This window comes from Neovison vison, chromosome 7 (assembly GCF_020171115.1).
Source record: "Neovison vison isolate M4711 chromosome 7, ASM_NN_V1, whole genome shotgun sequence".
In the NCBI taxonomy this organism is placed as follows: Eukaryota; Metazoa; Chordata; class Mammalia; order Carnivora; family Mustelidae; genus Neogale; species Neogale vison.
The window spans coordinates 47739828-47811916 of NC_058097.1; the positions used below are offsets into that span (position 1 = coordinate 47739828).

The 72089-nt window shown below is 43.8% G+C and overlaps 1 protein-coding gene and 1 pseudogene across 4 annotated transcripts; both read right to left on the reverse strand.

The window, feature by feature from the left end:
• Positions 1–16842: 16842 nt before the first annotated feature.
• LOC122913336 lies at positions 16843–19631 on the reverse strand (annotated as a pseudogene).
• LOC122911739 (putative protein ZNF720) lies at positions 17467–42898 on the reverse strand. Of its 4 annotated transcripts, XM_044256732.1 has the most exons (6): positions 42535–42898; positions 38851–38977; positions 38268–38363; positions 36384–36469; positions 27236–27292; positions 21157–21326 (listed from the first exon to the last, which is right to left on the reverse strand). In XM_044256732.1, the coding sequence occupies exons 1-5, from the start codon at positions 42547–42549 to the stop codon at positions 27266–27268; spliced, it is 351 nt and encodes a 116-aa protein (XP_044112667.1). In that variant the 5' UTR covers positions 42550–42898; the 3' UTR covers positions 21157–21326; positions 27236–27265. The 4 variants fall into 4 exon arrangements, with proteins under 4 accessions (XP_044112666.1, XP_044112668.1, XP_044112667.1 ...); XM_044256731.1 differs by lacking the exons at positions 21157–21326; positions 27236–27292 and adding an exon at positions 17467–19801; XM_044256733.1 differs by lacking the exons at positions 21157–21326; positions 27236–27292; positions 36384–36469 and adding an exon at positions 17467–19801.
• Between the last annotated feature and the right edge of the window lie 29191 nt (positions 42899–72089).

Here is a 72089-nt window from a genome sequence, read left to right on the forward strand (position 1 = left end):
TGCCACTGATACAAGTCGGTCAACCTAACAAAAAGTTTTCTAAATCTGTAAAAACAAAACATTTTTCAAGGTTTTTGTATATATTCCAGTTAGTTAACATGGAAGGTAGAATTTGGTTCAGCAGTACCACAGCGGTTGTACACTTCCATACAATGCCCCGTGCTCATTACTAGTGCCCCCCATAAACCGCATCGCCCACTTAATATGCGCACCTACCCAGCTCCTCTCTGGCAACATCAGGTTATGATCTATAGTCAAGGTTCTTTTCTTGGTTTGCCTCTCCCATTCTTTTATCTTTCCCACTGCACACTTGTTTTTGTTTTGTTTTGTTTTTAATTCCACATAGGAGTGAAATCATATGGTATTTGTCTTTCTCAGACTTATTTCACTTAGCATAATACTTTCCAGCTCCATTCATGTTGCTGCAAGTGGCCAGATTTCATTTCTTTTTAGGGTGATTTAAATATTCCAAACTATATTATATTCTACCATTTATCATTTTTTTTTTAGATTTTATTTATTTTACTTGACAGACAGAGAGCACAAGCAGGCAGAGAGGCAGGAGGGAAGGAAGCAGGGTCCCTGCTGAGCAGAGAGCCCAATGCGGGGCTCGATCCCAGGACTCTGGGATCATGAACTGAGCTGAAGGCAGAGGCTTTAACTCACTGAGCCACCCAGCACCCCTATTCTATCATCTATCTATCTATCATCAATTTCCAATCTATATCTATATCCCCAGTCTTTATTCATTCACGATTCAATGAACACTTGGGTCTGTTTGGGGGCAGAAAAGCCCACAGCCTCTCCCTGTCGAACGGCTCCTCCAAATCATGGAAAGGACAAAGCCAGAGCAGGGGATATACTCATCAAGGTGCTGACTAAAGGGAGGAAAGTCCCACACAGCAGGGCAGCAGCTTTCCTGAAAGGTCCCCCATCTGCAGTGGATCTGACCCATGCTGGTGTTATATGACTGGGATACCAGTGCTCAGGAGCAACCACAGCACACGCCTTGCTGACTCTGCCTATTCCACTGTCTAGCAGGTTACTTCATGTCCAACATCTACTCTGCCATGTGCTATAAAGCTATGCCTGAATGATTACATCATCCAATATGCCTTCTCTATTCACTGCCACTGATCTAGACCTGGGCCATCAGTCATTACTGTCATCCAACAGCATCTGGTCCTCAGTGACACAGGAATTTGATTAAATCATGGAGATTAAGTAGGACTTCACTACTCCTCAGAAACCCACCACATTTGCCAATTCCTTTTCTCCATTACATGCATTCAACAGATGACCCCACCAAGAGCTGCCTGTGCCTTTGCAGTGACTAAAGGGAGCCCCTCCAGGTCCCTCCCCACATGGGAAAAGTTCTTCACATTTTCTTTTAATAAGACTGGACTCTCTCTCCAAGGTTAGTGCCTTCATTTTGTTTTACTTATATTTACATCCCACATCCCTGTGCTAAATCTCTGAATTAACACCCTTTGCTGGTCCATCTCTCTAATCTCAATTAAGTGTTTAGTGAGGACACTCTTCCCACAACTCAGGCAAACAAGAACGGTTGTGATGCCTACATAGCTGGCAACAAAATGAGGAAAAATACAACTGGGGCTCTGGAGACAACTAGGAAATAAAACAAGTAGGAGCCACTTTTTTTCAATCCAGGGAGTCTGGTGTCCAACTCAGGACAGTTGTCCTCCTCCACATGCCAATTCTTCATATTCTGTATTTTCTTTTTTTTATTTAAATTTTAGTTGGCCAACATATACTACATCATGAGTTTCAGACATAGTGTTCAAGAATTTATCAGTTAAGTAGAACACCCAATGTTCATCATGTCAATCTTCCCTTTCTCTCCCCTGGGCTACAATATCACTCCTATTGGGATAGGTTTCTCCTACTTAGGAGATACTGTTACATACCCAGCACTGTTTGATGTGCATGTTTACTTCAGAAACACACCCCAGCAACACCCCCACATGCAAAGCAAGGCACATACCTCTATCTGGGGTCGTGGTGCTTTAGAATCCCAGGAAGGAGTCTGCATTAGGCTGTTCAGACCAAAAGAGGCCTAGGTCAGCTCTGTGGGAGTCTTCTCCAAGGACCCTGGGAGGGGAAAGAATTGTGAAAAAGCAGAGATCGCGGGGCTGTCATATCAGCAGTTACATTAACTTGTGACTCTGCATCATGTTGTTTAGAGATCGCACTAGTGACAGGGACTAGAGCCTGTTCAGGGTCCTGCATAACGACTGGGCACTCACAGTGGATGCCGAGTAGCAGTATCATGGAGCACGAGAGCTAAAACACCAATAGTACCGCCACATGATCGGCAACATATCCGTCATACTACTGCAGCGTTCACAAAGAGAAGAGGAGGATACAATACTAGGGGGACAAAATAATCAAACATCACTTAAACCTTCAGAGCACTGAGAAAATGGGTTCTTGGGAATATTATCCATTACCAAAATAGGGGATAGATACCATCAGTTACCATCAGTTCCCTACAACCTTCGGTAAAATGAGATGTGTTCACCTTGGTGCTGGGATAATATGTCATTCATTACACATCCATGTTAACACTTTAAAAACCATTATGTTTTACTAACTAAAATACATTAAGTTCACACATAGATTATGTTATGCATTTCAAATCGACTCTATTGTCCTCAAAATACTGAATGGAAGTAGGTAAAAGCATTCAAGGGCTGTTAGAATGAAGTGGGAGTAGTAATTTCCATAAATATCAGGATTGAGGTCTTCTTAAAAAAATTTCTTTTAAGATTTTATTTATTTATTTGACAGAGAGGGATCACAAGTAGGCAGAGAGGCAGGAAGCCTCTCTCAGAGAGGCAGAAGCAGGCTCCCTGCTGAGCAGAGAGCCCAATGCGGGACTCAATCCCAGAACCCTGAGATCATGACCTGAGCCAAAGGCAGCGGCTTAACCCACTTAGCCACCCAGGCGCCCCTAAAATAATTTTTAAATGTGATTTTTTAAAAGATTTTATTTCTTTATTTGACAGACAGAGATCACAAGTAGGCAGAGGCAGGCAGAGAGAGAGAGGGGGAAGCAGGCTCCCAGCTGAGCAGAGAGCCAGATGTGGGACTTGAACCCAGGACCCTGTGAACACCACCCAAGCAGAGGGCAGAGGCTTTAACCCACTGAGCTACCCAGGTGCCACTCCCCGTCCCCCAGAACTTGTTAATTCTATAACTGAAAGCCTGTATTTCCCATTCCCATTTCCTCATTTTGCCCATCATCTTTCTCCATTCCACTCTGGTAACCAGCAGGTTATTCATGGTGTTTATGGGTCTCTTTCTGCTTTTTTCATTGTCTCTTGACATTTGTGACAGTGTGGATAGACCCAGAAGGTATTATGCTATTTAAAATAAGTGAAAAAAAGACAAATACCATATGAATTCACATATATATAAAATCAAATATAAAAACAAGTAAATAAGAGTAGAAACAGACCCATAAATACCTATTTTGTTTTGAATAAAGCCCATGGACAATCTCAAGAACAATAAAAATTCCAAGATTACACACATTTTATAATGTAACAAGCTGGCTGCTCACAATTTTCCAAACCCAGCAGAAGACAGGAAGCTCCTTAGGCAATTACAAATATAACTACCCTATGACCCTGCAATTGCACTACTGAGTATTTACCCCAGAGATGCAGATGTAGTGAAAAGAAGGGCCATCTGTACCCAAATGTTCATAGCAGCACTGGCCACAGTCGCCAAACGGTGGAGACAACCAAGATGCCCTTCAACAGACGAATGGATAAGGAAGATGTGGTCCATATACACTATGGACCTTTCATCAGAAAGGATGAATACCCAACTTTTGTATTAACATGGACAGGACTGGAAGAGATTATGGTGAGTGAAATAAGTCCAGCAGAGAGAGTCTATTATCATATGGTTTCAGTTACTTGTAGAACATAAGGAATAACACGGAGGACATTGGGAGATGGAGAGGAGAAGGGAGTTGAGGGAAATCGGAGGGGGAGATGAGCCATGAGAGACTGTGGACTCAGAAACAAACAGAGGGTTTTGGCAGGGGGTCGGGGAGGAGGGATGGGTGAGTCTAGTGGTGGGTATTAAGGAGGGCACGTATTGCATGGAGCACTGGGTGTGGTGCATAAACAATGAATCTTGGAACACTAAAAGTAAATAAATAAATAGGGGTGCCTGGGTGGCTCCATGGGTTAAAGCCTCTGCCTTCGGCTCAGGTCATGATCCCGGGGTTTTGGGATCGAGCCCCGCATCAAGCTCTCTGCTCAGCAAGGAGCCTGCTTCTCCCTCTCTCTCTGCCTGCCTCTCTGCTTACTTGTGATCTTTGTTGGTCAAATAAATAAATAAAATATTTTATAAGTAAATAGATTTAAAAAAAAAAAAAGACAGGAAGCTCCTAGCAAAGTACAAAAGTATGTTCTGCTCATGACACAGCAAAAACCATTAACTTCTTCATCACATTAATCTCACTTGTCAGCTCCCCCACCTACAATTGATTCAGGCAGATGCTGCACATGCAGTGGTTTTCTGTCACATCTGTAGACCATGATCATAGGGAACACCAAGAACTTAAAGGTATATCCTGCGAATCTACCCAAACCACTGCCATGGAAAGAGGCATCCATTGGTTTTCCTGAAATATATTGGGAGTGGAACTCTTTCAAAAAGGCTACTGGGGATGTTATTTTTTTTTTAATTTTAATTTTTATTTTTATTTAGAGACTTTTTTATATTTTAGAGAGAGGAGGGGAGGGGTAGGAGAAAGGGGGAAAGAATCTCACAGTCTCACCTCTGAGTGCAGAGCCAGAAATGGGTCTCCATTCTAGGACCCTGAGATGACAACCAGATCAGAAATCAAGAGTCCAAAACTAAACCGACTAAGCCACCCAGATGCCTATCATATTTTTTATAATATTTTATTTATTTATTTGATATATATAGAGAGAGACAGAGAGAGAGGAACAGAAGCTGGGGGAGTGGGAGAGGGAGAAGCAGGCCTCCCACTGAGCAGGGAGCCTGACGCAGGGCTCCATCCCAGGACTCTGGGATCATGAACTGAACTGAAGTAGGCAGAGTAGCAGGCAGAGAGAGAGAGGAGGAGGAAGCAGGCTCCCTGCTGAGAAGAGAGCCCCATGTAGGGCTCGATCCCAGGACCCTGGGATCTTGACCTGAGCTGAAGGCAGAGGCCTTTAACCCACTGAGCCAGCCAGGTCCCCCCCCCATCATATTTAAGTAGAACATCTTTTTCACATTCTCAGGAACAAGACTCACACTGACACCTATTTGCAGTCCGAAAACGTTGCCAGTTATTCTGGTCCTCATATCCATCATGGGTGTGTGTGTGTGTGTGTGTGTGTGTTTGCTTCTGGGCTAGAGAGAGCTGGTAAGGTCCCCACCTGGGACCTAGATGACCTTTTCCTTCACCGAGATCCCAGGAACAGATCTCGGCAGCAATAGGAAACCTGGACTCACCACCTTCTTCTGCGGATCTGTCATTGAGGAGTATTTTCAACACTCACAGGACTTTAATTCAGTGACAAACACTGATGGCCCTACTGGAAGCCTGGTTGGAGACATGGGAGAGAAGGATCTGAGATATAGGCGAGAAGTGTTCTAAAGACCTAGCCCTGAGTGTCATTTCTGGAAAGGTTTTATAAATAGGTGAAAACATGATGCAGAAACTTAAAAACTAGAGGAATCAACATTTGCAACTTTTTCTTCTTCTTTTATTTTTTAAAGATTCATTCATTTATTTGACAGAGAGAGAGACAGCGAGAGAGGGAACACAAGCTGGGAGAGTGAGAGAGGGAGAAGCAGGCTTCCCACTGAGGAGGGAGCCCGACATGTGGCTCGATCCCAGGACCATGGGATTGGGACCTGAGCCGAAGGCAGCTGCCTAACAACTGAGCCACCTAGGCACCCAACATTTGCAATTTCTTTTTTCTTTTAAGGTTTTTTTTTTAAGGTTTTGTTTATTTATTTGACAGAAATCACAAGTAGGCAGAAAGGCAGACTGAGAGAGGGGAGAAAGCAGGCTCCCCACTGAGAAGACAGTCGAATGTGGGACCCGATCCCAGGACCCTGAGATCATGACCTGAGCCTAAGGCAGAGGCTTAACCCACTGAGCCACCCAGGCACCCACATTTGCGATTTCTAATGCAAGGAATTTCAGGAGAAAAACATGACATGGTCTCTGACTTGGGACACAAGACTTATCCAAGAACTGGCTGTTTCATCTTTCCCCTCATCCTCTAGATTTCTTTTCTTTTTTTTTTTTTTTTCCAATTTATTTATTTTCAGAAAACAGTATTCATTATTTTTTCACCACACCCAGTGCTCCATGCAAGCCGTGCCCTCTATAATACCCACCACCTGGTACCCCAACCTCCCACCCCCCCGCCACTTCAAACCCCTCAGACTGTTTTTCAGAGTCCATAGTCTTTCATGGTTCACCTCCCCTTCCAATTTACCCAAATTCCCTACTCCTCTCTAACACCCCTTGTCCACCATGCTATTTGTTATGCTCCACAAATAAGTGAAACCATATGATAATTGACTCTCTCTGCTTGACTTATTTCACTCAGCATAATCTCTTCCAGTCCCGTCCATGTTGCTACAAAAGTTGGGTATTCATCCTTTCTGATGGAGGCATAATACTCCATAGTGTATATGGACCACACCTTCCTTATCCATTCATCCGTTGAAGGGCATCTTGGTTCTTTCCATAGTTTGGCGACTGTGGCCATTGCTGCTATAAACATTGGGGTACAGATGGCCCTTCTTTTCACGACATCTGTATCTTTGGGGTAAATACCCAGGAGTGCAATTGCAGGGTCGTAGGGAAGCTCTATTTTTAATTTCTTGAGGAATCTCCACACTGTTCTCCAAAGAGGCTGCACCAACTTGCATTCCCACCAACAGTGGAAGAGGGTTCCCCTTTCTCCACATCCTCTCCAACACATGTTGTTTCCTGTTTTGTTAATTTTGCCATTCTAACTGGTGTAAGGTGATATCTCAATGTGGTTTTCTTTTTCAACATTCTTTTAGCTATTTGGGGTCTCTTCTGGTTCCATACTAATTTTGGCATTATTTGTTAAAGCTCTGAGGAAAAAGTTGATGGTATTTTCATAGGGAGTGGATTGAATATGTAGATTGCTCTAGGTAGCATAGACATTGTAACAATACTTGTTCTTCCAATCCATGGGCATGGACAATTTTTCCATTTCTTCATGGCTTTCTCAATTTCTTTCATGAGTGTTCTATAGTTTTCTCAGTACAGGACCTTCACCTCTTTGGTTAGGTTTATTTCTAGGTATCGTAGGGTTTTTTGTCACTTCCAGCAGGTGACGGGAGAAGAATTAGGCACAAACAAGTCAGCTGCAAGAGACTGGGAGCAGGGGACAACAGTCAAAAAGGACTGCTGCCACGAGCAACTCCACAGTCTCACTTTTATTGGATAGAAAACAATAGCCAATAGAAGAATTGATGAAGGTCAAACGTTAATCCTATCTTGCAGACAAGCAAGGAGGAGGATAGTTTATAGTTAACCAAGCACATTCAAGGACTCATCTAACTAACAACGGGGGCTTCTGGGAAGAGAAAGGAGCGATAACGGAAAATGGAAGCAGGCGGTTTTCGTTCCACCCTGAGCTAACTGGGTGGTCCCGGGTGCTCGGCTTCCCTGAAGCAGGCAGCCTTCCGCCCTGAGCGAGCCGGGCATCCCCAGCTGCCCAGCTTCACAGTTGTATATCGTCCTTCTCCCCAAAGACCTTTGGCCAGTATACATTTTTCTTAAGGACATATCTAAATGTGCTTGGTAACTAGTAAAATCCTCCAGGGGTTACAGTTTAAGTAGCAAATTATTCCGAGGGGCGGCAGCAGTTTTTGGTGCTATTGTAAATGGCATAGATTCCTTAATTTCTCTTTCTTCTGTCTCATTGTTAGTGTATGGAAATGCAACCAATATCTACAATAATTTTATATCCTGCCACTTTACTTCCTGATTCAATTCTAGCGATTTTAGGGTGGAGTCTTTTGGGTTTTCTTTTCTTTGAAGATTTATTTATCTGACAGAGATAGCGAGAGCAGGAACAGAAGCAGGGGAGTGGGAGAGGGAAAACAGGCTTCCCACTTAGCAGAAAGCCCCATGCAGGGCTCGATCCCAGGACCCCAGGATCATGACCCAGGCTGAAGGTAGACACTTAACGACTGAGCCACCCAGGAGACCCTCTTTTGGGCTTTCTACGTAAAATATTATGTCATCGGCAAAGAGTGAGTTTGATATCTTCTTTGCCAATTTAGAGGTCTTTTCTTTCTTTTCTTTTTGTGGTCTGATTGCTGAGGCCGGGACTTCTAATACTATGTTGAACAGCAGTGGTGATAGTGGACATCCCTGCTGTGTTCCTGACCTTGGGAAGAAAGCTCTGTTTTTCATCATTGAGCATGATATTTGCTGTGGGATTTTCCTATGTGGCTTTTATGATATTGAGGTACTTTCCCTCTATCCCCACACTGCAAATTGTTTATCAAGAAAGAATCCTATATTTTGACAAATGCTTTTTCTGCATCAATTAAGAGGATCATATGGTTCTTATCCTTTCTTTTATTAATGTGGTATATCACACTGATGGGATATTGAACAATCTTTGCAGCCCAGGAATTAGGCCCACTTGGTGATGGTTAATAAAACTTTTAATGTATTGTTGGATCGTAGTGGGTAGTGTATTGGTGAGAATTTTTGCATTCATGTTCATCACGGATATTGTCTGTAATTCCCATTTTTAGTGGGGTCTTTGTCTGACTTGGGGATTAAGGTAATATTGCTGGCTTCATAGAATAAGTTTGTAAGTTTTCCTTTCATTGCTATTTTTTGAAATAGGTTCAGAAGAAAACAAATTAATTCTTCTTGAAATGTTTGGTAAAATTCCACTGAGAGGTCCTCTAGTCCTGGATTCCTGCTTGTTGGGAGATTTTAGATTACTGCTTTAATTTCTTTGCCAGTTATGGTGTTCTGCTTCTTCCTGTTCAGTTTTTTTTTTTTTTTAAGATTTTATTTCTTTATTTATTTCACAGATCACAAGTAGGCAAAGAGACAGGCAGAGAAAGAGGAGGAAACAGGCTCCCCACTGAGCAGAGATCCAGACCTGGGGACCCTGGGATCATGACCTAAGCTGAAGGCAGAGGCTTTAACCCACTGAGCCAACCAGGCACCCCATATAACCATGTGTTTCTTTTATTTTGTTATTAATTGGTTTATACAATTGGCTGCTTCCATGTTAGGGGCATAAATATTTACATTTGTTGGGTCTTCTTAAAAGGGTCTGAAAGGGCTAGACCCTTTTATTATGATTTAGTGTCCTACTTCACCTCTTACTAGTCTTTGGTTTAAATCTAGATTGATATAAGGATTGCTACTCTAGCTTTCTTTCAATGTCCCTTAGAATGATAAATGGATCTCTACCCCCCCACTTTCAATATGGAGGTGTGTTTGACTCTCATATCAGTCTCTTCTAAGCAGCATATTGATGGGTCTTGTTTTGTTTTGAATTGACTAACCTGTGTCTTCTAATTGGAACTTTTTAGTCCCTTTACACTCAGAGTGATTATTGAAAAATAAGAATTTAGCACCATCATATTACCTATAAAGTCACTCTTTCGTAAAATGTCTCCGTTTCTTTTGAGTGTTTCTTCTATTGGAATTTCTCTTTGCTCAGAGGATCCCCTTAATATTTCTTGCAGGCCTAGTTTAGTGATCACAAACTCCTGTGGTTTTTGTTCCGCCTGGAAGTTCTTTATCTCTCCTATTCCTAATATCAGGCTTGCTGTATAAAGTATTCTTAGCTTACTCTTAGCTGCATATTTTTTTCATTTAGTACATTGACTCTATCTTGCCAGTCCTTTCTTGTATGCCAGATCTCTGTGGTTAGGTATGCTGCCAGCCTTCTTTTTTTACCCTGGTAGTTTACTGACCTCTTGTCCTGAGCTGTTTTCTGGATTTTCTCTTTATCTCTGATTTTTGCAAGTTTCACTATTCTATGTCAACCTTGTTGACTTATTTTTATTGATTTTGCAAGGGGTTTCTCTGTGCCTCTTGGACTTGAATGTCTATTTCCTTCCCAAGATTAGGTAAGTTCTTAGCTATAATTTGCTCAAATAAACCTTCTCCTGCCCCCCCACCCGGCCTCTTCCTCTAGTATCCCAATTATACTAACTCGTTTTACTTTATGGTATCACTGATCTCTTGAATCCTCACTTTGTGATCCAATAGCTTTTTATCTTTTTCTCAGCTTCCTTATTCTCCATTTTGTCTTCTATGTCACTGAAGCTCCCTTCTACCTCACTTACCATAGCAGTTAAGAGCCTCCTTCCTAAACTGCATCTCAGCAAAAGCCTTTTAGATTTCAACTTGATTAGATTTTGGTTATTACTCCAGTTAGGAATTTTCTAGTGTCTTTTTGCTTTTTTGAAGCCCAGTTATTATCTTTATAATTGTTGATTTGAATTCTAGTTCTGTGTACTTATATCCATATTGATTAAATCCATGGTAGTGAATAGTGTCCCTTATTCTCTCTTTGGGGATGAGTTTTTCCATCTTGTCATTACATCCAGAAAAGAATAGATGAATGAGGGATAAAAATACAAAAACACCAACAATGACACTAGAAAAAATATACACTAATCAGAAAAGGAAAAAAAAGGGGGGGGGGTGCGGTTGGGGGAGAGAAAATAAAATCAAACAAAAATTAGAATAGAAGACAACTAGGTCCAGAAACTAGATCCTGGGTTTATTTTGGTTGGCTTGGTAGAAGAAAATCCAAAATAACAAATAAGAAAAGAATCCCAAAATAAAAAAAGAAAAACACATATACACAAAAATACAATTGAATACAATGAGAGGAAACAAAAAATGAAATATATATATATATCTCTCACATAAATGTAAAAAAGAAAATTGATGATGACTTAAAAAAATAACTGGTAGGGATGCCTGGGTGGCTCATGGGTTAAGTCTCTGCCTTTGGCTCAGGTCATGATCTCAGGGATCTGGGATCAAGCCCCACATTGGGCTTTCTGCTCAGCAGGGAGCCTTTTCCCCCTCTCTCTCTGCCTGCTCTCTGACTACTTGTGATCTCTCTCTGTGTCAAATAAATAAATAAAGTCTTTAAAAAAATCAACTTCTGTAGAAATACTTCCTACTGTTCTACCTTGTTTTTACACTTTAAAAAGTAGGAAACCAGGAACTGAGGCCTTAGAATCAAACCGTGTCAGAGAACAAGAATTCTTGTCCCCTTAAGGATCCATTTAGGCTGGACTAAGAAACTGTCAGGAACAGATAAAGTGGAGAAAATCAAATTAAATCAGTGTACATACAGAGAATCCACATAGACATGGATCTTCTAGAAACTGTCAGGCCAGATGAGTTGCAAGTGTGGGCGCCTGGGTGGCTCCATTGGTTAAGCCACAGCCTTCAGCTCATGTAATGATCCAGAGTCCTGGAATGGAGTCTTGCATCAGTCTCCAGCTCCACAAGGAGTCTGCTTCTCCCTCTGACCTTCTCCCCTCTCATGCTCTCTCTCACTCTCTCTATAAAATAAATAAATAAATAAAAGTCTTGCATCAGTCTCCAGCTCCACGAGGAGTCTGCTTCTCCCTCTGACCTTCTCCCCTCTCATGCTCTCTCTCACTCTCTCTATAAAATAAATAAATAAATAAATAAATAAATAAATAAATAAAATCTTTTAAAAAAAAAAAAAAAAGAGTTACAAGTGTGATCCTGAACTAAGGCAAAAGTACCAGGGCCTGGAGTTTCAGAGCACAGGAAAACACTTTTACAGGCTGATAAGAGCACATAGTTTGTAATGAGGTATTTGTCCTACCTTAAGGATCAGTCCCTGAGACAAACTTTTCTCTGCTAATAACCTTAATGCTGGGGAAGACCCCCAATAATTCTACTGGGTGCTTAAGGGAGGGGGAAATGTTCTTTTGAGCCTAGAGGTTCTCAACTACCTTGAAGTCAAATAATCTACAGACCAAGGTGGCACATTCGGGGGTTGGGAGGACAGAGAGACTGTCCTGACTCCCTTCAGTTCCCCCATCTGAAACTTCCTTGAGAGCTTCACATATTAAAAGTTGAACATGTGGATTATTTCATATCAATGATCCAGGCCTGACAATAGGTCAGTTGAGTCAAAGTCATTTCAGGAGGCAATGACACAGAAAAGTTGGCCTGGTTATTTACATAAGTGCCCCAAGAACAGAGGTTTGACTTACAGACTTTAACAGCCTAGACAGAACTCTTAACAGCCTCTCCAGGCCAGAAGACAAGCCAAATCCTTGCCGCCAGACATTGCGTGGAACACCTATGGATTTGGGTGAACTCCTCTCTTCTTGGAGTCACTAAAATAGCTCTAGGTTCCTGCGGCTTTTAGGAAATGATCTTCTTGACTCACACAGTAAGCCTGCTGGGAACTCTGTCAAGAAGGTCTCAGGATGCTCTTTCCAAGGGGGCTTTTTTGTTTCATAAAGTGAATCTTAATCCCTTATAGTTCTTGAGTCATGTCTGAGTCTACGCAGCTCTTTCCAGCTAGGACATCCTATGTAAAGCTTTCATGATATAACCAGGGTTTCTTGAATTGTTTGTTGTAGTATTTTATTTCTTTGGGAAAGAGAGAAAGATGAGCATCAGTACAGGAAGGGGCAACTCCCCAGTAAGAAGGGAGATGGACACTGGGCTGAATCGCAGGATGCTGCGATCATGACCTGAACCGAAGGCAGATGCCTAACCCACTGGGCCACTAGGAACTCCTAAGAGCAGCATTGGGCAGTGTGTCTTGTCATAAGCAGAACAATTGCTTATTGAAACTATGCATATATATACATGTTGGCTGAAAAATAGAAGAGTAGTCGGGGCGCCTGTGTGACTCAGTGGGTTACCACCTCTGCCTTCCGCTCAGGTCATGATCTCAGGGTCCTGGGATGGATCCCTGCATCGGGCTCTCTGCTCTGCAGAGGGCCTGCTTCCTCCTCTCTCTCTCTGCCTGCCTCCCTGCCTACCTGTGATCTCTGTCAGTCAAATAAATAAATTAAACCTTTAAAAAATACATATAAATAAGAATAGTCAAAAGGAGTCTCCCAATTTGATAGCATCAGCAAGGGAGAAAGGATAAATGTTTCACTTTCTTTCCAAAAGTATATTTTGGTGACCCAAGACACAAAGTTTCTCCCATCTTAAAAAGCATTTTTTAAAGGTTTTTCTTTATATTCCTGCTAGTTAACATACAAGGCAATATTCCTTTCAGGAGTACAAAAGTGTACAATTCCATACGACACCCAGTGCGCCTTGCGGGTGCACTCCTTATCCCATCACTCATTTAACACATCCGCCTTCCCACCTCTGTTCTGACAACCACCAGCCTGCTAGCTATAGTTAAGAGTCTGTTTCTTACTTTGTCTTTCCCTTTCTTGTATTCTTTCTCGTTGCTCACTTGTTTTGTTTGTTGGAATCTACATAAAAGTGAAATCATCTGGTATTTGTCTTTCTCTGACTTATTTCACTTAGCATAATACTCTCTAGTTCACCCATGTTGTGGCAAATGGCAGGGTTACATTCCTTTGTAGGTGGATTAATATCCCATGTTGAACTGTTCCTCCAAGAAATCCATGTCATGGACATGATGAGGAACCAGAAGGCAAGCTGAGGACAAAGCAGAAGCTGACACCCTCAACTCCCCCTCCATGGGATGCATGTGACATTCCTCAGGGGCTCCTGGCTGAAGGAACAAACAAATAGTTAACTTATAGAAATCACAATCCTGCAAGACATGGGTGTCCCTCTGTTCAACAAATGTCCTAGAAATTCACAAAGACAAAGCACTTCTATCAATTACCCAACTTCCAGAAGGGAATGTACATATGTTTAAGTGACCTTAAAGTCTACAGCCCATTGACAGATGCTTGAAGAGGGCAAAATGTAATGTTCCTCCAGAAAACTCCCAACTATCTTCACAGTAATGCCTTCCGAAGAGGGAAAAACAACCTTGACAATGGCAAGGCCTCCAGTATCCTGTGAGTCTTCAACATACGAAAATCATTTTGAAAACTCCCTTATTCCTCACCTTTCCCCAACCCCATAGTATAAAATCAGCCACCCCTCATGACCCTGGTGGCAGCAACTCCTTCTGACCTCCTCCTCTCCCCATGCTTTAATAAAACAGCATTTTGCACCAAAGATGCCTCAAGAATTTTTTCTTGGTCATCACTCCAGACTCCACCCCACTGAAGATCACCTACATTCCAAAACTACAGCAGACAGAGCCAGAGCCAGGGAGGGTATTGAACATGGCACTGAGTACAGACAGGAAGTTCCCACAATGCACTGCAGCAGCTTCCCTGAGTGGTCCCCTATCTACAGTGGCTCAAATCTTGATAGGGCTTTTATCCCTGGGAGAGCAGTGCTTGAGTTCAACCACAGCACACACCTTGCTGATCCTGCCTACCCCAGTGTCCAGAAGGCTCCTTCTACCACGTGACTTTTGAAAGCTATGCCCACATGAGTGCATTACCAATACCCCTCTTTACCCAGTGCTATTGAATTAGGTTTGGGCAATTTCGGTAAATATGACCCGACAGCATCCCATCATCAGTAACAAACAGGAATTCAGTTAAATCATGAAGATAAAGTAGGACTTCCCTACTCCTCAGAAACCCACCACATTTGCTAATTCCTTTCTCCCATTACATGTATTTATCACATGACACCACCAAGAGCTGCCTGTACCTTTGCAGTGACTGAAGAGAGCCACCTCTGGGCCTCTACCCACAGTAGACACAATTTTTACATTTTATTTTAATAGGGCTTATGCTTTTAAGGATGGTGATTTCATCAAGTTCTACATAGATTCACATGCGACATCCCAGTGTTTAATGTCTGAATTAATACCCATTGGCCTTCCAGCTCTCTAATCTCAAGTGTTTAGTGAAGACACTCCTGCACAACCCAGGCAAAAAAGATGTTTGTGATGCTTATTAGCTGGGGGAAAAAAATGAGCAAAAATATACTATAAATCTGGAGATAACTAGGAAATAAAACAAATAGAAATTCTTTTTCTAAATCCATGGAGTCCATTGTGCAAATTGAGACATTTGAAGTCTATATGCTCATTTTTTTCATTTTATGTATGTTCAATCTGTGACCTGGGCTACAGTGTCACTCCATTTGGGAGGTTTCTCCTACTTCTGGGTTATCGATGACCTATGCGGCATGGTCACATGGGCATGTGATTCAAACCAACACCCCCACCAATAAATGGAGAACATGCCTTTATTATGGGTCATGGTGGAGTGCTTGAGAGTCCCAGTTCAAGTCCACATTTGGCCATTCAAACTAAAGCCAGCTTAGGTAAGCTCTGTGGGCATCTTCTCTAGGAGAACACAGGATGGGAAATGCTTGGGAAAAGGGACAGAGGATTGTCCACAGAGGTGGATCTGATTGTCATGTTTCAAGTTACATTACCTTGTGACTCTACAGAGTGTTGTCTAGGTGATGAGAGAATTGAAGGCAAGCTGAGGACAAAGCAGAACTGACACCCCATGAACCCCCACCCCCCATGGGATATATAGGACATTCCTCAGGCACTCCTAGCTGCCCTAAAGGAGAAACAAATAGTTACCTTGTAGAGATCACAATCCTCCAAGACCTGAGTATTCCTCAGTTTACAAATGTCCTAGTGAATTACAGGGAAGAAGCTTTCTTATATCTATAGCCAAACTTCCAGAGACCCGTAACTCAGAATCCTGAAGCCCTACCATCACCCCTTCTTCTTAAAATTGAGGGAGGTTGAGGCAGAAGGAAATGTAAATAAAATTGAATTTTCTTTTAAACCTGCAGTCTATTAAAAAGGACGGGTTTGAATAGGAGGATTGTAATACTGCTTCCAGAATACCCTAAAACTACCTTACCGGTAATGCCTTACGAGAGGGGTAAACAACCTTGACAAGAGAAAGGCCTCCAGGATCCCCTGAATCTTCTTTAATATATGAATGTTCTTTCTCAAAACCTCCCTTTTTCCCTTACATCCCCCAAGCCCATTGTATAGATAAAAATCAGCCATGCCTCACAACCCCAGGGCAGCAGCACTTTCTGCCCACGGGTCCTATCCCCATACTTTCATAAACCACCATTTTGCACCAAAAACATCTCAAAAATTCTTTCTCGGTCATAGGCTCCAGAATCCACTCCATGGAACCTCCCCTATATTCCAAAACCACATCACAGGGAACACACTAGTGAGCAGGGCACATGTCCACTCAAGGTCCCTGCAAAAGTGCTGAGTACACAAAGTGGATGGCAAGTAGCAGCACCATGGATCAGGTGACCTAAAATGTCAAAAATATCCCCCACAAAACCTGTAATATATCCATAATATCACAGTCAGCACAAGGAGGAGAAAATGATACAGTAAATAAACTAGGTGGGGAAATCACCCATCATTTTAATGTTAAGGTCACTGAGAGAATGGATTCCTAAGACTATTATTCCCTTCCATTACCAAATAGGTGACAGATAACACCAGCCTACAACTTTCAGTAAAATGAGATAGGAGCCGCCTGGGTGGCTCATTCGTTAAGCATCTGCCTTCAGCTCAGGTCATGGGATCTAGCCCTGCATCAGGCTCCCTGCTCAGTGGGAAACCTCCTTCCTCTCTCCCACTGCTTGTGTTCCCTATGTGTCAAATAAAATCTAAAAAAAAAAAAAAAAAATGAGATAGGTTCACCATGGTGGTAGGGCAACACAAAACTCATCAGAAATTCATGTTAACATATTAAAAACCATCATGTTTGGTTAATTGAAGGACATTAAGTTCACACATAGACTATGTTATGTATTTCAAATTCACTGTTACACTTGTTCAAAATACGGAATATAAGCATTAACCCCCATAGCTGATATCATGATGTGGAAGTGACTTCCTTAAGTTCCAGTGCTGCCGACAGTTTTAACAGATGTGTATGGCATGGTAGGAAGAGTTAGATAACCTCCTTCTTTTATCGAAGAGGATTTCTTCATTTCAACCACAACCACTCCTATTCTCTAAAGATTGCTATTATGAAGATACATTAGTAGTTAACTGGTGCTCAACCTTTTTTTCCTTAGAGAGCAATCAGGAAAACCCTGTATATCTAATATTCAGGAAGTTCTTTAGTTTTAGTAAATGGAGAACAATATTGTTCTGAATACCTATTTCATGTCAACTTACATCAATACTATAGCCCTAAGCAGTGTCTCCATTTAGATTTTCTTCCTTCATGTTGTGTATTACACAGTTCTCATCTTCCAAGGAAAATCTGGGATGCGTGAGTCCCCCCAAGTGCAGCAGGGCATCGAATGCCATTGATGGAGCAAAAGTCAGGCTCACGGATTCATGCACACAGTACAAGTAAGTCAATCTCCAGAAGTGATTTTAATATTTGTTGGTCAAAAACCTCAAAAAGGCTCAATATAGCAAAAAACACATCGAAACTAATTGTACCCTTGTAAAAACTCCCCCACTGCATCTTTCCAATGTAACAGCATATGCATTTTCCAAGTGTTTAACTTGATCTTTTTCCTTGGACTAACGAGTACTGTCTGAATAGAGGGACTGGTACACGCCTTTTATGTGATATCTGTGACATTTATTAACATTAGATGTTCAATCAGAGAGTTTTCTAATTATTTGTAGGATTCAATTTACCTTCTTTAGCACTTTCTGTGTTTGCGAACATGTAAATTAAAATGAGGGTCTTTCCACAATCATCATCTTTCTAGGGTTTGAATCTAGTGTGCATTTTGAGACACTAAGTATAGACTGAATTCCAGTTAAAGGTCTCACCACATTCATCACATTTTACCATGTTGCTCCCATATGGTAACTAAAATGTTGTGAGTTTCAGGGAGAGAGAGGGTGGACTTCTTTAGATGTGTATAGTTATTCTCCAGTTATATCAGATGCAAGGTCTGTGATGTAAGGGTTTTACAGTCCTTACTCCTAGTCTTTACATTTTTAAAGTTTCTTGCCAGTATGACTTCTATGATGTTTGCTAAGGTGTGAGCTCTAGTAAAAGGCCTTGCCACATTCTTTGCATTTGTAAGGTTTTTCTCCAGTATGAGTTCTGTGATGCTTAAGAAGGTCTGAGTGCAATGAAAAGCCCTTGCCATATTCCTTACATTTGTAAGGTTTTTCTCCAGTATGATTTCTGTGATGTGCAGTAAACAATGAGCTCTGCTGAAAGGTCTTGTCACATTCTTGACATTTGTAAGGTCTCTCTCCAATATGAACTCTGTGATGTTGAGCAAGGTGTGAGCACTGTTTAAAGGCCTTGCCACATTCCTTACATTTGTAAGGTTTCTCTCCAGTATTAAATCTGAAATGATTACTAAGGGTTGCATAACACTTAAAGGCCTTGTCACATTCTTGACATCTGTAAGGTTTCTCTCCAGGATGAATTCTGTGATGTTGATCAAGGCGTGAGTGCTCCTTAAAGGCCTTGCCACATTCTTGACATTTGTAAGGCTTCTCTCCAGTATGAACTTTGCAATGTCGAGTAAGGTGTGCCTGCTGGTTAAAGGACTTACCACATTCCTTACATTTGTAAGGTTTTTATCCAGTATGAATTCTGTGATGTTGAGTGTTGAGCGAATTTTAAAAACTTTGCCACATTCTTTACATTTGTAGAGTTTCATTCCAGTATGGATTTGCCTATGTTTCCTTAGAGATGAGCAGTACTTAAAGGTTTTACCACATTCTTCACATTTGTATGATTTCAGTTCAGTATTCATTTGCTGATGCTGAGATCGGGTTGAGTGCCAAAGACTTTACCACATCCCTTAAAAATGGGTGTTTTCTTTCCACTAGGGATAGTCTTCTTTCTTCTTAGTCTTGATTGACTAAATGTGGGACCACGTTTAGCATATCTGAATGGGTTTTTGGCCTCGTGAATTCTCTGATGATCACCAATATTGGAGGACTGCTGAGGACCATTCTCACACTGACTGGATTCATCAGGATTTTCTCCCAAAAGGATACTCTCACGTGTAATAAGGTTAGACCTCTGATGAAAGACTTCACCACCTTTCTAACATTCATACTGGTTCTCTGAAAACTGAGTCCTCACACATCTCTGAACACTGCAGCCCTGGTTAAGTGTTTTCTCAGATTCAGGGTACTGAGCAATGCTAATGCTGTCTCCATTGGAAGGGCACTGGTCATTCTGGAAGGTCAACTCCTCAGTGAAGCCCCTCTCATATGGATCTTGCTTAGTACTTTGTTTTTCATTATTCAATCTCTGATTTTCAGAAGTATCTGATGGGATCAATCCAATCCCGTTTTGAAAATGTTTCCAATCATTATTTTCAGCATGGACTAGATAACTTTCCAGATTGTCCAAACTGTCTTTCTGCAAAGAGCTATGTTTGAATACTTGAATGGAGCTTTTGCTGACAGAAACACACTGCTTTGTGGAAGCAGCTGACTTAAAAAGGGAGGTTTTCCATGATGTTTTATATCCTTCACTATTTCAGTCATTTTGAGACTTATTAGACACCGTTGCCTCAGATGGGCCATGTCCTTCACGGTATATTTGATGCCCTTCCCTCTCCCTACCACCGTCCTGGTCTGTCATTAAGTATACATTTTCAAGAGTACAATTTTTGTATCTACTCATAGTCAATTTTTGGAAAGAAGCATCTATGCTCAGCTTTTGCAGAAGTTCTGAGTGTCATGTGAAGATATGGCTGAAAGATATCAAATAAGAGAAATGTAAACTCATTGAACTTACAATTTTCAGATGAATATACTGATGATTTGTAACATACAAGCTTCAAGTCAATCAGAGAGTGTCAGAAAGATGGCTGGGAAGGAATCATCAGAATTTCCTTTCTCCGTGGACATCTTATCTTTGAACAGAACATACTGACCACATACCCTAATAGAAACTTCTGTGATACTGTCATGTTCTAGCACAAATCCCTTCCTGCATCTCAAATAATCTGGAAAAGTGCCACATGAGTGTAAAATTAGAAGGATGGTTATTTAAACACAAAACTGAAATGAACCAAATAGAAAAAAATCCAACATACTCAATAGGTAAAGATTGTAAGCTTCTCCTCTATAATCAGAAATGTAGTAATAAAGTAACCCTATCACTGTCTTTCAACATGGTACTGGATATTCTGGTCAGAAAAACTAGGGAAGTAAAGACACATAAAAAGAATCCAAACTGAAAAAAAGAGAAAGTAAAATTATCTGTGTTCACAGATGACATGATCTATAAACAACCCTAAAGAATCCTAATTTAATTTTTCTGTGATTTTTATCTATTGTTTGTTTTGTTTATTTCTGCTAAACATTGTCTGCAACACTTTCCATTTACAATTTTTTTTTTTAATGCAATACATGGCTGAGTTAAAAAAAAAAAACAAAAACAGCTGGAAAGGTGCTTGGATGGGTCAGTGTGTTCAGCATCTGCCTCCAGCTCAGGTCATGATCTCAGGGTCCTGGGTTCGAGTCACACTTTGGGCTCTCTGCTTGAGAGGGAGCCTGCTTCCTCCTCTCCTCTCTCTACCTGCCTCTCTACCTACTTGTGATCTCTGTCAGTCAAATAAATAAATTAAATCTTTAAAAACAAAAAAAAAAAAAAGAGAGAGAGAGTTGGAATTAAACTTACTTTCCATGAGAAACAAGGAAAGGAAAAAACTTAGATGAAATTTAGTAGTACAAGGAAGTAACAAAGTTAAATCTGAAATAAATAAAATAGAGACCAGAATAGTAATGTAAGAATGAAGGTAATGCCCAGTTTACACAAAATACTAAAATTGGCTGTGCTTTAACTTAGCATTTATATACTACCAAATCAGATAACTTAGCAATAAAAACAATAACAACAATTCCTAAAATTGCACAAGTCACTGAGACTGAATTATCAACCCTCTACCAAATAAATAGGAACTCCTCTTACACCAGAAAAAGGAACTTAAGTTATATTTGGAAACAAAACTCTCACAGCACATTGTAACCAAATGTTATAACATTTGATACAGTCACTGAGTTTTCTAAATCAAATCTCTCTTTTGCTCAGATTATTTTCCTTTTTTGTGTCCTCAGATCCCAGCCTACTGTACTCTTTCTGCAACAGAGAATGGGCTTCAGTCCTGCCAATGTCTGTATGTAACCTGGGGATCCACCGAACAGAGATATGCCAGCGCTGGCTTGGAAAATGCTCAGGAGCCCACAGCTGCCAATGGGTACATGTCTGACCCTCTGGGAACACAGAAAATAACATTAGCAACCAAATTACTGAAAATGTTTAAACTAGAAGTTGCCATGGTCCCTGGGATACCTCTAGAAGGAATGACAAACAGTTGGCTACGTTCAGATGACTGAGACTAAAACCTCTCAAATGTGCCTTCATTCCATTCCAGCAAAGGAAAAGGTACAGATATCAGCATGAGCAATTCCGCAGGATTCCAGGGAACATCTGGACCAGACAGACCACTGCAGTTTTCACACGTATGCAGGCTACTCAGCTTTCTTCTGAGGTTCAAAAGCTACATTCAAATGGAGAGGATTCCGCATGGAACAGGACTGCTGGGCTACCTTTCTCATGAAAAAGAAAATCCAAAATATTCACTGAAGTCTCACATATTCCTCTACATAATACTTATAGTGTATGTCCCATGGTTACTTATGTTTTATCTATATATTTTTTAAGATCTTGTTTATTTACTTGATACAGGGAGAGATCACAAGTAGGCAGAGAGGCAGGCGGGGGGGGGAGGGGACCAGGCCCCCTGCTGAGCAGAGAGCCCAATGCCAGGCTTGATCCCAGGACCCTGAGATCATGACCTGAGCTGTAGGCACAGGCTTACCCCCCTGAGCCACCTAGGCACCAGATGCTTTATCTATTTTAATGTATTTAATATCCTTAAGTCTGTGTGTTAGTGCTAATGTTATTGTCCTTTTACTGGCAGAAATGGTTTAGGTACAAGAAGGTTGAGTGAGTATCTCAATATTGGTAGACTCAGGGTTTGACCCTGGATACCCTGCACATCAACACGGGGCACCCTGGTCCAGTGCTCTTCCAGAAGGTGACCTGTGCTTGCATTCTTTTTCATCTTTCACACTCAGTGCTGGGACTTCAAAGTGAAAATTCCAGCTCAAACCACACACATGTAGCCTGAGTGGCTTTCTGGCTGACTACTTAAGAACCAGACACAGAGGTCAGGTGTCCAAGGTCAAAACACAGGGAAGGCCCAGCACACAAAGGAGTCCACTTTCACACCTGGAGAACCAGGATTATGGACCTGTCCCCTGACTACATTTTGCATAGGCTAATACCCTTCCTGAGGAAGTGAGCTCTAAATGTGTCCCCAGACACTGGTTCTCAGCATCTGTTCCCTAGACAGGGACCTGAGAGTGCCTAAGAAAAGAAATTCAGGAGTTACACCCCAGACTTATTGATATGGTAATATAGGGATAGGCAAACCAATCCAAGATTTCCAACTGTCCTGGTGATTCTGATGCAGGCAAAATCTGATTACCTCTGAAGGAAATGTCATGGGTCATCCCAGAGTTGTCCACAGATAAGTCACTCTCAGAATCCCTCTATGCTTGTGGTCATGCTACTGTTGTGACATACACTTAGACAACTCACACACAACATACACAACACACATTTTCTTTTTTCATAAATTAATCTGACTCTAACAAAGTCTATCTTGGCTTCCTTCTTTTCCATCCCTGTTTTCTCTCAATACTCTCCTTGAGCTTTCTGGGATTACCCCAAACACATCTCTGGTCCCATTCTTGTATAAAGGCAACATAATTAAAATGAAGGGGCACTTATGTAAATATTTTATCTACTAAGTAATGAAATGCACACAAGACATCGATACATGTCATGTATTATATTGGGATGGCATACAGAATTTTCACTGTAAATCTGTAGATGATGATTTTTACCATTAGACCATAAATTGCAGGTTTAAGGAGCTCATCAACATTCAATGGGCATGCAGCATAAAATCCCTGAGCATTAAGATTAAGGACACTCTAAATGTTAGCATCTTTTTAAAAAACAGGTTCAGTGCAAAATATGATTCCCTTTCTCTCAGATGCTGTAAACCAGTTCACACAACAAGAGCCATTTGCAAACATCTCTATGTCCACCTGTGCTACACTTCCACATTTCTACTTAGACTGGCTCCTATGACAGAGTTCTGGTCCACAGCATGGTGGAGTAGGCCTTGGGGAGGATGGCCTTCCCTGAATGAACACGAAGAGGCATCAATTCAAATTTCTTAAGTGGAACCAGACTTACACTGTCTCCTTTGCTGCCTTCAACATGGACTGATGCCTGGTGTGTGTGTGGTGGGTATCTTGGGGCCATGAGAGAGCTAGTATGAACAGAATGCCTAGGGAGGACCATATTGCAGAGAAGAACTAAAAGATGAGAGTGCACTTTAGTGTGTCTGAGCCACTCTATCAGGCCTGAGCACCTATCTACTCACTGTGTACATAAAACAAAATACACATCTTCTTTTCTATGCATACATATCAGTCTTTTCTTTCCTTTTTTTTTAATTTCTTTCACCTTTTTAAAAAAGATTTTATTTACTTATTTGACAGAGAGAGAGACCACAAGTAGGTAGAGAAGCAGGCAAAGAGAGAGGGGGATGCAGGCTCCCTACCGAGCAGAGAGCCCCATATGGGGTTCCATCCAAGGACCCTGCTATCATGACCTGAGCCAAAGGCAGAGGCTTCACCCACTGAGCCACCCAGGTGCCCCACACATCAGTCTTTTCATGGTAGACCTGACCACAAAGTAACAGGTATTGAAAAATGTATTATTATCCCTCAATTGATCCAATGTTAAATGTGAGGATAACATGTACTTAATCTGATTAGTTTCTACAACTGATGCAAGTCCTCTTTCCGCTCAGGTTAGGAGGACTGTAGGGACAGCATGGGCTGTGAAACAACATAGGGACAGCTAGCCCCAAAATTGGGTAGGCTGTCTAAAGCAGAAATGGTCACTGCTGATGATTCCCTTATCACCAAGGAATTCACAAATCTGTGAAGAAAGCATCTTATTCTCTGAATCCTAGAAAATCCCCACCATTCTCAAGTCCCCATCTCTGTCACATTTGCTCATCACAAGTAGCTTCCTAAGGCCTTGCAGTGACCAAAGGGAGCTCCCTACAGAACTTGCCCACATCAAGAATTCTCCATATTTGGTGTTTTGTAGGACTTCTCTTCCTCTCAAACTAGGTCATCATCATGTTTTATCTGTCCTCACAACTCTCTCAGTGCCAAGTGTCTAAATCAATCCTGTGGCCCACTGATGGTGTTTTCCAAAGCTTCCAATGAAGTGGTAATGACAATGTATTTAAATCTCAGATATGGCCTCAAATTATCTCGTTACCAATGATTTACTAATAACCTAGAAAATTCCATGGTCCTTCTAAGGAGCTACAAGAGCCTGTGTGACTTGGGGGAGGAAAGAGCAGTGACGATGGGGCCTCCATAGGATAGAAAGGAAGGTCAGCTCTGTTGCCTACACATGACCAGAATGGAGATAAGGAGACAGAAGAACTGGAGATGATTTGTAAACGAAACAAGAAAAATTTACATTTCTAAATTCAGTCAGTAGCACAGCCTTGTTCAAGGGTCCTCTTCCACATGAAGAATTTAAAAGCTCTAGCCTAGACGTGTTTCATCGCTTAACCTTAGCTACATCATCACTCCTTCCCCCCCCATTTTTAAAAGACTTTATTCATTTATTTAACAGAGAGAGAGGGAGAGGGTGAGAGCACAAGCAGAGGGAGTGACAGGTAGAGGGAGAAGCAGGCTCTCTGTGGAGCAAGGAGCCCGATATGGGACTCGATCTTGGTATCCTGGGATCAAGATCTGAGCGGAAGGCAGAGGTTTAACCCATTGAGCCACCCAGGCGTCCTGAAGTCTCTACGTTTTCACCTAATCAAACTGTTACAGTGAAGTTAGCAACCTGGATGATGTCACTTCCAACAAAGGAAAAGAATAGCAACTCAAGAAATCTTACTTCTCCAATCACAAAGGAAAAAGTGAATGTTATCAATTAAACTACATGGAATGTAATGTGCTCCCTGGAGAATTCCTCCCATGTGCACATTAAATTCTGAACACCAAGTCATTTCATGCAAAGTGTTCTTAAAATCCTTGAGATGTTAAGATTATGCAGATTGGAAGAAGAGAAGAGTGGATCCTTCACGTGTTAACACCCAGGTACACAAGATAGGATTTACATGCGGAGAGTCTCAAACCAAGATACTCGAGATTTAGGAACTATAAGTTCCGTACTATTCCTAACATGAATATATAATACTTTTGCTTACTAGGAAATCATCAATTTTGAAACCTGGAAATGTGCTCCTCGAAACCAATATTCCTTTTCCTTCTGAAGACACAATTGCGATACACACATACATGTACTTCCTCCTAGTTGGTGCTGTTACTCGAAAATCTATTTTTAGGGAACCTGAGTGGCTCAGTGGATCAACCCTCTGCTTTTGACTCGGGTGGTGATCTCAGGGTCTTGGAATCCAGCCCTGCATCGGGCTCTCTGTTCAGCGGGGAGACTGCTTCCCTCTCTCTCTCTGCCTGCCTCTCTTCCTACTTGTGATCTCTCTCTCATGGTCAAATAAATAAATAAAATCTTTTAAAAAATTACTTTCAGTTCAAGAAAGTGTTTCTCTCATGCAAGGGAAATATAAATTTACCAATAGATGATGAAATGAATTCTATTATTATGACAACACCATAGACATGATACAACATACACTGACCACTGACCAACGAACTACACAAGAGGAGTACACATTGTTTATTCTGAGGAGAGCAGAACAAAAATCTAGTGACTGACCTTCCCTGATGTAAAACTACATTTATAAACAGAAGTTTTTCTTAAACATGGGGACTGTACTAATTATCTACCTCACTTCTTATAAAGCACATGTCCACATCCTATCAGGATTTGGGATCTAAAGAAACATCCGAAATGAATCTCGGGGCACCTGGGTGGTTCAGTGGGTTAAGCCTCTGCCTTCAGCTCGGATCATGATCCCAGGGTCATGGAACTGAGCCCTGCATTGGGCTCTCTGCTAGGCGGGGAGCCCTCTTCCTCCTCTCTCTCTCTCTGCCTCTCTGATCTCAGTCTGCTAACTAAATAAATCAAGTCTTAAAAAAAAATGAATCCCAACTACAACTAATTAAAAAATAAAAACAAACATGGCAAAGTCACAATAACTTAATGAAATTATGAAACGAAATTTCATACTTAATGAAAATATTAAAATGAAATTATGAAATGACACAATTATTAATAAATAAGGCAACAACTGAGACTGTATTATAGTCTACAAATGTTGAGTTCCAAATGTTCTGCCCCCTCCTTGGCATTATTTAGGTATGAATTCTAGGAAACAAACAGATACATTACTTCACCACTGAGGAATGGAATACAGAGTGGAAAAATTTCTACTATTAGTTCATACAAAACTTACCTTGCAGGGGAGATACCATGATCAAGTTCATATGAAGTAAAACCAACTTTTGAAGGGGAGTAAAGGACTAGACCTTGTCATTTCAGGGAGGTACTTTCTGATCTGATAATGCTACTGAGACTCAATATTGTATAATTCAGATGAAAGCCTCTGTCACATTGGAAAGCATAAATCTGAAAACACGGGACGTCTGTCTCCAGTGCTCCCAGCATTTCTGCACCAAATCCCATTATGCCCACCACTACCCTCACATGCATCTAACACGAAGCAAAACAGAACTTACAAAGGGCTCAACACTAAGGTTTTTAGAAATAAGGTGACTTCCCTGGGTCCCTCATGGCAATGGAGAAGCTCTCAGGTTATGGAGGCCCTCCCACTCCCAGGGCAGTTACCTGGCCTCACTGTGGATGTGGTAACCAGCACTTGAGCTGAAGGAGAATCCCTAGAGAATCTAACAGCCTGATAATCTTGGATAGCAGATGTCCCTCAGTGACAGGGAGACTAACACCACCAGGCTTCCCAAAATAATCTTCATTCAAGGAAATTGACTCAAACCACACTTTAAGGTCCATCATCCTCCTTCATGTTTGGACGTCACCTCTGTCACCCGCTTCATTCATTCCCACCTACCTGGATGGATGACTACTGTCTCCTTTCTTATCACATCCCAGAGCTGCTGCTTTTGTTCTAAAAAGGAGACAAAGTCTGGCTTGGATGTAATGAGGCCTGTTTTTTATTTAAAAAGAAGTTGAGTATCACTAGAGATTCTTTCAATCACAGTTGTGCTCAGTAGAGAAGAGAGGAAATTGCAGAATTCTAGAAAAACATTTCCCACATCCTGTTGCCCAACAGCCCCTTTAGAACACACAGGAGGTACTTCCAATGTTCACGTCCTGACCTCCATTTCCAGGTACCACCTACACAACAGTTAGTGGAAACTGGAGTAGAAGACGTGGGCAGCACCATTTTATGCCACTCAGTGTTTAGAATGACCAGGAATCTACAGAAGTGATGAAGAAGATGAAGCTAGAGCTGAAAAAGACACATCAGGAAGATTTCTCTCTCCATCTACAAATCCCAACTTATTTTCCTTTTTTGCCTGGATCTGAATTCCAGTCACTCACACAGGAGTCTTCCAAGACACAGCCTTCACAGGAAGGAACAAAACCGAGAGGGGGTTTGTAAATCTGGAAGGACTTATTCTCACCCAAGAAGACAAGTTGTCTATAATTCTCTAACATCACATCCCTGTATAGTTGCTGCTAAGTGTGGGTCAGGCATCCCCACTCCTCCTCAGAGAATTCTATGGCCACATCCCTGAAGGTCAGCTGTCCCTGCAATAAATACCACAGTCACCAAGTGGCCACTGGCAGAGTTCACGATGGTCCCCAAGATGATAGGAATTAATGTCACCAGCCAGACCCAAGACCTGACCTTCTCCGGTTACCTGTTTGTACCCTCTAATCTCTGTCCCATATTTTACTTGCCCTTGGGTTTCCACCTTATCTTTTACCTCATTCAAATCCCCCAGTCTCCTACAAAAGAAATGGAAACTATCCAGCAAAAGTGCGAACTGTCCTGAGGAAGAGCTTAGGCTGGCCCAATTTGAGCTTATCCCCAGACTCACACCTAAGCAGAGGCACCAAGAAGTAACCCATGGAATGATCTATACAGTTCCCTTTATTTTAGTATTAAAATCTCTACCAAAAAAGGAACTCAAAGATCATGTACATAACATACAGAGTATGTACAGAAGTGGTTTCTGTTTTTCTTCTTTAAGATTTTATTTATTTGACAGAGAGAGACAGCGAGAGAGGGAACACGGGCAGGGGGAGTGGAAGAGGGAGAAGCAGGCTCCCCATGGAGCAGGGAGCCCGATGTGGGGCTCGATCCCAGGACCCTGGGATCGTGACCCGAGATGAAGGCAGATGCTTAATGACTGAGCCCCCCAGAGGCCTGAGAAGTTTTTTTCTTGAGATTCTTGTGTCACCTGTTGCCCAGCTCTACACAGGACCAGACTCTACTTTCTGAACATCCACCCTAACTCCAAGTAACAGGGAATCCTTCCCCCTTGCTCTGTCAGTGTCTTATTTGGAACTTATTCCCTGTGAAGCACCCCACCTTTTTGTTTTGTTTTGTTTTTAAGGCAAATCAAGTTTCCATTGTGTGACCACCATCGCCCCATCCCGGTACTTTCTGTGACTCACCAAGCAGTGAACCCATGTTAGTCCCATTTTAATAGGACAATTTGTTCTGCCTTCAGAGACTAACCTCCTTTGTACGGAAAGGAAAATTATTAACCCAGTAATAGGCGCTAATGTATTCTCTGGCTTGAGGTAAGAGAATGACACAGGATCCACAAAATCAGTATAAATACAGTGTGTTCATCCAAAATAACTTGTTAAACGAAGGCATCAATACAGGCATACACATTTTTTATATCGTATAACATCATACAGTGTAAGTAGTGTCTGCTTCTTAGGTGGGATGTTTTAGTGGGTTACAAATGTACTTATTAAATTCTAAGAGGGCAGGGGAAATCTTATATACATGCAAATTCTGTTCTGGAGGACTGGGTTGCTATGTGAGTCTGCATTTCTAAGAGAGCAATAGCCCAACCACCAAGGGATACATTTTGGAATAATAAAAAGGTAGAACTCCAAGGAGGAATTCTTGGAGGACTTGGAACAGAAATGTTTGTTTGTTTAAACTGGTTTTCATTTTTTTTCTATTTGAGAGAGACAGAGAGAGACAGCGTACTCACACAAGAAAGAACAAGGCTGGCGGGGAGAATAGAGGGTCAGTAGCAAAGGGAGAGGGATAAGCAGACTCCCACCTGAGCAGGGAACCCAACACAGGGCTCCATCCCAGGACTCATGGCACCATGACCCAAGCCAAAGTCAGACAGTTCACCGACTGAGCCACCCAAGCATGCCTGAGTGAGTTTTTTTTTTTATTTTATTTATTTATTTGACAGACAGAGATCACAAGCAGGCAGAGAGGCAGGCAGAGAGAGAGGAAGGGAAGCAGGCTCCCTGCTGAGCAGAGAGCCTCATGTGGGGCTTGATCCCAGGACCCTGGGAACATGACCTGAGCCGAAGGCAGAGGCTTCAACCCACTGAGACACCCAGGCGCCCCCTGAGTGAGTTTTATACCAATTATAGATTCTACTGGCAAAGCAAGAAAGACAACAATCCTTTCTCACCATTTCCTAATTTCCAGAGAGCTCCTAACAGTTGTTTATAAATTAAGGGAAAATGTGTAATAACCATCTCAGAGAACAAATACATTATTCTATTTTTATAGGAATATTTTGTCAAACATCCAGTGACATGCAAGGGATCAAGTTTTCACCAAGGTGTTCTGACCTAGAGTCGCTCTACAATGACACCGAGGCCATTATGCAGAGAGACCCTAAAGCAGTGTTCATAGCAGGGGTCAAACCTGAGAAGAATGAGAGAACAAGAACTGATTCACCCAGCACTGATCTGCCATTGTACTTTCAAGGACGCACCCAGACATTAAGAAAGTTGTTACACCCAAAGGAAAAGTGACGGAATAGAAACTTGTCATGACAACTACTTTAAGAAACATTTTCAATGATTCGATACATAAATCTTTTTGCCCATGATGATTTTTGTCTTTTATTGTCAACACAAACACACAGAATGACAGAAAGGTAATAGCTCTTATTTCTGAGTCTACAAGGATGAGGGCTAGAAGCAAAAAATGTTCACCTGGAGCCCAGAAGGCTGACCTATGGTCTCTATGGATGGTTCTAGAACCATCATATAAGGGCAAACTGCTGCATTTGGGTTAGATCTCATGACTGCCTGTACATCACAGCTACAATTAATATACAGAACTCATTAGCACCAGAGAAATCTTGAAAAAGTAGTACAAGTACACATTCAAAGAAACAGTGATCTTACACTCCCTGCACACCCCCATGAACACTAAGCAGAGAACCACCAGGTTCATTACAACCTGGCCAGAAATCAAGAGCACAATGCTTAACCCACCGAGCCACCCAGGTGCCCCTGTTTTTCACATTTTAAGGAGCAAGACTCACTCCCTGGCATTACCCTGCGAATTCTCTGAGTGATTCTGGATCTCTTATCCATCCTGTTTATTTATGCATTTTCTTAACCCTGGGCTGCACTGAGCTGATCAAGCATTCCCATGGGCCATAAATGAAAATGCTTTCCTCCGCTGATATCCCAAGGAAATGTTTTCAATACTTACTGGACTTTACTTAATTCAAGAGTCAACGGTTGATGGCCTATTGGAACACAGGTTCTAAGAAGGCAGAGAAGGATCGGGGATACCAGGGAGAAGGGTTCTAAAGACCTAACTTTGAGTATTATTTCTGAAAAGGTTTTAAAAATAGGTACAAATATAAGGAAGAAACATCAGAGCTACAGAAATCAAGATTCGCAATTTCTGAACAAGAGGAATTTCCCAAGAAAAGGATGACGTGACCTGTGAACTGGGACTCAGGTCATGATCCCAAGGTCCTGGGATTGAGCCCTGCATAGCGCTCTCTGCTCGGCAGGGATCCTGCTTTCCCACGTCTCTCTCTGCCTGCCTCTCTGCCTGCTTGTGATCACTGTCTGTCAAATAAATAAATAAGATATTTTTTTAAAAAATCCCATGTTGCATTATTCTTTTCTCTCCTTTGGTTCCTATTCAGTATTTCCCTTCATTTTGCCTTTTATGTGACAAAGTCATTCTTCAGTTTCTGCCAGCCTTCTCTTAACATCAAGCCTATTTCTAATCTAGCTTATTGCATTGTTCACCTTAGTTTGAGTTTTAAAAAGACATATACTGGGGGATGGGGGTCATAAGAGTTTGGGTGGGAGCTAGAGAGAGACAAAATCGCATGTACGCATCACACTGAGTGCAGAGGCCAACTTGAGCCTGGATTCCAGGACCCTGAGATCAAGATCTGAGCAGAAACCAAGAGCCTGGGGCTTAACAGAGTAAGCCACCCAGACAACCAACTTCTTTTTTTTTTTTTTTTTTTTTAACTCTTATGCCTGTAGTAAAGTTCTCACTATTCTTATCTCAACTCCTTGAGTATCATTATGATTGCTAACTTAAATTCTCCATCAAGCTCCTTACTACTGTTTCCATTGCTTCTCTGGCCCTGGCCTTACCTGCTGGGTTTGCTTGGGATAAATCCTTTCATCTTGGCTTTTGTCTAACTCTCTAACTTCTTCTGTCCATTAGAAAACTCAACAATGTCTACTTCTGTATCCTTCAGGCCAGGGGTCTGCAGGGGCTCTCCTTGCCTGCTACGGGCAGTGTTTGGTCCCTGGCCTGAACATGGCCAGTTTGAATTAGGTGAGCTCTGCTCCACTTGTGAAAGGAGACCGGACGTCAACTCCACCAGGCCTGCCGCCCTGCAGAATCCCTGCTCAGGAGAAGTGATCTGAGCAGGGGCTGACCTTGCTGAGCCTGAGACAAGGCTCACTGAGAAGGGCAGTCCCCTCAGATCACAGGGTGTGGGTCCTGGTGCAAACAAAGCAGCCAGCCAGTGTCCTCACTGAGTGGGGCTCTGCTTTATGCTACAAGATGGGAGAGGGAAATGGTGTCATCCAACTCCCATGTTCTGGGAGCCACATGTCACTGAATGTTTCCTCTCAGGAATGTGCTCCTAGACTACTGAATACTCTCCCCACTGTGCTCCCCAGGTGTTCTTCAGATGGCTGTTTCCATGCTGTAAGCCCCCAGGTTGTTTGCCAGCATTCTCTCCAGGAGTACCCCAGTGGCCTCCTTGTTCTATCCCAAATGTAATTGATGTAATGTAAATGTATCCCAAATGTAATGTAATGTAAATGTAAATGAACAAACAAGAAACACACTCATGAATATCTATTTTGTTTTGAATAAAGTCCATGGATAATCCCAAGAATATGAAAAGCCCAAGATGACACACATTCTAAACTGTGACCAGGTGGCCTGTAACCATTTCCCAATCCTGGCAGACAACAAGAGGTTCCAAGGTCAAAGTCTAAGCATCTTATGACTCATGACTCAGCAATCATAATAAATGTCTTCATCACACTAATTCCACTGGCCAGCTGCGCACCCACAACTGATAACAAGAGACGCTGCACATGAGGTGGGTCTGAGTCACTTCTGTGAGACTCTGAGCATAGGAAACCCTAGTATCATCCAGGAACATCCAATGTATCTACCTAGTCCTTTGTCACAGAAAGAAACATCTGTTTTCCTGTACAATAAACTCATCTGTCCTCTACCCAAGAGCCAGATGTGTTCACTATATTCCCAAGCTTTTTTATACACAAATGTGTGGAATGACAAGTATTACTAAAACATCAACCAAGGAAATGCTCACGCAGATCATGACATCACTACATGACTTCAAGGAATAGTGACAAGACTGTAGAAGGCACATATATGAATGTATGATTCGGGGCAGGTGTCCACAACAGCAACCAATACATTTTCCTTCACGATCTTTTGCTGCTCACCTGGCAGTGATATACAGTCACATGCAGTGTAGATCGCAAAGTCAATGTACCTGGAAGGTTTGACTTTAAGATGCTTCCAATAATTAGCCATAGGGCCACTTGTGAAGGTCTGGAAGACCCCCAAGATGCACACTGTGCCACCAGGGACACATCACTGGCCACTCTGTCAACCTAACAAAGAAGTGTGCATCCAACATCATGTCAGGAATCTTTCACCCAAAGGCTGTCAGTGTGGGTCAGACTACATCACAGGCAATCTCCAGTGAGTTGCCTATGCTCCCCTGTCTGGCAATAGAAGCTGTAGAACTTATCCTATCTCCAGTGAAGTAAAGAGTGACAGTGGTACAACATCTATCAGGTTGCCATGATTGCAGGGACAGCCTGCACCACAAAGATTATGACAACTGCCCAGCTCCTGAAGGCATGTCTTCTATGGGAAAAGAGGAATAATCATTGATCTGAGCACAGAGGCCCATGGAAGATCTTTGAAATCACAACTGACATTGGGTGTGTGGTCCTGGGAGACTGCTAACACCACTAGAGGGGGAAGACATAAAGATAAAACAACAGAGAAGTCTGATACAAGACCATGGCCATGAGAATCTACATCAAGACATGACTTGTGTAGGGAAGCCTGGGTGGCTCATTCAGTTAAGCTTCTGACTAAAAACTGGGTCCTGGTACAGGGTCTTGGGAAAGAGCCCTGCATGGGGTCCCTGCTCAGTGGGGAGTCTGCTTGTCTCTCTGCCTCTGGCCCTCCCCTAACTTGTATTTATTCTCTCCCTCTCTCAAATAAAGAAACAAAATCTTAAAATGATTTGTGTAGGGAAATGAAAAGCATAATACAAATTTTAAGAATACATTTCACTTTATTAGCCAAGAGGGGAAATAAAAATAGAAAACCTCAATCACGAAAGAAACCATAGAATATGTTAATTTCTAATACATTTCTGGCTAAAATTTTAAATATAATGATGTGTTCAGAGAAACACAAGGGATTCTATCTCTGTGGTATGGTTTAAAAATTTTTTCCTAAGATCAAGATAAATTAAAAAAAAATTCACTATTATCTGACATATTCCTCTGCACAGTGCATACAATGTCTGTCTCACGGTTACTGATGCTGTATCTGCTATTAATGTATTCAATGTTCTAGAGTTTATGGGTCAGTGGTAATACTATTGTCTTCTAACAAAAAGAAATCATGTAGATAAAGGAAGGTATAGGGAACCTCTCACTATTGGTCAAGTCAGGGTTTGAATCTGGGTGCCCTATACAGGAACAGGAAGCACACAGTACATATGCCCTTCCAGAAGGTGACCCATGATTGGATTGTTCCTTTTCTCTTTGACACTCAATGGTTCACCCAGCTGTCCTCACACAGAACAGCTTCCATGAACGGACACTTCCAAGTGAACATTCCAGTCCACACCACATATAGATAACCAGAGTGGTTTCCTGGTTGAATACTCAGAAGTAGACACAATGGTCAGGCATCCAAGGTACAACACAGGAAAGGCCCAACACACACCAGTCCACTTTCATGTCTGGAGAACCAAGATTACACACCCGTGTATCTCACTACATTACACATGGGCTACTACTTTTCCTGAAGAACACTACTATGAATGTGTCCCAAGATATAAGTTCTCAAGGTCTAGTCCCTTGAGATGGAGTAAGAAAGGAAAGATGGGTAGCTGCCCCCAGAGCTACTGACACAGTAATGTAAGCCTGGGCACAGCGATCCAAGATTTACAAGTGCTCCCGGTGATTCTGACCCAGGACAATTTGCACAACCTCTGCAGGAACCAAGTCACAGGTCAATCCTGAGTTATCCCCACAGAAGTCACTCTCAGAAACCCTCTGTGCTTGTGGTCATGTACTGTCTGGACACACAAACACAACATGCACAACACACAACATACACAACATACATTTCCTTTATTCATTACTAAATCTGACACTAACAGAGACAAGTGAGTGACTTGCAGATTCAGTGATCTGGCTTCTTTTCACGTGCCTGACACGGGAAACAAAGGGGGAATCAGGGCACCTGTGGAGGCAAGTGTGGGGGCTACTCAGACAGGTGAACTCCTGCTCACACAAGGAAAAGACAACAGAGCTAAAGGCAAAGAGAGAGTCGGGGATCACTCATTCTAAAGTAGTAACTTCTCTTCCTGAAACTGAGAAATAACAGGAACGCAGACTTGACAAATGCCTAAGACATGTGTGACAGAACTCAGAATTGCTATTATTAGTGTTCTCCTGAAGAAAACAAGTTTATAATCCTAGGCCCTTAGACTTTTTTTTTTTAATTTCCTAAATACTAATCCAAGATCACAACACATTCAAAGAAAAAGAAAACTATGTTCCAATCAGAGGAACAAAATAAATCTCCAAAACTGGCCCTAAGTTAATAAAGACCCATACATTGAAAAAAAAAAAAAAAAAAAAAAAAACCCAAACTGAACCAATACCAGACCAAACCAAACCAAAACAACAACAACAAACTGCAAGCACCTCAAATTATAATGATAAAAATCCACATGGAGGAAAAAGAGAAGACAACAGGTAACTAAATGTTATCAGGAAAATGAATCATAACCAAAAGGTAAACCCAGAGAGACAAAAAGTGTAACATCCAGGAACCAGAAACTGAGAGCCCCAGAGTACAATTACTGAATTTAAAAATACACTAAGGGATCAGCAACAGACTTGATGAAGCAGAAGAAAGAATCAGAACTCTTAAAAACACTTTTTCTAAATTCACTACTGAGGGAACCAAAGAAATAGGTGGAAAAGGAGAGAGTCTGAGGGACTCGTGGGACACCAAAGAGTGGTCCAATATGCACATTAAGGGGACCCCATAAGGAGATGAGGGTGACCTATGTGGAAACAAGAGACAATTCAAGCTTGCTAAATTCTAAGTAGCATAAATGTCAAGACATGAGCCAGTGACAGATTATAATTAACCCATCAAATATCAAAGATGAAAAGAGGGGCTCCTGGGTGGCTCAGTCGGTTAAGCCTCTGCTTTCGGCTCGAGTCATGATCCCAGGGTCCTGGGATCGAGCCCTGCATTGGGCTCTCTGCTCAGCGGGACGCCTGCTTCCTCCTCTCTCTCTCTGCCTGCCTCTCTGCCTACTGCCTACTTGTGATCTCTCTCTCTGTCAAATAAATAAATAAAATCTTTTTTAAAAAATAAAAATTTAAAATTAAAAAAAAAAAAAGAAGAAGATGAAAAGAGACTTTTGAAACAGCATGGCAAATGCACTTACTTCACTTTGTGAAGAGCTCCTAGAAAAGCAGTGTGGGATTCCCAGCAGTCCCAACAAGAATGGGGCCGGCATAATGTACTCAGCTACTGAAAGATTGAAAAATACCACCAAGAATACTTTATCAGGCAAAACTCTTTTCCACAGATGTAGAAATGAAGACATTCCCAAGTAAAGACCCCTCTACATTTACGGTAGACCTGTCCTACAAGAACCATTAAAGGAACGCTCTCTCAATGAAATAAAAGGATTCTACCCAGAAACTGAACCAGATGGGATCCTAAAGTTCTCCACTAAACATAAGTATTTAGACAGTTATACAAACCTGTAGTGTTGGAATTACCTAGGTCACATTTATTTCTGCCACAGAATTTTGTCTTTAAAAAAGTATAAAAATCGTTCATGTACGTCATAAACTACACAACATAAATATTAGAATTTGTGACATCGGTTAACAAAGTGGGTGCAGGGGTGGAGACAAGAAGAAGTGTTTTGGGTGCAATTCACAATATTGAGATTCAAAAGCGTTGTTTTACCTCTAAGTTGTTTTAAGGAATCTCTACGGCAAGCACAATGAAAATACTCACAGAAGACACAAAAGTTAATGAGGAAGGTACCAAGGCACATCATAGTGTAATATAATTAAAGATAAAATAAATCTTTCTTTTTAAGATTTTATTTATTTATTTGACAGAGAGCGATCACGAATAGACAGAGAGGCAGGCAAAGAGAGAGGGGGAAGCAGGCTCTCTGCTGAGCAGAGAGCCCAATGCGGGACTTGATCCCAGGACCCTGAGATCATGACCTGAGCCAAAGGCAGAGGCTTAACCCACTGAGCCACCCAGGCACACCTAAAATAAAACTTTCTTATTTCCTACCAAAACATGGTATGATACACAGGTATAAAGTGTTTCAAAATTACTTTTAATTCCAGAAAACTCTTTTCTCTCATGCCAAAAGAAAACAATTCACCCACAAATACATGATGAAATTAATTCTATGTTGATGACAACTCACCTAGACATAGTATAACATTCACTCACCACTCCCCAGGGAGAGAAATTAACAGTAGGAATCAGAGCATGTATGAATGATACACAAACACAATCAAATACACATAATTTTATTGGCAAAAAGCATAAAGTTTATCCTTTTTTGACTTACACAGTAAGTGAGACTTTCTTAAAGGTTCCAAGTACTGAGTTATAAATGTGCTAGTTCCCCAATAACATTCTTTATGTGAGAAGGCTAGGAAACAGAGACATTGCATTATTTCACCACTGAGGAATGAACACAGAGAGGGGAAATAGAACTGCACATTGTCTCATTTTAGGGAGGTGGCTTGTTATCTGATGCAGTTACTAAATGTCAGTTTTGTAAGAATTAAATTAAAGCCTCTGTAACATTAGAAAGCATAAGCCAGAAAACATTAGAAATCTGTCTCCAGTATTCTTGGAATTTCTGAACCAAAACCCAGTGTGTATACAACTACCCTGACCTACTTGTCTCATGATGAAAGCCAGAACTGACAAAGGCCATTACATACAGGTCCTCAGAAACAGGATGACTTCCCCAGGGCCCTCAAAGCAATGGAGAAGCTCTCAGACTGGGGCGGGGGGGGGCGTCCCCCTCCAAGGAGAGTCTCCTGGCCCTTCCTGTGGATGTGGCAGACCATCACTGGAGCTGAAGGAGAATCCCTATAGGATGCAAGAACTTGATAATGTGGGAGAGTAGATGTCCCTCTGGGAGCATGAGAGAAATAAAACCGGGCATGTCTCCAACTGATTTTCATTCAAGGACAGCTAGTGGAACCATAGCTTAAGGTCTATGTTCTTCCTTCAGACTTGGGCCTCCCCTCTGTCATCTGCCTCATTCATTCTCACCTACCTGGATGGAAGCCTGTGGTCTCCTTTCTCTTCACATCCCAGAGCTGCTTCTCTTGCTCCAAAAAAGTGATCAGGTCTGGCTTTGACACAGTGAAACCTGTTTACGAGAGAAAAGGAAAATGAGTATCACCAGAGATTCTAACTTTCCATCAGGATTGTGTTCAGCACAGAAGAGAGGATATTGTACAATTCTAGAAAATGGTTTCCCAAAACCTGTTGCCCAACAGTCCCTTTAGAACACAGATGAGGCATTGCCAATGTTCACATCCTGACCTGCACTTCCAAGCAATAGACATAGTAAGAAGGGGAAATTTCAGTTTAACATGTGAGCAGCACCATTCTCTGCCACTAAGTGTTTAGAATTGCAACTCATCTACAGAAGTGGGGGTATTACCTTGAGAAGCTAAAAATGAAAAGGACACATGATGATGACTTTTCTCTACATGTACAAACCCCTCCTCACTCCCCTCTCTGTCTGGATCTTAATTCCAGTTATTCAAACAGGAATTGTCCAAGAGACAATCTTCACAGCAAACAGAAAACCAAGAGTGTGGTTTGGGGAATCTAGAAGGAGTCTTCCTCACCCAAGAAGCAGAGGTGTCCGTAGTTCTCCAACATCACATCCCTGTACAGTTGCCGCTGAGTGTGGGTCAGGCATCCCGACTTCTCCTGAGAGAGTTCTATGGCCACATCCCTGAAGGCCAGCTGTCCCTGCAATAAATACCACAGTCACCAAGTGGCCATTGACACACTTCACGATGGTCCCTAACATGAAAGTGGGAGTTAATGTCACCAGCTAAACCCAAGACCTGACTTTCCCTGCTCCAGGACATGAGTGTGGAATAAAAGAAAAACCCATGAGACAGAGGGCAGGACTGATTGACAACCTCCACTCCAAGAAGTCAACCCTACCAACTACAGAGAGGTGAGTGCGCTCCTTGTCCAGTGCACACTGCTGGCATGCAGGAGAAGAACCAATGTTCCAGAAGGAAATCATGAGATATTTCTGATGTGAAATCTTGGGATGCGGGAGTGAATGATGAAGAAACAATTCCTGAGATGTCTTTGGTGTCAAAGCTGTGGTCTTCCTGATGATGCACAGGCACAGGCCCTATGGGTCAGAGGCGCTGCACTGGTGTGTGAGCAGGTACTCAGTCTGCACTAAAATTGTGAGTGGCTCAGGAGGGCAGCCATCATGAAGGAAGCTGAAAGCAAGGTTCCAGAACCTTGAGGGCCCAGCTGGTGTGATGATGAGTAGTAGTAAGTGACTACTGTTGAGTGAAACCTTGGACGGAGGACCCTGCAGATCTGTATCAGTGGGAGACATGCATGGAGGGTGATGGCCAACATGCATTTGGGGGAAAGAGATAAAGAAGATTCCAAAAGGATTTTCTTATGTTAAGGAGGACTCTCAGAATCCTGGAACTCTGGTTACTGAGAAACTAAGATTGCTTTTCTCCTCTAATTAAACATGAACATATGTGAAGGCAGTTGTGAATTCCAGGAAGAATGTCCCACTCTCCCTACTCAGGTATTTACCAAAGGCACCAAGTGGAAGGAAATTTAATGTTATGCACACCTCTTTTGACTTGTTTTTTCTCAGAATCTACGATCAAGGGCACTTGGTTAAAGCGTCCACCTTCAGCTCAGGTCCCGTTTCCAGGGACCTGGGATGGAGTCCCACATTGTTCTCCCCACTCTGCAGGGAGTCTACTCCTCCCTATCCCGCTCCACCACTGCTCATGTGCGCTCTCAGCCTCTCTCTCAAATAATAATTCTTTTTTTTGTTGTTAAGATTTTATTTATTTATTTATTTGACAGAGAAAGAGAGATCACAAGTAGGCAGAGAGTCAGGAGGAAGCAGGCTCCCTGCCGAGCAGACAGGGATGCGGGGCTCGATCTCAAGACCCTGAAATCATGACCTGAGCCGAAGGCAGTGGCTTAATCCACTGAGCCACCCAGGCGCCCCTCAAATAATTCTTAAAAAAAGAAAAAAGCTACAAGCAAGAGAAACTCAGACAAAGGCATTTCCAGTTGAACTGTGATGATCTCTGCGTACTGCTAAGTACATCCACGTTCCCTACAAATGACTGGGAGAGAAAATACGAACATAGCAGGGGAGTGATCTCGCAAAGAGCAGCGACACAATAAATCCAGTTCACACCAAGCATAGGAAAGAAAATGATCTCGGAGCCAAGGCACACCCAAGGTCACACCATTACTGGTATTTTTTTGTGTGTGGTCTGGAAACAGGAATTCGAAATAGGAATCTCATTATGAAAACAGAGGATATATACAGTTCAATCACCTACAGTTTCTGTAGTAGCTGCTTTGAGGCAAGGGGACTTAAGGAAAGGCATGGAGAGCTGATCCCAGTTACCCCCTTGCTGAACCCAGACAGGCCCACTGGGGACTCACCTCAAAGGAGCCGCAGGCCCAAACTAACCAATGAACTACTGACAACCAGGGACAGTGCCCAGAAGAGGGAAACTTCCATGAGCCCCCTAACTCCTCACCTTCCCGCACTAAAAAGAGCCCCCACCTCACCCACTGCTCCTTGCACAGAGCCTCTCTCTCCTCTGCCACCTGCCTCCTGCCTCCCGCAGGATATTCTGTGAACTGCAAAGAGCATGGTTCTGCCTCAGGTGAACTCTTCAAGGCCACGTGACTTCCTCCACCCCAATCATGGACCCGGGTTTGGGGGCCCCCACCTGACCAGCAGAGACACCACATTTAGACAACAGAGTCTCCATGTCCCCTATGAGGCAGCATAATCTTAATTACAGATTCATTTATACTTTAGTGCAAGGGCCAGGGAGAGGGAGAGGGACAGAACCTCAAGGCAGTTCCCAGCTGAGCCTGCGGCCAAAGAAAGAGCTCAACACAGTGATGAGGGAGCAGGAGGCTGGCAAAGGACAAAGCAAAAGCTGGCACCTTGCACCCTCTCTCCACCCACTCCCCTCAGTAATATGTGTGACATTCCTCAGGCACCTCTGGCTGCCCTAAAAGAAAAACACATAGTTAACTTGCAGTGATCACAGCCCTGCAAGACAGGAGTCTCCCTTTGTTTACCAATGTCCTAGATTTACAACAAAGAAGCTATCTAACAATAGCACAATTTCCAGAGGCAAATAACTCAGTTCCTCAAGCCTTAAATAAAGTTAAATTTCTTCTAAACCCAAATCTCACCAACAAGGACACTTGATAAGAGAAATGTGAAACTTTATCTCTAGATCTCCAAGATAGTGTCAAGAATCATTCCCAAGCATATGGCCCACTGATACACATCTAAAGGGTCTCACAAGAAGATTTTTACTACTAGTAATGAATAACACTTCTCCCTACAATAGCTAGCCCCTCAAGGTCCTGGAGACCTTGCTTCCAAAATTCCTTAGAGACTAACATCACCCCCTTTACCTCACCTTCCCCCAACCACAGGGTACATAACCTGCCATCCCTCACAACCCGGCGCGGCATCTCCGTCTGCCCACGGGTCCTATCCCCCGTGCTCTAATAAACCACCTTTTTGCACCAAAGACGTCTTAAGAATTCTTTCTTAGCCATCGGCTCCAAACCTCACCCCACTAAACCTCACCTAGGTCCAAGAACTTCATGACCAGGACCCTGAGATTGTGGCCCAGGGGGGAAATCAACAATCCTGAGGCTTAACTGACTTAGTCCCCAGGTTCCCCTCTAGTATTTTAACTCGTGTATTTTACATAAAATACCTACTTCACATTCTAAAGAGGAAGTCTCAAGAACTCCCCCTTCCCACACTTTCTCTCAGAGAACATCTAGAGTTATTCTGGACAGAAATCCATTGAGTTTATTTCTCAATTTCCTGACCCCTGGGCTACACAGTGCTGAGAAAAGCAAGCACACAGGGCCTAAAGGAGAAAGGTTTTCCCTCAGTGACCGCCCTGGACCAAACCTCAGCAGCAGCAGGAATCTCAGACTGAAGACCCCCGGCCACGTGCGTCTATCACTCAGAAACTATTTTCAGTGCTTCCAGGACTTTAACTCCCAGTGACAGCTGCTGCTGTCCTATTGTAAGGCAGGCTGGAGACTTGGGAGAGAAGGCTCCGGGATACAGGGGAGAAGGGTTCTGAAGACCTGGCCTTGAGGATCATTTCTGGAAAGATCTTCAAATCAGGTGAAAACAGAAGGGAGAAACATCAGAACTACAGGAACTAACATTTGCAATTTCTAAAACCGAGGAATTTCAGGAGGAAAACATGACACCGCCTCTCCTAGGACACCAGTCTTACCTGAGAACTGGCCATTTCTCCTTTCCTTTCGTCCTCTGGATTTCTTTAACACAAGGTATCTGTGGAGAAATCACAGCAGCATCAGGAGAAAATGCCCTTAAGGCCACCAACAGAGCTTGTGCATCTGGAAATTGTTCTAGGACCGGGCTGGATCCTGGCTGAGGAACTGTGCAGCCCTGGGAGACCTTGTGGATTGGAGTTAACTTAACACCAGCGGGCACAGAGGAGGGTGACCGTTCTCCCAGGGTCTGAGCCCTGGGCACAAAGAGGGGAGCTTAAGCACTTTTACTTCAGCATCTGTGCCATTCTTGTGGTCATGGCTGGCAGGACAGGGGGGAAAACCCGGAATGGGCCCAGGGCAGGAACTGGGATTCCCTGCTGAATGAGTCAGCCTCCTGAGAACACGGATTTCTCTTATCAAAACTTCTTCCCTGAAGGCAGGATACTGAAACGCAGAAATGACCCAAATTCCTAGTCCTTTGTGTCAGGAGCTATTCAAATGAGCTCCTACCGCGAGACTAATCTTTGGCTTTTCCTTATCAGCTTGCAGGGGGCCTCGCCTCCCCCCAAATGCCTCCAAATGCCCACAAATTCAGCTTCAGCAAAGGAACTGGGCGCTGCATGGGCCTGACCTTCTCAGACTCACGCAGCAGAGACCTGGTTACCTCGCCGTGGACCAAAGCCTGCTCTCCACTCTCAGAAAAAAAAATTCAAAAGGGGCACCTGAGTGGCTCAGTGGGTTAAAGCCTCTGCCTTTGGCTCAGGTCATGATCCCAGGGTCCTGCAATCGAGCCCCACATCAGGCTCTCTGCTCAGCGGGGAGCCTGCTTCCTCCTCTCTCTCTGCCTTCCTCTGCCTACTTGTGATCTGTCTCTGTCAAATAAATAAATAAAATCTTTAAAAAAAAAAAAAAAAAATATATATATATATATATGGAAATAACCCCACATCCTGACCTCACTGAGGACTCCTGCAGCCCTTAAGTAACACTACACTATTGTTTCCACCAAATGGATGGGTAGAATGTGAGGGGGAGGGGCAGCAGGTAAGATCCTTCTTGAAACTGCACAGGTGATTGTTATGCCCGAGTATTCGCATCTGAGAGACCACCAAGGACACCGATGCAATTGCACGAGGGTTTATTTGACATGCTTAAGCTTGGGCCCAAGTATACCCCACACAGCTGAATAGGGACTTGGACGCTGAACCAGTTTCAGAGTTTTTAAAGGCAGAGTAGGGGTGGACTAGGTGGTGGGTGAGGACAAAGGGGATGTTCAGAAGGGCTATCAGGGTAAAGAAGACTGTCAGGATATTGGAGGCCTCAATATTATCAAGCCAAGGCCATTTTCCTCTCTAATGAGGCACTAACATGAAGACAACTGGGAGTTTCATGGTGGTGATGAGGGAGCACAAGGCTACTAAAACAAAGCAAAAGCTGGCACCTTGCACCCCCTCTCCATCGGCTCCTCCTCAGTCATATGTGTTAAATTCCTCAGGCAGCCATGAACAGTAAGCAAACAGTTAACTTGCAGAGATCACAATCCTGCAAGACAGGAGTCTTCCTTGGCTTACAAATGTCCTAAATCTCACTAACAAAGATGATTGATAGCAGGATTACAACATCACACCAAAAAGTCTCCCAACTATCTTGATGTTAATGGCTGGTCTAAAGACATTGATCAAGCCACGAGGGCAAGGCCTCCAGTAGGCCTCAGGTATCCTGGCACCTTGCAGGCCCTCTTTAGCATATGAAAACTCCGTTGAAACCTTCCTTCCCCTCACCTTCCCCCAACCGCAGGGTACAGAATCTGCCATCCCTCATCCTGGGGCATCTGCATCTCTGCCTGCCCACGGGTCCTGTCCCTGAGCTTTAATAAACCACCTTTTTGCACCAGAGACGTCTAAGAATTCTTTCTTAGCCGTCGGCTCCGAACCTCACCCCACCAAACCTGACTTAGGTTCTGGGACTTCATCAGTGGAATGTCACATTCCTCTTATCAAGCATCCTTGTTAGTGAGATTTAGGCTTAGAAGAAACTTAACTTTCTTTGCTGTAAATCTCTAGGACATTTGTAAACCGACGGAGATTCTATCTTGCAGGATTGTGATTTCTGCAAGTTAACCTTTTGTTCACACATACTGTCGAGGGGAGCAGAGCAGGTGGAGAGGGGGTGCAAGGAGCCAGCTTTTCTTTGTCAAGATGGCTGTACTTATCTCAGGGCTAGACCCAAGGTGGGTACAGTCTTGTTTTTCTTGGCTCCACAGTGATGCTATTGGGAAGCAGCTGGGAAGGAGAGCACGCAAAGCAGGGAAACCAAGGCTGTGGATGTGACCACATTTAGCTCCATGGCTTCTCCAATGATCAGTCTGGAGACTGATACCTCCTCCATCTTTCTGCCACACAGAGGGAAGCACACTTACTGTAAAGTTTTCCGACGAAATAAACACAACACCAGGCGAAGTGGGTGTAAGGCAAGGTTTATTAAAGGTTCTCTCCGGTGAAGTTTCAGGGCCCAGGTGAAGGGGAGCCGAGAAAGTTGCACCGGGAGGAGATGGGCACCCTCAGGGGAGGTTCCGCAACTCTAGAAAGCAGAGTGGGGGCAGTCGCGCCCAAGGCAGGGAGGAGGGGGCTTTTAAGGGGTCTTGGGGAAAGCTCAGGGGTCTTTTGGCAAGTTTCCCTTATTTGGATATCCCTCCTGCTCATCGGGATTCCATTGGTCCACAGGAGCCCGGGGCTGGGGTCTCAGATTCCTGCTTGGGCCTTTGTTCTCCTGTCCGAGCTCAGGTCTTGTGGCGGGAACTTTCGCCATCTTTAGTAGCTTTTCCTGCCAGCCCAACATTCTGACCTTTTGCTTAATATAATGGTGTCAGGGGTATCGACTCCGTTCTGGCTACTTCCTGCTGACAGGAGGCGTCGTCATAGGGGTAGTCGGAAGTGGGCGGGCGAGAGTAGGGCTGGAGGAGTTGATTGACGGATACTCGGGCAAGTTCTTGTAGGAGACCCTGCAAGTACCGGAAAAGACAGGGACCAACTGAGATTAGAAGGAGGATTATGCATACAGGTCCCGCCAGAGGGAGCAGCCAGGTTACCCAGTTGTAGGGGTCCAGGCAGCCAGGTTACCCAATTGTAGGGGTCCAAGCCCCAGGAGGACGTGTCTAGCCACCGTGCTTGGATCCAATCCCTGAGTTCTTTGATCTTGGAAGTAACTATACCTGATTGGTTAACAAAGTAACAACATTCTTCATTTAAGAATAGGCAGGTCCCCCCTTTTTCTGCGGTCAGAAGGTCTAAGGCCCGTCAGTTCTGTAGAGCTAAGGCTGCCAGGCTGGTGACTTGCGTCTGTAGGGCTGTGAGGGAGTCAGCAACTCGTTCCATATCATCATTCAGGGCCTGGGAGAGTTTGTAATAAAAGTCTAGGGAAGTCCCTATCCCTGCTGTTCCAGTTGCCACCCCTATGGCTACTCCTGCCCCTATTATGAATGGGAGTAAGACGGCCCTTTCTCCACGGTGTTGGGGGAATAGGATGGACAGCAGCTGGGATTCAGAGTAAATGGTGGTAGAAGGAGATAGTAGGATGAATATACAGCCCAGGGAGTCATTAGTGGTCAGGCAGCGATAGATTCCCTGAGGGCACGAGAGAAATATTCCCGAGGGAGTACAATACGGGAGGGAGGAGTTAGTGATGTTGGCAGCTGCGGTAGTAAGGGGAGAGGACACAATAATAATAGGTATGTTTTCCCCAATGGGGCCGATATGAACCGTACTATTTGCGGTCGTGGAGTTGGGGAGTGGCCAATCCATAGGGAGGGGTATCCCTACAATGTTAGAATGTGTTGAAAAAGGGAAACAGATCCAGCAGTCACTATCACCGTTTTTCGACACATTTCGCCATAGGTTGTAACTAGAGTTCAGGAGGGCCACTGTCAGTTGTTCAGTGGCAGGGGATTTTTGGATGCTACCGAGATTAATGCCCTTATAGACCAGGTTGTTGGGGGGTTGGAGTCGTTTAGTCAGGTCCGTGACCGCTGTTTTAATGTGCTCTCGGCTAGCCTGGTCCTGGACTCCCCACATCGGAGAGGCCGACATGACCCAGATAGGTCCAGCAAACTTTTCCAGACCTGGGGTAGATGTTGCAAGGGGCAATACCTCGTTTGGCTGTCACAAGGTCAGAGACCCAATAGGTTTTCTGGTCATACGTACAGGTTGTCAGTTCCTTTCCCCGGTAGCAGGTTGCAGGCATATAAGTAAAGGCTGAAAAATAGCGAGAAGTACCTGAATCCCTCATGCAGCTAGACAAACATGATTCCGCCTGACTTGTCTGGATTAGAAGGAATATGAGAAGGGGCCCTAACCAAGCAGAGTTTGGTGGGGCCTGCCATCTGGGAAGTCCAATTAGTCTCTGTGGATGCCCGTTTGAGATTGTTGATATGTACCCATGCAGAGTGCCCCAACAGTTTCGCAGCAGTTGGGGTGGTAAGGACGACTGTATGAGGCCCAGTCCACCGAGTTTGTAAGGAGTCTGGCCGCAAGCTTTTGAGGAGGACCTGGTCCCCAGGGGATAGATCTCGTATACCCCCTTCAGAAGCATGGTCGCTAGGGGCTGGGATGACAGTGTCAGCGTGAGCCCTTAAGGGAGCTCGGAGGAGAGTAAGGTAAGGTAGATAGGATAAAAGAGGTGGGGAAATGGCCGGAAGGCTATGATTTATAAGAAAGGGCCGGCTGTACAGTAATTCGAATGGGCTTAAGCCCGAAGGCCCGCGGGGCGTAGCCCAGAGTCTGGTGAGAGCCAGGGGCAGAAGCTTGGGCCAGGAAAGACGGGTCTCTAGGGTAAGTTTGGTGAGTTGGGCTTTGAAAAGCCCGTTGGCTTTTTCTACCTTACCCGATGACTATGGGTGGTACGGGATGTGAAGTTTCCAGGTTATGTTGAGGCTCTCCGCTACCTGTTGGGTTACACTGCAGATGAAGGCAGGTCCGTTGTCTGACTGGAGGGTCCGGGGCAATCCAAACCTCGGGATGATATGCTCCATGAGTATCGTAGCCACTACGTCCGCTGTTTCCCGAGCCGTGGGGTATGCCTCGATCCAACCTGTGAACGTACCAACCAAGGTTAATAGGTAGCGAAAGGTTTTATGGCGAGGCATGTGAGTGAAGTCCAGCTGCCAGTCTTCCCCCGGCTGATGGCCTTGGAGCTGATGGTTAGGCCCTGGTCTGCGGATTTCTCCTTGTGAATTCACAGCGGAACAGGTTTTGCAAGCCCTGTGAACAACTGCAACTACTTTAGATAAGGAAGGATGATAGAACAATGGCTGAAGAAACTGGTGGAGAGCCTTTGGGCCAATATGGAGGGATCAGTGGATGTCAGTAATTAGGGTGTGAGCCAGATTGCCTGGTAGGGCAATCCTGTCCTGAATGTAAATCCACCCCTTATCTCCAATTTTTCCTCCCCGTGCCTGGAGGGCTTGTGTTTCCTCTGTAGAGTAGGAAGGCTGGTGAGGGGTGTTAAGAAAGAGGATAGGAGAAGCAGGGGTATTTAGGGCCATTTGTCTGGCCACTGAGTCTGCCCTGTTGTTGCCTAGGGAGACCAGATCCCTTGTCGTTTGGTGGCCTCGACAGTGGACAATTGCTACCTCAGTGGGCAGACTAAGGGCCTCAAGCAGCTTGGCAATGAGGGGCCCATTAGCTATAGGGGTGCCCTTGGTAGTTAGGAACCCTCGTTCTTGCCAAAGAGCAGAGTGTGTGTGAGTTATGAGGTAGGCATATTTAGAGTCGGTGTAAGTGGTGACTCGTTGTCCCTTCGACAGGTGTAATGCCCTGGTGAGAGCTACGAGTTCAGCCTTCTGGGAAGTGGTTCCAATTGGGAGGGGAGCTGTCTCTAATGCCGCATCCATAGTGACCACTGCATAAGCAGCGTGTCTCTGGCCATCTGAGGCCAGGAGGGAGCTGCCATCTATGAAGAGCACGTGGTCAGGGTTGGATAGTGGTTGATCAGAGAGACCGGGATGGAGAGGAGTGAGGTCCTCTATAAGTTGTAGGCAGGAGTGAACAGGTTCCGGGGTGGGTAAGGGTATAGGCAGTAAAGTGGCGGGGTTTAAGCGGGGGGAGGTAGAGAGAGAGATATGCGAGTTTTCTAGGAATAGCAGATGGAATAGCTGGAGACGAGAAGGAGTCAGATGAGCCAGAAATCCGTGGCTAAGGAGGTCTGTGAGTTGGTGGGGAGAGTAGACCGTGATGGGCTGCCCTAAGGTAAGTTTAAGGGCCTCCTTTGTAAGAGAAGTGGATGCCGCTAGGGCCCTGAGGCAAGGCTGCCATCCCTGGGTGGTGGCATCCAGTTGCTTGGGCAGGTAGGCTATAGCCCTATGCGTAGGCCCCACCTGTTGTGTTAGGAGACCGGTGGCCGAGCCAGAGCGCTCATCGGTGTAGAGATGGAACGGTTTAGAGAGATCAGGTAGGGCTAAAACTGGCCCGGTGGTAAGGCGGTCTCTCAGCTTAAGGAATGACTGGCGGATTGAAGTGGGATCAGTCAGAGGACCCTGGGGGCTCTCTTTAGCTGCCCGGTATAGAGGTCGGGCCAGCATAGAGAAATCTGGAATCCAATGTCTAAAGAACCCGACCAACCCAAGAAAAGATAGTATTTCATCCGCCGTTTGGGGAGGTTGGAGTTCTTGGAGGAGTCTTATGCGGTCCCCAGTAAGGGACTTAGAAGTGGGAGTCAGAAGTATGCCCAGATAGGTAACAGAAGGGGCACACAATTGGGTCTTAGAGGGGGTGACTCGATATCCCTTGGCCCCCAGGAAGTTAAGTAGGGTGGAAGTGTCGTCTTGGGAGACTGAGAGGGAGGGGCTACAGAGGAGGAGGTCATCCACATATTGTAGTAGAGTGCTGGCCTTAAGGGCGCACTGCTGTAAATCTGTAGTCAAGGCCTGGCCAAAAATGTGGGTGCTGTCCCTGAACCCCTGGGGTAGGACAGTCCAAGTTAGTTGTCCAGAAACGTGTGTGTCAGGATCCTCCCAGGTGAAGGCAAAGAGAAAATAAGAATCAGGGTTCAGGGGGATAGTGAAAAAGGCGTCTTTTAGGTCCAGTACAGTAAAGTGAGAGGTGTTTGGGGGAACACGAGATAATAGGGTGTAGGGGTTAGGAACAACTGGGTGGAGGGGGACCATGGCCTCGTTAATAAGCCTAAGGTCTGGGACGCCTGGGTGGCTCAGTTGGTTAAGCAACTGCCTTCAGCTCAGGTCATGATCCCAGCGTCCTGGGATCGAGTCCCCCATCGGGCTCCTTGCTCGGCAGGGAGCCTGCTTCTCCCTCTGCCTCTGCCTGCCATTCTGTCTGTCTGTGCTTGCTCTCTTGCCCTCTCTCTGATAAATAAATAAAATCTTTTAAAAAGAAAATAAGCCTAAGGTCTTGTACCAGTCGATAAGCCCCTGAGGGCTTGCGTCCTGGGAGGATAGGGGTGTTACAGGGGGAACTGATGGGGATCAGGAGTCCCTGACGTTTAAGCCGTTCTATGATAGGTTTCAAGCCCTGGCAGTGGGCTAAGGAAATAGGAAACTGAGCTCGAGAGGGAAACTTAGAGTTATCCTTAAGCTGTACTTTAACCGGGGTAATGTGGGAAGCGATGATGGGCTCTGAGATGTCCCACACCTGGGGATCTACAGTAGGTAGGTCATCTGGAGCGGGTGTCGAGGGAGTGGAGAGGTGTAGGATGAGACGGGTTGAGGTGGAGGGAGAAGAAGAAGGAGAGAGACAGATAGTTGCCCTCAGTTTCTGGAGAATGTCCCTACCCAGTAGAGGGACCGAGCAGGAAGGAATCACTAGGAATGGGTGGGAGAAGTGGAACCCATCCAGGCTACAGGTAAGGAGAAGGGTCACCCTAGGATTGGAGGAGGTCCCATCGATCCCCATAACAGTAATTGGTGAGGTTCAAGTAAGTCCCGAGTAGGAAGGCAGAACAGAGTAGGTAGCCCCCGTGTCCAGCAAAAAAGAGATGGACTTACCCGCTACCTGGAGCGTAACCCTGGGCTTGGCCTGGGTGAGAGGAGTGGCCGAGTCTGGGCTTCGTCAGTCGTCCTCCAATCCAAGCAGTTGAAAGGCCGGACTTACTGTATCAGGAGGTCCCCCACGTTGAGGCACCGAAGATACCCCGAGGTTAGGGCAGTCGGATTTCCAGTGGCCCATCAAATGGCATTGAGGGCAAGGCCGAGTTGGCGGCTTTGGATTGGGGCACTGGCGAGCCAAATGTCCCTCAGCCCCGCACTTGAAACAGGCCCCCAGGGGTTGCGGATGGTTGCCCCTCTCTGCTGGCTCCCGGAGCCGGCCGGCCTCAGGGCTGCTACCAAGGCTTGGGTCTGCAACTGAACCTTTTGCTGGAGTCTGGCTTGTCGTTTAAGCTCAGCCGCCTCCTCACGGGAATTAAAAACCTTAAATGCCATTTTCACCAAGTCAGAAATGGGGGTCTGAGGGCCCTCCTCAGCCTTCTTTAACTTTCTCCATATATCCGGCGCTGATTGAGAGATAAAATGAGTAGCCAGTACCGTGGCCCCCGCAGGAGAGGCAGGGTCCAAGCGAGTGTACTGGGTTAAGGCCTCGGTCAATCGGTTAAGAAACATAGCGGGGTTTTCGTCAGGGGCCTGGACAATTTCCCTAATCTTGTCGTAATTAACGGCCTTATTAGAGGCTGCCCTCATGCCGGCTATGAGACATTGGACCATGGGGTCGCGGCGCCGGCGGCCATCTTGGCCATCCTGATAATCCCAACCTGGTTCTACAGCTGGGACCGCCTGGACTCCAACTGGCATGGCAGCATCAGTGAGATGGACCTGATCTGCGTGCTCCCGGGCAGCAGCTTGGATGCGTTCCCTCTCCTCTGTGGTGAGGGTGGTGGTCTGGACCACATGTAAATCATGCCAGGTGAGGTCATAGGCTTGGGCCAGATATTGGAATTCTTTAATATAGTTATCAGGACTGGCCAAAAAGGAGCCCAAACGTTTCTCAATTTGGGAAAGGTCCTGTAGAGAGAAGGGCGCATGGACTCGAACAACTCCCTCAGCTCCAGCAACCTCCCTGAGGGGGCAGACTAACTCAGGGGAGGGTTTCCTAGCCCTAGTGCGGGTGGAGATGGGAGGAGAGGCTGGAGGGGATGTAAGGGAAAGTTCTGGGGGGCCGCATCAGGAGCAGACTCAGGTTTTGGGGGTTGAGGGGATGAGACGGGAGTCGGGGTGGAAGGGACAGAAAGGGGGGTGGTTGGAGTGGGGGGGTTAGGGGGCGTGGGGAGAGAGGGGCCTTGGGGTGGGGGATCGCGGTAAGGAGGAGGAGGAAGAGGAGCCGGAGCCACTCTTGTCGGTGGGTGGGTGAAGCTCTCCGGAAGTTCAGAGAGGGGAGACTCAGAGAGGAGAGACGGGGAGGAGAGGTCCACGTCTTTGGGAGAAGTGGGTGGCAGGGTAGGGGGAGGGGAGCGGGCCAAGAGGACCTGAGAGGTGGAACAGTGAGAGCAGAGGGAGGGGCGAGAGCGCAGAGTCCAAAAAGCCTGGACATAAGGGACCTCGATCCATTTGCCCTGGCGTTTGCAGAAATTGCCTAGGTCCATGAGAATCTGATAGTCAAATGTGCCTTCTGGAGGCCACTGGGACCGATTATCTAATTGGTATTGCGGCCAAGTGTCGGTACAAAAATGTATGAGACGTTGCCTACCCAAGTCCTGGTCCAGTTCTTAAGATTGGCCAGCAGGCACCCTAGGGGTGTTTTAGAGTCGAATTTGGATTGGGAGGTCCCCATGATTCATTGCCAGACAACCCGAGGGCTGGAGGAAGGCGTCCCCTCATCCACCACTGGGTTGAGGAAAAATTGTGTCGACTGCCGTAGAGGTTGGGACGTCTCCCAGCCTCTCGGAGTCACGGAGGTCATCTGGTGACTGGCGGGGTCTGCCCTGACGCGGCCGCGATTAGGGCAGGGCTTTCTGGAAGGGGGCACAGAATTGGGGAAACTCACCACAGCTTCAGAAGTGGCGTTTGGAAAGGCAGGTCCGGTCCGGCTAGGGAAAGGAGAGACTCTCCCCACTGGAGTGGGGGCTCAATCTCCTTCCCAGGTTTCAGCACCAAATGTAAAGTTTTCCGACGAAATAAACACAACACCAGGCGAAGTGGGTGTAAGGCAAGGTTTATTAAAGGTTCTCTCCGGTGAAGTTTCAGGGCCCAGGTGAAGGGGAGCCGAGAAAGTTGCACCGGGAGGAGGTGGGCACACTCGGACGAGGTTCCGCAACTCTGGAAAGCAGAGTGGGGGCAGTCGCGCCCAAGGCAGGGAGGAGGGGGATTTTAAGGGGTCTTGGGGAAAGCTCAGGGGTCTTTTGGCAAGTTTCCCTTATTTGGATATCCCTCCTGCTCATCGGGATTCCATTGGTCCACAGGAGCCCGGGGCTGGGGTCTCAGATTCCTGCTTGGGCCTTTGTTCTCCTGTCCGAGCTCAGGTCTTGTGGCGGGAACTTTCACCGTCTTTAGTAGCCCTTCCTGCCAGCCCAGCACTTACAAGTGATGTCTTCCCTTATCAATGCAAAGTCTCTCACAAAGGGAAACATTCTGGGTTTCAGATCTTTTCCTTTACCCTTCCTTTAAAATACCAGCATAATATAATCCTTAGGCCAAAGATATATTTTAGGGGGACAAAATGCTCCCCTTTATTAGGTAAATGTTTATTTTCATATATAACTCCAAAATAGTATTCCGAACTGAATGTACTTTTACCATACCATCAACAATATAGGGGAATTCGGATTCCTCAACATTCTCCATGAAATCTCATCTTTTAGCCTTTTTTTGTTATTTTACCCATTCTAAAAAATACCAAAAAGTTTCTCACTGGAACATATGAAGTGGTCTTCCTACAGCTGTCATGGTGACTGAAATGGAAACCACTTCAGAACATCAAGCTGGACAGAAATGAAAATGGCTGCATTAATGCTTCAGGGAGACTCCATTTCGAACTAAATGACACTTTGCCTCTCCCCTCCAAACCTCCCCTCTGCAAACCTCCCTTCTCCCCTTCTCAGCCCTTCTTTGTTTCAGGAACCTGGTTCCGCCCTGACAACATGGTGAACAGGGCAGGAAGCATAGACACAATTCCTGCGGAAACTGGTGACATTCTCTATTGCCCTACAAGCTCTAGCCCCTTCCTCCAGGTGCGCTGCAGGTTTGCCGGCCTGATCTGCTGAGGTCTCCTTCGCTGGCGAAGCGATGAAGCTGCTGTTCCTCTTGATCCCCAGCACGTGTTCACATTAGATTTGGGGTCTAAAATGTGGAGGTTGGGTCATACAACAGAAGTGAATTTAGGAGAGGAAAACTTGGTTTTCTAGCTCCATTCTGAGTTCTTTGGCCTGTTAATAATGAAAATGATGTAAGACAGTTTAAGGATACTAAAAAAAAAAAAAAAATCTTAATTATGGGAAGTGGAAGGACATGAAGCTAGAGACAGGTGACTGGAGCTTCCGTGCCACTGTGACAGGACCAGGAGGGAGGATATAGAATTTCAAACAGGGGACATATATTCGCAGGAAATAGAAAATGCATATCCAACAATGGTTTGCCAATCCGTTGGGGCAACTTTCCGTTATCTTAAAAGTTTAATGTCTGGTATCATCTCTCTGTAGAAGAGACATTAGGGCTCAAAAACGATGGCCAAGAAAGAATTCTTAATCTGTCTCTGGTGCAAAAATGAGGTTTTTACTAAAGTCAGAAGACAGGACCTGTGGGCAGAAAGAGCTGCCCTGGGGTCATGAGAAGTGGCTCATTATATACTTTCATGTGGCAAGGTGGTTACAGATAGCTTAAGCCACCCAGGTATTTTGGAAACAAGGTTTCCAGCACCTTGAGGGAGCTAGCTGTGGTTAGGAAAGCGTCTTTATTACTGCTGAGTAATGAGACCCCAAAGATTTATATCCGCGGGCCATAAGCTTGGAGGATGAAGGCAAACATGTATTTTGTGGGGCAGAGATAACAGAAGCTTCCAAAGGAGTTTTTATATGTTAAAGGAGACTTACAGGATCTCAATCCTGGGATTGGTCTAAAATTGCCTACTGCCCTTGGCAAAATATTAAGCAAGGAGTTGAGTCCCTGGAGGAAGGTCACTCTGCCTGTTTCAAGGACTCGTCAGTGGGCTGTTGATTTTAAGGAAGTGCAATAAATTTTCTTCTGCCTTTGTTACCAACATTATTCCCCAACCCCAGAAAAGTTTCTACCTTAAATTATCACAAATTTGGCCTACATAAGCTCAGCAAGAATAATGACTCATCATAAACATCTTTTAGAATCTGCTTTGCTGGAACTTCTTTGAATCTCTAACAGCCTCTCCAGAAGCCACGTCAAGTACAGTACTTGCCATCTGACATGCCTGCCAGCCCTGTAGATGTGGACAGATCCCTCTTCACAAGGTTCCCAATATATCCTGAGGTTCCTGCACATGCCAGAAATTGAAAATCTTTCCTCACCTGATGAGGCTGCTGGAAAATCTGAAAGCAAGGGATCAGGCCAACATTTCCAAGGGGCTTTAGAGCTCCAGGTTTCATAAAGTCGACCTCAGTTCTTTAAAACTGTTCAGTTCTACCTGACTCTATACGTGTCTCACAAATAGGACATTCCAGTCAAAGCCGTGGTAAAATAACCAGTGTTTCCAGTGGTGTCCCATTAGGAGAACACATTCTACTGAACTGAAGCAAATTTCTGTGACTGCCATGAAAAAAAGAATACTTACTGAGACTTTTTGAGTATCAGAGGGTTCTGGTGGAGAGAAAAGTTAAACGCTTCCATGTGTTCACAAGTCAATACTTTATTGCATTCTTTTTAAGTCACAGATATCTTAAGAGAAAGTTTCCTAAATCTGGAAGAGCAAACATTAGAGAACCAGGATGTGTCAAGAGGCACAAAACTATCATCATCTTTTCAGCTCAGGTAGCCCCATATTACTAATTCTTATTTAATTTGAATGCAGTTTTTTTAGTTAGGTCTGGAAATACTTGCCCATTTCAGTTGTGACCTTACAGATACTGAATACCTGTATTTGTCCTAAAAGTCCTTTATATGAACCTCTTTGCAGAAGAAACTTATTTTGCAAGAGAAGAGCAACAATTAGAAATGACAAGAACTCAAAAGTGGACACTGTTAATGATCTGATAAGAGTTCATTATGATAATTAACAAGGAAATCGTTCCTTCTGTGACACAACATTTCAGTAGTAATCATAGTATCAAGTGATGATGACCTTATACCAGAGGTAACACACCAAGAAAACAAGCCTAGTTAGTCAACAAGACTTTGTTTAGAATTTAAATCTTAGAGGAGTTTGTTAAAACCTTAGAAAGTTTTCAAGCACGGGCCTAAATAGGATTAGGTATCCTTAAATACCTGATAAAGGCAAAACAGAGAAACTTTTTTCCAGGTGGGGAAAGACAAAAACAACTGTTCACATTTTCACATCAAGAGCAGAATAACAATTCAAGAAAATTTTGTCTTTTTTAACAGAAGGAAAACACAATTTTAATCTTATACTAATGTATTTTAAAATCCATGCATTTCAGTCTTAGTCTGTCCTGACCACACCTAAAATTCCTTTCCAAAGATTTCCTTTCAAAACCTTCTACAATTTTTCCTTTGCATTCAGATTTTTCCCAGGCCACTTTTCTCTAAAGAATCAGTTTAGGACAAAAGTACCAGGGCATCTGGATGGCTCAGTGGGTTAAGCCTCTGCCTTTGGCTCATGTCATGGTCTCAGAGTCCTGGGATTGAGTCCTGCATCAGGCTCCCTACTCAGGGAGCCTGCTTCCCCCCACTCTCCCTGCCTTCTCTGCCTACTTTTGATCTCTCTGTCAAATAAATAAAATACTTTAAAAAAAAAAAAACAGGAAAAATTACCTTCTTTTACCTTCAAGAAAAATGTATTCAGATTCCCTAATCTTCCTTATGCGTAGAGTTACTTTTCTTATTTCTATCACTCTTAATTACATTTAGCAGCATTTAGCTCTTCAAAACCTTAGTCTCCAGCGAAGACTGAGTAGGAATCAACTGTGAACTGTTACACCAGAACTCTTTGGATGGCAAATTTATGAATCAGTTAAGCACAAAGAATGTTTACTGACAGATTCAAATATTCTTTATTCCTTTGCAGTAAGAAGTCAAAAGCACAGGGGCACCTGGGTGGCTGTCTTTAACAGTCTGCCTTTGGCTCTGGTTGTGATGCCAGGGTCCTGGATGGAGCCACAAATTGGGCTCCCTGCTTGCTGGGACATTTGCCTCTCCCTTTCTAACTCTCCCAATCCCCACCCCACTTGTGTTCCCTCTCTCGCTGTGTCTCTGTGTGGCAAGGAAGTCTTTAAAAGAAAAAAAAAGTCAAAAGCACAGACCTACATTCAGTACTCAATGCTTTACTATTTTATCTCATTTGAAATAAAACTAGATGTCCAATGAATCCAATCCCATTTATCATCTAAGCAAAACTAAAGTTTCAGGTTACCAAAGACTTTGAAAGCTTTCTTAACAATGGCCCATGAAAACTTTGCGACAGACAAGGTTAACCATCATTTCAAGTCATCCTTTTGCCACCAAACTGCAACAGAATATGTATAGCACGAGCTTATTTGACCTTCAGCAAAACCCAATAGGATACAAGTTTCACATTTAATGCCAATAACCTTAAAGACATGTCTACCTTAATTAAACCAACAAAGTACCTCCCCATTGCCGATTTTTAACTGGAACACTGGTGGGAAATCTGAACCAGGCAGTGCCAAGTCCACGGGGTGGTCTTTTGCTCCTCACAAGGAGGAGGAGAAGGAGCCAGTGGTGCTGGAGGCAGGGAGGCCAGTAGAGTAGCCAGAAATGCAGGCACCACCCAAGGTGGTTCAGAAATGGGAGGAGGAGGAGGGGAAGTGCTCCCAGAAAGCAGAAAGAAGGTTTCCAGTTCTCAAAATCATCCACTTGGCCAGAGGATCAAGCGCCGTGCGTTTTCCACCAACAAGGGGAATTAGGCAGTCCATGACAGGCCAGAGATGACAGGGAATTTCCCCAAACGAAAGGGCGTTTCAGCAGCTGTTTGGGAATGCCATTAAGATTTCCCATCCTGAGGGAAACCAACCACAGCTGGCTCCAGTCAGAGCCATTAAAATGGGCAATGAGTGAGGGAGAAGCCCCCACATCTATGAGGAGAAGGTACAGTGAGAGAGTCCCCTTTGTCCATGATGGCCCCTTTCCTCCCTTACCCTGGGTTTATTTGGAGGTGGCCTACTTAGATAATTACCATCCAGTAGGTCAGGGGGGAGTTTACTGTTCTGCTTATGACCAAACATGTTATGCAAGAGGCCTTTAGGTTCATGCCCTGATTTAGAGCCCTGAAAACCTGGGATGGGCCAGGGTACTTATGTCTATTTTCCGAGTTTCCTGCAAAGAGATCTAACTGATAGATCCTACTAAGTCCATGCAGTAACTTTCTTAAACTTTGCAACCCACATGGTTTCTAGTGGTTTAAAAGTATCCCATGGGAGAGTCCTTAGGGACTAACACCATGCTCCTAGAGAAGTAGAGGAGGCCCCTTAACAAGATTCCCCGACTCCAAGATGGTGTCCCACGCAGGATATGTCAGGGTGTCCATGTGTCAAAAGCAATGCAAGGTGTCCCTCAACAAAAATCGCAATTGATTACCATTCTGCCTTACCACAGAGGCATTCCAGCCATAAAAGTCTAGGTAGGAAGGATACAGGTGTCACTGCCCTACGCCACCATATCCTAGGCTACAGAAGTGTGCCTGGTGAGTGGACACAAGCTGAATGGATGGAAATACCATGCCTTGCCGCTCATGCCCTGAAGGCTGCATTATTGCCCTGTGATTTTTAATCCATGGAAAACACTAGAAAATTTTTACAATGGGAAATTACCCAATTATATAATTTAAAAAGTTAGTAGAGGACATAAACAGAAAGAAAGCAGTAAAGACAGAAATTCACCATGATCTAAAAGACATTCAAACACATGTAGTCTTTACAGTCAACTTTCCTAGGAAATGGTCACCAGTTAGGCTTTGATTCAATCGGGGACTGGTTCTGATGGAGTTTTGGAATGTAGGTGAGAATTTGTGGGGTGAGGTCCAGAGCCCATGGGCAAGAATTCTTGAAAGGTTTTGGATAAAAAATGATGGTCTTATTAAACCCCAGGGGCAAGACCCAAAGGCAAAAGGAGCCCATGCACTTGGAGTTGAGATAAGGGAAAAGGAGGTAGTTTTTTAAAAGAACTTTCATATTCTAAAGAGGACCCACAAAATACTCTGGGCTCTGCCATTGTCAAGTTAAGGTTTTCTTTCCACCTACTAAAGCATTAACATTAAGACAGATGGGAGTTTCCCTCTGAAAGTTATAGATAAGAATGCTTTTTCTTGTAAATCACTAAGATATTTGTCATCTGAAGGAAACTCAGTGGTCTTGTGGACTGTCACCTGTGTTAAATTAGCTATTTGTTTTTCCTTCCCTTAGCCTTAGGGCAGTCAGGAGTGCCTGAGGAATATCACTATCCCACCTGGGAGTGGGGGTTCGAGGGGTTACAGGGGGATTTGCTCCCAGTTGCCTTCTTCTCATCAACAGAAGGGAATAATTTCCTACTCACCATAGAAGAAAATAATTTCCATTTGCAGCCACGGAATAAACCCATAGAACATTTCTTTAACTTATAGAGAAGTCGAGCATTGAACCCTCTGGCCAACTGAGTAGACTGTGTTTCAGGGTGCACCTTTATCCTGTGAGAGTGATGAACTAGACTCTTCTTTGTAAACCTATAGATCATGCATTGTTTCCTACAAAGACTAATTACCAAGCCTTATTGCAGAACCTCCCCCAGGCTACCCATACACAGCCTCCAGGTACATCCATGTTAATAGGAGGCACCAGTGAGTCTGCAGCCTATCCAGAAGTGTTACAGACTGCCCTGCTCCCCTCCTACTTATTCACTGCACTCAACTTCCCTTTATTTATTTTTTTTCCAATTTATTTATTTTCAGAAAAACAGTATTCATTATTTTTTCACCACACCCAGTGCTTCATGCAAGCCGTGCCCTCTATAATACCCACCACCTGGTACCCAACCTCCCACCCACCCCTCAACTTCCCTTTAAAATCTGCAGGCCTGTAGGAGTCTTTGGAGTTGCTCTTTGGACATGTGTCTGTCTTTTTCCAACTGACTGGCATCCTGAATGGAGCTAATATTCCTTTTCTTTTCTTTTTGATTTTATTTATTTATTTGACAGAGAGAGAGGGAACACAAGCAGGGGGAGTGGGAGAGGGAGAAGCAGGCTTCCTGCCTAGCAGGGAGCCCAATGTGGGGCTCATCCCCAGGACCCTGGGATTATGACCTGAGCCAAAGCAGACACACAGTGACTGGGCCACTCAGGCACCCCTAATGTTCCTTTTCAATCAAAACTCTTGCCTTGGGGCACCTGGGTGGCTCAGTGGGTTAAGCCGCTGCCTTCTGCTCAGGTCATGATCTTAGGGTCCGGTATGGAGCCCCGCATTGGGCTCTCTGCTCAGCAGGGAGCCTGTTTCCCCCTCTCTCTCTCTGCCTGCCTCTCTGCCTACTTGTGATATCTGTCAAATAAATAAATAAAATCTTAAAAAAATAAAAAACACAACACTTAACTCGTGCCTTCTGCATTAGCTTTTCGAAGGAATAGCAAATGGCTTTTTTAAAATAAAGATATAATTTATTTGTCAGAGAGAATAAGCACAGGCAGAGGCAGGGGGAAAAGCAGGCTTCTTGCTGAGCAAGGAGCCCGATGTGGGACTTGTTGGGCTGGCAGAAAGAAAGGGGTACTTAAGATGGCGAAAGTCCCCACTACAAAACCTGAGCTCAGACAGGAGAACAAGGACCCAAGCAGGAATCTGAAAACTGTCCCATGGACCCGGGCTCCCATGGACCACTGGGACCCTGACAAGCAGGAATCTGAGACTCTCCCGCCCCGGGCTCCAGTGGACCAATGGGATCCCAAGGAGCAGGTGAGATATCCAAATAAGGGAAACTTGCCAAAAGACCCCTGAGCTCCCCTCCAGACCCCTTAAAAGCCCCCTCCTCCCTGCCTTGTGTGCGACTTCCTCCACTCTACTTTCCAGAGTCGCGGAACCTCGCCCGAGGGTGCCCACCTCCTCCCGGCACAACTTTCCTGACTCCCCTTCTTCTGATCCCTGAAACTTCACTGGAGAGTGTTTTTAATAAATCTTGCCTAGCACCCACTTTGCCTGGTGTTGTGTTTATCTCGCCAGAGAAACTTTACAGGACTCGATCCCAGGATGCGGGGATCATGACCTGAGCAGAAGGCAGCCACTTAACCAACTGAGCCACCCAGGCGTCCCTGGCTTTTTTTTTTTTTTTTTTTTAACAAAATTGTGGGCTACTTCACAATAGTAAGAAATAATTCTTGCCATGTTTTATGGTGCAACTTAGTAAGTTTATTGAAGAAACACATGGATAGGACTCACGCTGAGAATGAGCTACACTTTCATTTTTATGTATTTATTTATTTTTTAAAGATTATTTATTTATGGGGCGCCTGGGTGGCTCAGTGGGTTAAAGCCTCTGCCTTCGGCTCAGGTCATGATCCCAGGGTCCTGGGATCGGGTCCCGCATCGGACTCTCTGCTCGGCGGAGAGCCTGCTTTCTCCTCTCTCTCTGCCTGCCTCTCTGCCTCCTTGTGATTTCTGTCTGTCAAATAATAAATAAATAAATCTTAAAAAAAAAAAGATTATTTATTTATTTATTTGACAGACAGAGATCACAAGTAGGCAGAGAGACAGGCAGAGAGAGAGGAAGGGAAGCAAGCTCCCCGCTGAGTAGACAGCCTGATGCGAGGCTCGATCCCAGGACCCTGGGTTCATGACTTGAGCAGAAGGCAGAGGCTTTAACCCACTGAGCCACCCAGCTACCCCTCATTTTTATTTATTTTGAAGATTTTATTTATTTGAGAGAAAGTGGGCAGAGGGAAGGTGGGTGTGGGGAAAGGGTTAAGGAGTGCACCTGTCCTGATGAGCTCTGGATTATGTATGGAATTGTGGAATGACTATATGCTACACAAGAAACTAAGAAAACATTCCAGCAGTACAATAGCAGCTATGCAATTCCATACAAAACCTGGTGCTCATCACAGTTTTACTCCTTAATGTCTGTACAAAATTTAATGCATCTGCTTACCCACCCGCACTCTGGCTTCCATCAGCATGCTCTCTACAAGAGTCTGTTTCTTTTATTGCCTCTCCTTTTCTTTTTTTTCTTTCTCACTGAACACTTTTTTGTTGGTTGAAATCTACCTACGAGTGACATCATACAGCATTTGTCTTTCTCTGACTTATTTCACATAGCAATATACTCTCTAGTTTCATTCAAGTTGTTTCAAGTGGCAAGATTTCATTCATTTCCATGCTAATATGTCACTGTACATACATACCAAATGTTATGTATTCATTCAGTAGTCAATGACCAATTGGGTTGGACTGTTTGAAGCAGAAATGCTCATTGTGTCTCACTGCTCAACTGCTTCTCTAGCAAATCAGCACCATGGACAGAACCTGAGCCCATACGTACTGACTAGGGAGGAAGGCCCCACACAGCAGTGCAGCTGCTTCCCTGAAAGGTCACTGATGTACAATGGATCAAACCTTGACTGGGGTTTTATCCCTGAGAGAGTAGTGCTTGGGTTCAACCACAGGACGTGCCTTACTGATCCTGCCTATCCCACTGTCCAGAAGGAAACCCCACCTCCAACAGCTACTCTACCATCTGACATTGTAAAGCTATGCCCAATTGACTGCACCATCCAATATGCCTCCCTTTCCATTCATTGCCACTGAGGCAGGCCTGGGTGATCACAGTCATCATTGTCATCTAAGGCCATCTCGTCCTCCGTTACATACAGGAATGTAATGAAATCATGAGAATGAAGGAGTACTTCCCTACTCCTCAGAAACCCACATATTTGGCAATTCTTTTTTCTATAACATGTACTCATCAGATGAGAAAAACAACAGCTGCTTGTGCCTTTGCAGTGACTAAAGGGAGCTGATTCCAGTTCCCTCCTCACACGGGAAGGATTTCTTGATGTTTAATAGGTCTTACCTCTCTCTCTCACCAAATTTTACTTAGATTCACATCCCACCTCCTAGGGCTAAATATCTGAATTAATATCCAGTGGCCGTCCATCTCTCTAATCTCAATTAACTCTTCGGAGGACACTCTCACCACAACTCAAAAAAAAAAAAAAAATAATGGCTCTGATGCCTATGCAGCTGGAAAGTAAAGTGAAGAAAAATACAACTGCAAATCAGGAGGTAACTAGGAAATAAAGCAAGCAGAAATTATTTTTCTAAATCCACAGCCAGCACTATCATATGAGCATGTGAACTTCACAGACACATCAAAGGAACACCCCCACATAGGAAGTGGGGAACACAGCTTTTTAGAGCCCACGATTCAGTGCTTTCGAGTCCAAGGATTAACTCCACTGAAGCTACAACAGGTCCATGTCAGATCTGTGGGAGTCTTCTATAAGTGACACAGGAAGGGAAAGCATTGGAAAAAAGGAGAGATGGTTGTGCGCAAGCGTAGATTGGGGTTGTTGTATCAGAAGTTACATTACTTTGTGATTCTGCAGAGTGTTGTCTAGGAAACATGCCAGTGGAAGGACGGGTGTCTGTTCATGGACCCTACCATACTACTGGCTACACAAAGTGAATGCTAAGTAGCAGTATCATGGAGTGCATGACCTAAAATGTCAACAATACCTCTACAAAATCTGTAATATATCCATAATAATATCACAGTCAGCACAATGAAGAGAAATGAGGACAATAGATAAAGTAGGGGGGAAATAACACATTTTATAAAAAGATTTTATTTATTTGACAGACAGAAATCACAGGTAGGCAGAGAGGCATGAAGGGAAGCAGGCTCCCTGCTGAGCAGAGAGCCTGATGCAGGGCTTGATCTCAGGACCCTGGGATCACGACCTGGGCCAAAGGCAGAGGCTTTAACCTACTGAGCCACCCAGGCACCCATGGAAGACAGTTTTCTAACTTAACCTGAAACCTTGCCTTGGCCTCTTGGGCCAACTTAATTGTCCTTAAATTTCTGCATGCACCTTTCCATGAATGATGGACTAAACCCTTCTTTGTACATCTAAACACCACACATTGTTTCCAAGGACTGGTAATCCCACCTTCTGGCACAAACACCCCTGGGGACCCATACACAACCTCCAAGCACCTCTGTAATGTCCATAGGAGGCACAGTAAGTCCACAGGCGATCATGAACTGTGTAAGATTGCCCTGCGTCCCTCCTATTGATTCACTGTCCTCAAGCTCCTTTAAAACTCTGAAGGCCTGGCAAAATCCTTGGAGTTGATTTTTGAACATGAGTCTGTCTTCTTTACAAATGGCTCATTTTCTGAATAATGCAGATATTCCATTCCCATCAAAACTCTTGGCCCTATGCATTGGCTTTTCAAAGAAATGGCAGCCAGCTTGGGTTTCTGGATAACAAAATTGTCGGATCCTTCAGCACAGTGATCAGGAAGAACGTCTATGATGATTTATGGTGCAACATAATAAGTTTATTGATGTAGCACGTGGCTGGGATTTCTGCTCAGAAAGAGGTACACTTTTTTTTTTCTTTTTCAAATATTTTATTTAAGAGAGAGAGAGGCACTTGTGGTGGGGCGTAGTGATGGGCAGATGAAGAAAGAGAAACCAAGTCACCACTGGGTAGGGAGCCCAGTGCAGGGCTGTGCTGGGAACATGACATCATGACCTGAGCCAACGTGAGACCCTTAACTGACTGATCCTCCAGACCCCCTAAAAGCTACACTGTTCATGTTTGAAGGAGGTTGTTGTATGCTTAGCACTGAAGGGGGTGGGCTCTTGCAGACAGTAATAGAGTATAAATGTTTCCACCAGTTTCTTTATACTATTTAAAATATTATTTTTTAATTATTTACCTGACAGAGACAGACACAGTGAGAGAGGGAACACCAGCTGGGGGAGGGGGATAGGGAGAAGCAGGCTTCTGGCTGAACAGAGAGCCCGATGCAGTGCTAATGACCTAAGCCCAAGGCAGACACTTAAAGACAGAGCCACCCATGTGCCCCTAGAACTACATCCATTATGGCGCCGAGGAAAGGTTGGCAGGTCCCACACAGCAGCTTCCCTGAAGAATCACCCAATCACACTGGATCTGACCTTGACTGGGGTTACCTACCTGGGAAATGAGGGAGCAACCACGGCACATGCCTTGCTGATCTGGCCTATTCCACTGCCCAGAAGGCTTCTTCATCTCAAACATCCATTCTACCGTGTGATGGCTTAACGTTGCCCACATGATTGCATCATCCAACCCCTCCTCCATCCCTTGTCACGGATCTAGGCTGGGGACATACAGTAATCACTGACATCCAACAGCATTATTCGCAGGAAGACACAGACAATCAAATCGTCAAGATAAACCAGGACTTCCCTACTCCTGAGAAACCCACATTTGCCTTTTCTTGTCCCCATTACATGTATTCATGTGCCTTTCCAGTGACTAAAAGGAGCCACCTCCGGGTCCCTCCCCATATGGGAAAGAGTTCCTCACATTTCCTTTTAATAGGTCTTGTCTTCTTCTCTAAGGATGGTGCCTTCCTCAAATTTTACTCAGATTCACAACCCACATCCCCGTGCTAAACGTGCTAATACCCACCAGCTTTCCATCTGTCTAATCTCAATGAAGCATTTTCTGACGACACTCTCTCCACAGACAGAAGAGAACGGTTGTGGTTCCTATATAGAGAGAAGAAAAATGAGGACAAATACAACTGGAGATCTGGAGAAAAGTAGGTCATAAAACAAACAGAAGTTCTTTTTCCACAACTAGGAAGTCACTTTGGCTACTCAGGACAGTTGTCCTCCTCTACATGCTAATTTTTCATCTTATATATTTTCTGTCTCTCCTGGCTACCACATGACTCCTATTGGAATAGATTTCTCTTTCTTATGGGGTATCTATGACACACATAGCATGGTCATATGTGCATGTGTACTTCATAGACACATCAAAACAACACTCAGTGTAGCGTGCAGGGCACATGCTTTCATTTGGGGCCATGGTGCAGTGCTATAGAGTCCCAAGTCTAAATCCAGAATATGCCATTCCAACCAAAACAGATTTAGGAAAGGCTTGGGGGAGGGGGAATCTTCTCTATGAGACACAGGAGGGAAAGCTTTGGAAGAAAGGAGAGATGGTGGCCACAAGGTCAGAGTGCAGATGTCATATCACATGTCATACTAACTTGTGACCCTGCAGCATGCTGACTGGGGAATGCACTAGTGAGAAGGTCTCCTGTCAGTGCAAGACCCCTGCAAAACTACTGGCTACACAAAATCAATGCCCGGTAGATGCATCAGGGAGTACATGAGCTAGAACATCAACATCATCTCTATGTTACATACCTCAGTAATACACTCACAGTAATATCATTGTATTCACAAAGAGGAGAAAAATCACAGGATAGACTAGGGGAAAACATAATCACATATCCCTTAAACCTTCAGACCACTGGGAAAATGGATTCCTAGGTATATTGTTTTACTCCAGTATCAAACAGGTGATTGACTCGATCAGCACCCTACAACCGTTGTTGAGATAGACAAACACTAGATGTAGAGATAACATGTAATTCATGACACACCCATATCCATATGTTTAAAAAGTGTCTTATTAATAAAAATATATTATGTTCTGCAGTCATACTCTCTAACGATGCCACATAGGAAGATACAATGGTAGTTTACTGGATGGTAACCTCTTTTTCCATAAAAAACAATCAGGAAAACCTTGTATTTCTAATATTGAGGAAGTTCTTTAGTTTCAGTACATGCAGAAGTGTGTGCTCTGAACACCTATTCCATGGAATCTTACATCAGCGTTATAACTTAAGTACCATCTCCACTGAGATGTACTTCATATGTTGTATATCATATGGTCCTCTTCCATGGAAAATTAGGTACACATGCGTCCCACTTAATGGAGCAGGTCATCTAGTATCTTTGATGTACCAACAATCAACCACATAGTCTTACACACCCATGAGGAACAGAGGAATTTTCGGGAGTGATTTCAGAGGAAAACAGATTAATATTGTTAGTCACAAATCTCAAATGCGGTCAATGTAAGAATGAGAAAATACTGAAATCCCTTATATGTATGTAAATGTCCACCCTCTAAATCTGTTCAACAGAATACCACATACATTTTCTAAGTGTTTAAGTTTGACTTTTTCTTATAATCACTATGTTCATACAGAGTAATGTCTGAGTAAAGTGAATAATATATTCCACTGGCTTGATTTCTCTTACATACATTGGCATTTGATGTTCAAATAATTAGTTTTCTAATCAATGCTAACTTTCAATTAACTTTCCTTAATGCTCTCTCTGGTGTTTGCTCCAATGTATACTGAAATGAAGGTCTTCCCACATTTACTATGTTGCAAGGGTTTGAATCAAGTATGTATTTTGAGATACTGAGGAAGGACTGAATTCTAGTTAAATGCTTGGCCACGTCCTTTACATTTCACACTTTTACTCCTATATGATAAGTATGATTTTTATAAGTTTGGAGTTCCAGTGAACTTTTTTTTTTTAATTTTTTATTCATTGGAGAGAGAGACAGTGAGAAATAGCAATAGGGGGAGAAAGTCAGAGGGAGAAGCAGACTCCCCATGGAGCTGGGCACCCAATGCAGGACTTGATCCCAGAACTCCGTGATCATGACCTGAGCCAAAGGCAGTCGCTCAACCATCTGAGCCACACAGGTGCCCCACAGACACATTTTTGGTATTTGTACATGAACTCTCCTATATATAATCTCTGATATGGAGTGAAGAGGGAACCGTCCTTAGTCTCACATACATCCATAATTTTCTCTCCAGTATGAATTTCGTGATGCCCAGTAACAGTCGTTTGCAGCTAGAGGGTTTGCCACATTATTCATCGGCTGTCATTCCAGTATGAATTCTCTATTTAGTAACTGCGTGCATGCTGGACAAAGGCCTTATCACATTTGTTATATTTGCAAGGTTGTTGTCCAAAATGAATTCTCTGATGTGCATGAATGGGTAAGCACTCCTTAACTAATTTTTCTCACATTCTTTTTGTATTTATTTATTTGACAGAGATGGAGAGAGATCACAAGTAGGGAGAAGGGGCAGGCAGAGGTAAAGGAAGAAGCAGGTTTCCTTCAGTGCTCAAACCTGGGAACCTGGGATCAGGAACAGGGTCTAAGGCAGCCAACTATCCTACTGAGCCACCCAGGTGCCCCCTTTCTCACATTCTGTATGCTGGTAAGCTATCTATCTAGTGTGAATTTTCTGATGTTTAGTGAGGATTGAGTGCCTATAAAGGCCTTGCCACATTTTTAGTATTTGTACAGTTTCTCTCCAGCATGAATTCTGTGATGTCAAGGAAGGTCTGAGGGCCACATTCTTGACTTTGGTAAGGTTTTGCTTCAGTATGAATTGTGCAATGTCGATTAAAGAGTGAATAACACTTAAAGGCTTTGCCACATTCATGACGTTGGTAAGGTTTCTCTCCAGTATGAATTCTGCGATGTCGAGTAAGGGTTGAGCTATGGTTAATGGCCTTGCCACATTTTTGACATAGATAAGGTTTCTCTCCGGGATGAATTCTGTGATGTTCAGTAAGACTTGACCTCTGATTAAAGGCCTTCCCACATTCTGTACATTGGTAACTTTTCTCTCCAGTATGAATTCTGTGATGTTGAGTAAGGCTTGAGTTGTGGTTAAAGGCCTTGCAACATTCATGACATTGGTAAGGTTTCACTCCAGTATGAATCCTGTGATGTTCGTTAAGATGTGAGCTCTGGTAAAAGGCCTTGCCAGACTTGATATTGGTTAAGGTTCCTTTCCAGTATGAATTCTATTATGTTGCATAAGCCTTGAGCTGTAAATAAAGATCTTGTCACATTCTTGACATTGGTATGGTTTCTCTCCAGTATGAATTTTGTGATGTTCAACAAGGGTTGAGCTGTCATTAAAGGCCTTGCCACATTCTTTACATCAGTAAGGTTTCTGTCCACTATGAATTCTGTGATGGTCAGTAAGGCTTGACCTCCAGTTAAAAGCCTTGCCACATTCTTGACATTGGTAAGGCTTCTCTCCAGTATGAATTCTGTGATGTCAAAATAATGGCTGAGCTCTGCATAAAGCACTTGCCACGTTCTTCACATTGGTAACGTTTCTCTCCAGTATGAATTTCATGATGTTGAATAAGCTGTGCAGTGCAGTTAAAGGTCTTGCCACATTCTTGACATTGGTAACGTTCCTCTTCTGTATAGGTTTGTCTATGTCCATTTATTGATGGACAGTCCTTAAAGGTTTTACCACCTTCTTCACATTCATGTATTTTTTCTCCAGTATGGATTCACTGATGTTGAGATGTGTTGAGTGGCATCCTTAGACCACATTCCTTCCAAGTGTAAGCTTCCTTTCCCCTAGGAATTATGTTATGTATATTTAGGCTTGATGACTGGCTAAACATGCTTTACTAGATCTGGATAGATCTAAGATTTCCCTCATGAATTCTCTGATGATCACTAACAATGGAAGACTGGTTACAAGCTTTCCCACATTCACTATATTTATGAGGACCATCTCCCAAACGGTGACCATTATGTATACTGAGGTTAGAGCTTGGATGAAAGCCTTCCCACATTTATCACATTCATAATGGTTCTCTACAAACCTAGCCCTGACACATCAGTGAACACTGGAGCCCTGGTTCAATGTTTTCTGAGATTCAGTGCACTGAGCAATTCTGTCTCCAATGAAAATCCTCTGGTCATTCTGGATGGTTGACTCCTCAGTGAAGCCCCTCTCATATGGATCCCACTGAGCACTTTGTTCTTCAGTCCAATCCTATCTTCCAAATGGCTCAAATAATTAATCTCAGCATGGACTAGGTTACTTTCCAGACAGTCCAAATGGTCTGTCCACAAATAGCTATGTTTGAATATTTCATTGGAGCTTGTGCTGACAGAAACACTGCTCTGCAGAAACAGTTGACTTAAAAAGGGAGGTTTTCCACAGCGTTTTATATCCTTCACCATTTGGGGCACGGAGATTCTCATTAAAGACCACGGCTTTGGTTTGGATGTATAGTCCAGGATTTAACTGGTGCCCGTCGCTATCCCCATCACTGTCCCAGTCTGTACATAAGTGTAAATTCTCAACAGTACTATGTTTGTATCTGGGCACTGATACTTTCTGGAAAGAATCTTCTATGCTCTGCTTTAGCAGGAAACTCTGGGTGTCATGTGAAGATACAGCTGAAAAATACCAAATAAAATAAAAAATACCAAAAAAATAAAATCACTGTACTTACTACATTCAGAAGAATATACTGAAGACTTCTTAAATAGAAGCATCAAGTGAATTAGACAATGTCAGAAAGATGGCTGAGAAGGAGTCATCAGGACTTTATTTCTCCATGGACACACAACATGGCACACAGCATACTGAGTGAGCAGAGTCTAATAGAGAATTCTGCGGTATGGTCATGGTGTAGCACAAATCACTTTCCTGTATCTCTAACAATCAGGAAAAGGGTCATATGAGCTCAAAATTAGCCGAATGACCAATATTGAAACAGAAAACTGAAATTAACCAACCAGAGTACAGTAAAAATAGGAACATATCAACCACAGAAAGAGTTGTTTGTCAGAAAAGATCAACAATATTGACAGTCCATGAACTAAGTTAAGAATAATGGGGAAAAGACCAACTAAAGTGAGAGGTGAAGAAGTGAAAGCAGATACAGTATAACTGACCATAGAAATAAAATTTAATTATAAGAGGCAACAATGGATAATCAGTGCCCACAAATTGATACTAAAAGACAAGTATAAATTTTAAAAAAGGTACAACCAATTTATACTCCAGCACTCAGAAAAGTAGAAAAAATCTCAACCAATCTACAAATATGAAGCTGAATGAAGGAGGAATAAAGAAAAAAAAACAACAAACAAAAATTGTGTGCCAGGTGAGTTCACTGGATATTCAAACAGACACTGAAGGGGAAAGGACTGCAAATCTCCTCAAACATTTCCAAGGAGTGACGATCAGGGAAATTAGCAGAACACTCTCTCTGTGGCACCAGCATTATCAGCTCATCCAAGACAGACGAAGACACTACAAATAACGAAGATTACAAGCCACTGCCTGTGAGGCATATTCACTCAAAGTCCACAATAAAATAGTGGAAACTGAATCAAAAGCACATTTTCCCTTTTTAAAAGATGATCAAGTGGGAAACAGACCAGGAAATAAGGGCGCTCCAACATACAGAAAACCATAAATTCAAGACTCCACATTAACAGAACGAAGGTCAAAAATGACATGATCATATTAAGGGATACAGAATACAAATATGGGGTATTGGACAACATGTCATGTAATGTCCATTTCAATCAATAAAATAAAACTGGCAATGCTTTAACTCCATAAACCATTACATAATAACAAAAAGGAAAATTTAGGGGAAAAAAACCCAGAATTTCTATTTTTTTTAATTTTTTAAAAAAGATTTTTATTTATTTATTTATTTGACAGACAGATCACAAGTAGGCAGAGAGGCAGACAGAAAGAGAGAGGCAGAAGCAGGCTCCCTGCTGAGCAGAGAGCCCGATGCGGGACACAATCCCAGACCCTGAGATCATGACCTGAGCCAAAGGCAGAGGCTTTAACCCGCTGAGCCACCCAGGCACCCCTTATTTTATTTATTTATTTATTTATTTTTAAAAAGATTTTTATTTATTTATTTATTTGACAAACCCAGAATTTCTAAAAACAGACAAGTTATTAAAAATGAATTACTAGGGGCACCTGGGTGGCTCGGTGGGTTAAGCCGCTGCCTTCGACTCAGGTCAGGATCTCAGGGTCCTGGAATTGAGTCCCACATCGGGCTCTCTGCTCAGCAGCGAGCCTGCTTCCTCCTCTCTCTCTGCCTGCCTCTCTGCCTACTCATGATCTCTCTCTGTTAAATAAATAAATAAAATCTTTAAAAAAAAAAAAAAGAATGAATTACTAGGGGCGCCTGTTGGCTCAGTGCATTAAAGCCTCTGCCTTCGGCTCAGGTCAGAACCTCAGGGTCCTGGCATCCAGCCTGCATCAGGCTCTTTGCTCAGTGGGGAGTCTGCTTCCCGCCCCCCCACCTGCCTCTCTGCCTGCTTGTGATCTCTCTCTCTTTCAAATAAATAAATAAAATCTTAAAAAAAATAAATTACTAACCTTGAACCAAAAAAATGGGAAATCTCCTTAGACCAATAAAAAGCATTAGAGTTGAATTTTAAGCAATACTCTCCCAGCACAGAAAAGCCCAAGACCTGGGACTCTTACTACTTTTGATGGAGGCTATGAGTTTCCTAAATAAATCCTGTGTTGCATGATTCTTCTCCCTCCTTTTGTTCAGATTCAGTATTTTTTTTTTTTAATATTTATTTCT

Bases quoted from the DNA above. Each gene is read 5' to 3' on its own strand.
- LOC122911739 (XM_044256731.1), bottom strand. The intron at 36,470-38,267 runs GTAGGTGAGAAT...TCAATCTTTCAG, and splicing joins GACCACAGGCTTCCATCCAG to TAGCTGAGTACATTATGCCG. The intron at 19,802-36,383 runs GTAAGTGCATTT...GATATCTTTCAG, and splicing joins GGAGCTCTTCACAAAGTGAA to CCATATCTTCACATGACACT.